General features: G+C 44.8%; 6 protein-coding genes across 7 annotated transcripts; 3 read left to right on the top strand and 3 right to left on the bottom strand.

The window, feature by feature from the left end:
• Window positions 1–16996: 16996 nt before the first annotated feature.
• LOC123397339 (phosphatidylglycerophosphate phosphatase PTPMT2-like) lies at window positions 16997–17878 on the top strand. The gene has a single exon (XM_045091925.1). It carries the CDS (start codon window positions 16997–16999, stop codon window positions 17876–17878), a length of 882 nt encoding a protein of 293 aa, XP_044947860.1.
• A 2007-nt stretch (window positions 17879–19885) lies between these two features.
• On the bottom strand, window positions 19886–24488 carry LOC123453124 (trafficking protein particle complex subunit 4). 2 transcript variants are annotated; one of them, XM_045129891.1, is made up of 4 exons: window positions 24179–24488; window positions 23099–23204; window positions 22853–23021; window positions 19886–20332 (listed from the first exon to the last, which is right to left on the bottom strand). In XM_045129891.1, the coding sequence occupies exons 2-4, from the start codon at window positions 23162–23164 to the stop codon at window positions 20136–20138; spliced, it is 432 nt and encodes a 143-aa protein (XP_044985826.1). In that variant the 5' UTR covers window positions 23165–23204; window positions 24179–24488; the 3' UTR covers window positions 19886–20135. The 2 variants fall into 2 exon arrangements, with proteins under 2 accessions (XP_044985826.1, XP_044985824.1); XM_045129889.1 differs by having other exon boundaries at window positions 24383–24463.
• Window positions 24489–25322: 834 nt separating this feature from the next.
• On the bottom strand, window positions 25323–29430 carry LOC123397338. The gene is made up of 3 exons (XM_045091924.1): window positions 29062–29430; window positions 26491–27155; window positions 25323–25925 (listed from the first exon to the last, which is right to left on the bottom strand). Exons 1-3 carry the CDS (start codon window positions 29428–29430, stop codon window positions 25913–25915), a joined length of 1047 nt encoding a protein of 348 aa, XP_044947859.1. The 3' UTR covers window positions 25323–25912.
• A 21029-nt stretch (window positions 29431–50459) lies between these two features.
• On the top strand, window positions 50460–54188 carry LOC123397336. Its single transcript, XM_045091923.1, has 7 exons — window positions 50460–50633; window positions 51313–51382; window positions 51499–51582; window positions 51648–51731; window positions 52864–53042; window positions 53269–53663; window positions 53808–54188. The coding sequence occupies exons 1-7, from the start codon at window positions 50460–50462 to the stop codon at window positions 54163–54165; spliced, it is 1344 nt and encodes a 447-aa protein (XP_044947858.1). The 3' UTR covers window positions 54166–54188.
• A 6839-nt stretch (window positions 54189–61027) lies between these two features.
• Window positions 61028–61809, top strand: LOC123453123. The gene has a single exon (XM_045129888.1). The coding sequence runs from the start codon at window positions 61089–61091 to the stop codon at window positions 61560–61562; it is 474 nt and encodes a 157-aa protein (XP_044985823.1). The 5' UTR covers window positions 61028–61088; the 3' UTR covers window positions 61563–61809.
• Window positions 61810–61884: 75 nt separating this feature from the next.
• On the bottom strand, window positions 61885–64786 carry LOC123453122 (GDP-mannose transporter GONST1-like). Its single transcript, XM_045129887.1, has 9 exons — window positions 64445–64786; window positions 64128–64317; window positions 63904–64043; window positions 63646–63775; window positions 63442–63540; window positions 63169–63323; window positions 62594–62710; window positions 62405–62502; window positions 61885–62301 (listed from the first exon to the last, which is right to left on the bottom strand). Exons 1-9 carry the CDS (start codon window positions 64651–64653, stop codon window positions 62252–62254), a joined length of 1188 nt encoding a protein of 395 aa, XP_044985822.1. The 5' UTR covers window positions 64654–64786; the 3' UTR covers window positions 61885–62251.
• Between the last annotated feature and the right edge of the window lie 6187 nt (window positions 64787–70973).

Here is a 70973-nt window from a genome sequence, read left to right as displayed (position 1 = left end):
AGGCCTCAGGTGGGTGTACAAGTTGAAGGACGCCCATGGGGCGGTGGTCAAGCGCAAGGCTAGGCTGGTGGCAAAGGGGTACGTCCAAGTTCAGGGAGTGGACTTCGAGGACGTGTTCGCACCGGTGGCACGGATGGACTCGGTACGCGTCCCGATCACCCTCGCCGCGGACCACGCCCGGTCTGTTCGCCACATGGACGTCAAGTCCGCGTTTCTGAATGATGACCTACAGGAAGAGGTCTACATCGTCCAGCCACCGGGGTACACTGTGCCCGGCAAGGAGGAGAAAGTGTTGCGCCTCTGAAAGGCGTTGTACGGTCTTCGACAGGCACTGAGGGCGTGGAACGCAAAGCTTGACGAAAGCCTGCGTTCTCTGGGCTTTGAGCGCTACCCGTCCAAGCATGCTGTGTATCGGTGTGGCAAGGGGAGCAAGCTACTGCTGGTCGGCGTCTACGTCGACGACATGATCATCACCGGCTCGGAGGCGGCAAAAATCAACTCCTTCAAGCACCAGATGATGTCGCTCTTTCGTATGAGTGACCTTGGGCAGCTCAACTACTATCTCGGCATCGAGGTGCGTCACGAGCGTCATCGGGTCACGTTGTGCCAGGCTGCCTATGCCAAGAAGCTGCTGGAGCAAGTTCGGATGGACGACTGCTACCCCGGGAACGTGCCAATGGAGGCGCGACTGAAGTTGAGCCGGGACAACAAGGACAAGCCGGCGGATAGTAACCCCTGCCGGAGCATTATCGGGGGTTTGCAGTACCTTATGCATACGAGGCCCGATATCTCCTTCGCCATCGGCTACTTGAGCCGGTTCATGGAGGCACCGGCCTCTGATCACTTCGCGGTGGTGAAGTGGCTGCTGAAGTACATCGCTGGCACGCTGGACTACGGTTGCGCCTACGTCCGCGGGAAGGGCGAGCCGAAGCTCACTGGGTACAGTGACTCGGACCACGTCGGCGACGTCGACGACAGGAGGAGCACGATGGGAGTGCTCTTCTTCCTTGGGGGCAGCCCTGTCAGCTGGCAGTCCCAGAAGCAACGTGTGGTGGCTATCTCCTCATGTGAGGCTGAGTACATGGCCGCCACTACTGCTGCTTGCCACGACATTTGGCTAGCAAGGCTGATCGGAGAGATGCTCAACGAGAAGATCAAACAGCCGAAGTAACTGGTCAAAAACAAGTCGGCCATCTCCTTGTTGAAGAATCCTATCTTCCATGATCGAAGCAAGCACATCGACTTGCGGTATCACTTCATCCACGAGTGCATGGAGGAGGGGCGCATCTACATCGACTACATCAACACCTCCAACCAACTCGCTGACATTCTCAGAAGGCGCTCGGACGGATCCGGTTCCTGGAGCTGAGGGGGAAGATCGGCATGTCTGAAATAATTAGGAGGCAACAAGATTAGGGGGTGATCTGTTAGCTAATGTAGTCGTCAAGAATAAACGTTAGCTAGTTAGTTTTGTTTCAGCTTAGTTGGGTCGCAGTTTGTGCGTGCATTTGCATATACTCCCTCCTTTCCTAAATATAAGACCTTTTAGAGATTGTACTATAAACTACATACGGATGTATGTAGACATATTTTAGAGTATAGATTCACTCATTTTATTCCATATGTAGTCTTCTAATGAAATACCTAAAAGATCTTATATTTTGAAACGGAGGGAGTAGGCTCCATGGGTCTGTAGCAAGACGTGGCCACGTCACATCAGGCCATGCATTTCGCTCGGGTGGTTTGCATGACACAAGCTCGTGGGATGGCACGAGTCGCCAGGATCGTGGCGCGATGGTAGGAAACTACCAGCCACTCTGTTTTCCCTTCTGTACTGAATAAATAGAGGAAGAAAAAATGAGAAAAGTCGCTCAGTTGAACGCGACGCAAATCCTCTGTCTCTCTCTCTGTGATCGAGAAGTTGGCGTTATAATTCCCTGACACCCTAACTAGGCATAATGCATAGTTTCAAGTGTTATAATAGTCATGAGAAAAATTCATCATCCTATAATCATATTCCCTTCTCTCAGCAGTAAGTTTTCCAATAGGTAAGCAAAAGTAATTGAAGGGACTAAACTTCACAACACAAGGGTCCGTGAGATCTATCTCGGGAGGAAGAGGAGGATCCTCCTTAGGCTTTTCATAAGTAATAGTCAACTCTTCAATGCATAGGTTTCGATAAATGTACTTCCTTAATTATTTCTCAAGCACATTACCCAATCCAAGATTTGGTATAACAAATTGATCATTGTGTTTGGAAATTTTATCAACTAAGACATTAGGTTGAACCCTTTTTCTAAGATTTTCATTATAAGCAACATAATCTGTTGATCTCAATTTCCTTATTCCTTCAAAATCATAAAGATTCCCCTCTATTGGTGGGACCTCACCATTAACCCTATAGTGAGAAAATATTTCTCTAGCTTGCTGCATTATCTCATTGAACTCATGAACGAGAAATATTGTTGCTAAATGTTTAGTAGAAGCATACTGAATATTAGAGAATTCTAGAAACAACCATTGTATGCGGGGATTCATATAAACGAATTTTCTTTCCAATTCAACTATGAGCAAAGATATGGCATCCACATAACTAGAAGTTCTATCAAGAATAGATCCTCCTATCAAGGGTAATGAGCCATCACAAGTGAAGAAGTCTTGAATCACACATTTCCTAATAATATTACACTACCTATGCGGAATTTCTTCATTTGCATAATAGGTTCTCCTTTAGAAGGATCATCATCCGCAAGATTATCAACTTTTTCCTTGGCAATTTCATCAAAATTTATTTTAGCATTATCATTGAAAGGTGAAGTTGGATAATCTAAAGCTTCCCCACTAATGACGAAAGTAGCATTAATTTCAAACTCAGACATGATAGCAACTTCAAGCAAGCAAAACAAGCAAACTAGTAAAGATAAATACTTTTATATTTTTTATTTTCATAGCAAGCAAAAAATATATAAAAAAAGTAGAACAAGTGAATGATAATTTATGAGAAGGTACTTGATATGAAATTGGTGATACTCCCCGGCAACGACGCCAAAAATCCTTCGTGATACTTGTGATCTACGTTGGGTTTTTCCTCGAAGAGGAGGCGATTATGCGGCACAATATAGATAAGTATTTCCCACAGTGAGAACTAAGGTTATCGAACTAATAAGAGGACCATGCAATTTCCCATCTTCAACGCCTACACACAAAAGAGCGCACAATTGCACCCAACACGGGCAAGAGCGTTGTCAATCCCCTTGAACTTGTTACTTGCAAGTAATGAGTAGTGTAGATGATAGTTTAATAAATAGAAAATAGAAAATAAAAGAAAAGTAAATAATGGCATCAAGGTATTAAGAACGTTTCTGAATATATTTTTGAATAGACCGGGGGCACAGTTTTCGCTAGAGGCTTCTCTCGCATAGAAAGCATATGGTGGGTAAAAAAATAACTTTGGGCAATTGATAGAAAAATACATAGTTATGCAATATTTATTCATGTCAATGATCATTACATATAGGCATCACGTCCTTAAGTAAGTATACCGACTTCTGCCTGCATCTACTACTACTACTACTCCACACATCAACCGATATCCAGCATGCATCTGGAGTATTAAGTGAAACACAGTAATGCTTGGAGAACAATGACATGATGTAGACAAAGCAAATCCAATTAATATGAATCATCCCCATCGTTTTACCCTTAGTAGCATCAATACAATACGTGTCATGTCCCTTTCTGTCACTGGGATTGAGTACCGCAAGATTGAACCCACTACAACGCACCTCTCTCACTAAAGATAAATCAATCTAGTTGGCCAAACTACATCGATAGATAGGAGAGTATTACGAAGCTATCATAATCATGCATATATATAAAAAGACCAGCAAGAAACTCAATATAATCTCATGAATAATCTGAACATAAACCCACAATTCATTAGATCCCAATAAATACAACACACAAGAGTGATTATTTAAGATAGATCACCGCAGGAATCACGGTGATCTTGGCAATGAAGAACATATAGAGAGAGATAGCCATCTAGGTAATAACTATGGACCTGTAGGTCTGTGATGAACTACTCACACATCATCATGGGAGCATCAAAGTTGATATAGAGGCCCTCTGTGATCGATCCCCCCTCTGACAGGGCACCGGAACTGGGCTCCAGATGGGCAAACAGCGGAACAAAGACTTGCGGAAGCGTAAAAAGTGTTTCGGGTGGCTCTCTAGGGGTTTGGAGATTAATGAGAATTTATAGGACATAGAGGAACGCTAGAGGCCAAGGAAGGTGACCCCAAGCCATTAGGGCGCACCCTATTGGCTTGGCGCCACCCCGTGGGGTCTTCGGTCTCCTCGAAGCCTCTAGGTCCTTATTTGTCCAGAAAAATTGTCAAAAGGTTTTGGGATATTTGGACTTCATTTGGTACAGTATTCCTGAAAAGCCAAAACATGTAGAAAAGAACAACTCGCACTTGGCATTAGGTTAACATGTTAGTGCTCAAAAATAATATACAATGATGTCATTGTCTAAGGAACATAAAACACAAGTTAACACTTTGTGTTATAACAATTGATTTCAGACGACATTATCATAAAGTATAACAAAAAACTTTGGGCCGAGGACTATTGTTACACTTTACGATATCCCAAGGTTCGAAAAACATGAACATCAACAACACTTGAGCACGTATAGAGGTAGACTAGGAACCTTATTTTACCATTATCATTCCACACGTGCATATGAGTTTTTCACTGAATTGTGTATTTCAGGATCACAGTAGTTATAACATAGAATATAAACTCTTAATTATGAATATGGAAATATAATAATATAATATTATTACCTCTAGGGCATATTTCCAACACTGTAGTCAACCACTAAACATACATGACATACTTTGAGGCTGGGAACAACCATGAAGCCCTTTGTCTAATAGGCCAAATGTGAGTGACATTCAAAGAAAAGGTGTCGAATAGTCTCATCTTTGTGACGAAGGAAATATTTTGTACTACCTTGTCAGTTTCGTTTAGCCAAGTTGTCCCTTGTTAGAACAACTCCACATCATAAGTATCAAAGAAATATCTTAACTTTGAATGGCACCCTAATTGTCCACAGGCCTTTGTTGATATTGGGAACATCACAATGCCCAAGATCAAGATAATGGAACTTCATCGAGAACACCTTATCAGAAGTTAAGTTCCAACGAAAAATGTCTTGCTCATCTGTGAGAACAATATTAGCAAGTAGGGAAAGTAAATTATTCCAAGCTATTAATTTTGGCCCCACGAGGACTCTCCTCCATGGTAACATCATAGGGGAAGTTTGGATGACGTCTGCCACAACAGACTGCTGGTACCTTACAATGTATTAAAGATTTGAATATTGTTTTTGCAGTGGGATATTATCCAATCACTTGTCCTCCCACTACCTGATCTGGGTGTCGTCTTTTATCGTGAAAGTACCAAAGCGGAGAAAATCTCCCCTCACTTTCATGAGGCTGGCCCAAAAGTGTGAATATTAAGCTCTCCACTAGACTTGCGACAAAGTCTTACTACATAAATAGTGAATACCTAGACCCCGTTGCTCTTAAGGGTGGCACAAAATGCTCCATTTAACCAATCGGTACTTTTTATTTTGATCATCACTCTGCCGGTAAAATCTAGAGCAAAAATAATCAATTTTTTAGGTACACCTCTTGGTATAGAGAAAAAGGACATCTCCCAAATGTTTTCTATTGGAAATCTAAACCTTCTACTGCAAAGCAATTTACATCATTAAAATTTTATGCTAATGGACTACTTGACATTGTCAATGACAGCCAGACAAACTATAAGGCCAATTATAGAAGCAATCAAACAATTGCTTCTAAGGAGGAAGGCTTGACGGAAAGTGCTTACTTGTTTCCACCTACATATCATGTAATTCAAGTTGTTTGGGTCCAAAAGGGCAACGTTTTGCAGCAAATGGTAACTCCCTTTTTACTTGAAAACTAATATATCAATCTATGGAGATAAGTCCCATAGCCACTACAAGAAAAATAATTATGAACCTACTTGTGTCTATAATGGTTCTAATGAGGTTGTCAATCTCAAGAGCTCGTCCATCTGCTTGTATGATGTCAGCGATGCAAACGACCACAAGATCGAAGAAAGCAAGAACGGTAAAGTCAGTTTGCATCCGTAAGAGCAACTCTACCAGGCCGTGTAAGTGGTCAAACCCTTATAATTTTTACATTTTACAGTTTTGATAAAAAAAAGTGTCCAAAACAGAAATCGTAAAAATGGTCCAACCCGTAAATTTTTTAAAGGGCGCCGAAAATCTACATCTGAAACCGTTATATTTGAAGGTTGGAAGGCCGAACTGACGGGGCTTCATATGTCGGTCAAACCTCATCAAAGCAAACATGCCGCCGCGGAGTTTGCTAGAATCCGTCCTAAATTCGCTGGAATTCATCACCGCACACCGGAAAAGGCCGCTGGATGCCGGAATCGATCGCCCCCGGTTCGAATTGAACGAGTTCGACCTCGCCGTGGGCACCCATGACCTTAGCCTGGCCGCCGGAATCCTCCTGGCGCGCACGGCAAAGAGGCACGGTTCGACTGGCAACGGAGCAGGGCGCAGCCGGCGGGCGATGAGGCATGGCCCGCGGGCGATGGGGCACGGCCAGCGAGGTTGGGAGCGGCTGGTGTGGTGATGGGGTGCGACCGGCGCGGACGGGGCACCACCAACGGACGACGGGGCATGGCCTACGGGGTTGGGCGCGGCCGGCGTGACCAGTTGGAGGAAGGGGCAGCGGTCAGACTGGAGGAAGGAGCTCTTTATCCCAGTTTCATAGTTTGTTTTACGGTATCCGTTCGGCCCTAGCTAAGATGGATCTTTAAAATGTCTTTTTTTATCCTTATATTACTTCAGTTTTACATTTGCGATTTTAAGGGGTGTGTTAGAGTTTCTAAGGATGGCTAGGGCTGACTGAAGGCATGGTATTTTACATGGATTCATGCCACTGCAATTGCTCAAGCTCTTTGCAGTTTTCAATGCTAGTGTCCCTATTTTTTTAAACCAAAGTAGAACAGAATTTCAACTGCAAGACAAAATTGTTGATCCTATTTATAAAATATAAAAAATGAGTGGATGCATGACAGTAGATCACTGTGGTCTGCGACATCTCTAACGTATGAAATTGCCAAAGCTTTGTGGGGCAACACTACTCCGTCCTTTAAGCATTCAGGGAAGAAGATTCATCGATACGGTATCTAATCTAAGTGGTGTTTAAGGCCCCTGACATTCAGAGTATGAACTGAACTTCTCAGTGATTAGCGGAAGAAATATAAAAATACTATGGTTACTACCTCAACTTAAACTACTTTTGTAACTTGAGCAACAATGCTGACCCGACAAACTGTCAATAAACCAGTACCAGATGCTGCAGCTAGAGTGCGTGATTTGAAGCACAGAAGTTAAAACCGTCTTTAGTTTACCACATCAAAGTAACAAAAATATACGGTAGATTCTGAAGACACATTTTCAACCAAAACTGAGCTTTTGGTTGATAAATTATATACAGGACAGGTCAAAGGCAATAATTTGAAAAGCAATCATACAAAGAAGAAGCAATAGATGATTGAGAATAGTATGTTCTGCATAGTTCAACTAAACGGTAGCAACATAGCACATCGTTAACCATCAGAGAAACCGGTTTTACTACGTGTGACTGAACTTAACCTAAAAATCGCTGAAACATGAACAGTTAATCATCTCGGCAAAATTCTTGAAAACAACCATTCATGGGGCATTATCAGAACTGTTTCCTAATTTGATTTGTCTCTTGGAGATGGATTATACAGTACTCCATACAGAATTTCTGTTAGTTGCCACCTGGTGCTTCTGGCATGTGATTAAGGAAGTGATATGATAAGTTTGGATGATTCTGAATTATCGAGAACAGATAATCATCTGCCAATCAAGCTGATTTTCGTCGCAAATCATCAACTCGCTGCTCCGGTGTGGATGGAGCCGAAAGAACCCTCCTGGGCTCCTGGAGCACATTGGCAGCCTCCAGGTTGATGGGCAGCAGAGCGTGAATCTGCACGTTGATCGGCAGCAGAGCGGGATTATGAACGTTGCTTGGCTCGGCACCATCCTGGTTGATGGGCAACGGAGCGGGATTCTGCACGTTGTCGGGCTCGACACCATCCTGGTTGACGGGCAGCAGAGCAGGATTCTGCACGTTGCCGGGCTCGGCACCATCCTGATTGACGGAGGACAGTGGCTGATGCAGCAGTGACGGTGGTCCGCGATGAGGAGGGATAAGTGGCAGGCTGAGGTCTTCCCGGTCTTCCAGTATCGGCTTGGCCTGCGTCTGATTCCTTGTCCAGAAGAAGTGCATGAACGGCAGGACAAGAAAAATCGAGGAGCACCCCAAGCCACAAATATTTTGCACCTGCGAGTTCGTTTTCAGAGTATTCATATTTAGGCCATAATTTTAATATGGGCAGAATTAAGGGGGAATTAGTGGTCACTTACAAAGTCATACCAATCTCTTGTGGTGGCGATAACATCACGAGCGACCCACATGCAGTAGTGAAGTAGGCTCACCATCGTCGACACACGATCAGGCAAGAACTCCATCTTCTTCTCTAGCTGGAAGATTTGATAGACAAAAGTTATTCGCCGCTGGAGTATGTATGTGGCAATAACATTGTGAATTGTTTTTGTAGTGCAGTGAGGCATAGAACTCTTACCACAAACAGAGTCAGCATGAGTGATGCACACGCAGAGGCCAGTCCAGCCAGTGTGCACATCAGCTTGACGACCAAGGTCCACTCAGGCAAAACTCCCACAAGTGCTGTCACAAGCAAGTACAACACGGCCCCGGGAACCAACCACTCGATTGTGATTCGTCGATGGGCTACGTCCGTGTAGCAGACAAACATAACCAGATAAACAAAGTACATCACAGCCCCGGACCCGTTCAGCCAGACGGACTCGTTGGCCTTCCATCCATTTTCCATCAAGGAGAAAAAAAGCCAACAAGTGTAACTAAGCAAGGAAGCTACGAATGGCTCGCTTCGTGTCCCGCCTCCCACGGACTTCATCCTCCACGCTTTCATGAACGTGTTAAACCTGCCAAGAACGAGCGATCAATATAATTGGATAGTAGAAATTAAGACTTGTGTTTTGCTTCACTGCAAATTAACTGAAATCTTAGCTTTGTCATAAGTCAAATTCCATTGAGTTTGAACATGTTATATGCTAGAAAGTGTGCTTATATCTATAATACTATGAAATTATATTTCATAATAAATTTATCAAACTAACTTTGTGTTCAAGAGGTTGACGTATTTTTCTAACATCTTTATAAAATAATACATAAATAATTGGTAATGCCTATAGACACACTAAGCACACATATAACACTGTGAGGCGGTAAAAGTACAAAACAGAAGACTAAAAGTGGAACACACTAGAGATATAACTTGTGTCATGTATATTTACTCATGTCCACATTATCCTGAAAGTGCACTTCCACACAACACTAAGAGTGAATGCATAAAAGGAATGATGGTCGGATGTGATTTTCTTGTCTGGCTCACATTTGAACAAAGCTAGGGCATAAGAATTGAAGATGAAATGCGTATGGAGTCGTTTGAGGCTTACTACTTGGTTGGAAAAGCTCTGCGGAAGTGCACTTTCAGGATATCCACCCAATCTACATTGATGTTGTTGTGGATGGACCGAATAAGGAATAACTCAACATGTTGATTGACTTGTTTCATGCCACATGCCGGAACTCTTGGAAGAAACCACCTACGGGGTGTCAAATTCTTAACGTGGATGCTGGAGGATGATAAGATTGGGTGCATGTGGAGCGACTTTGTGGGTGCGGCTAGTGCACATTTGGCACGGGTGACTGATGAGGTAATGGCAGAAGCAACTGCTGTTTGTGAAGGTTTTTAGCCTTTTCATGCAGGATGAGCTATCCTCTTTGGTGATTCGATCCATGTGATGAATATGAACTCGGGTCATTCCATGGCGGCGGCTCTTCTCTTTGAACAATGTGAGGTGCTGATACCAGCAGCAAGCAGCACGTCCACGGCCACCAGCCGCACCTCTTCCGCCGCGTGTGTGTGCGTGCAGCCTCAACAACAACGACGAGCTGTCCCTGCCGCTGCTCGGTGCGCGAACTGCTTCAACGTGCTCCAAAGGTGTCGATCAGGCCCCTCTGTTCCGTCTAGTTGGGCCAGCTAGGCTTTCTGTCGAACACTTGGAGCGCGTCCCGGCCAACTCCCGCTTGCAATCTTTCCCGCCCACCACGAGCCGAGAGAAACTCATCCATCCTGATCACTGAATCACGCTAGCCTCTCCTCCGAGACTCGGGCGTCTCCGACGACGAACAGGCACATCGGAGGGCGGAGGCGCCCGCCCTTCTCCGAAATCCGTCGACCGTGTTCAGCAATCGAATCGAAGGAGGAAACCACGTGGCGAGTGGCGACCACTTTCTGCTGGGTTGTCCTCGAGGTCACCACCGGCGCCTGCTTCACGCGCGCTTGTGTCGTTGCAGACGCAGAAGATGCTCGCCGCGGCTGGCGCGGTGGGCGAGACCGCGCGCGCGTGGTGGTCGTTGGGCCACGAGGTGTAGTGCAGCGGCGGCTCGGGGGCAGGCCATTTGCGGCGGCGTGTGCTGCGCCAATCACCAGGGGTGCCCGAATTGAAGATTTAGAGAAGAGCGGGGTGCGTTTCCGAAAAAGTTAGGTTGGCCAAATGTTTTTAGGGCAATTCCAACGGGAGCATCCTGAAATGTCCGGACACTTTTAGCCATCCACAACGTTTCGTTTAATCTGCTCCGGTTGGTCCCGACATTCGAATGCCCAGCCTAATTCTGGTCTATTATTAGTTGGACCGCATCCCTCTAAAGTATACTCTTTTTTTCATAGTCCACTATCCGAATAACTCCGGTTGAATGACCTACACCTCGCCCGCTGGCGAAATGTGTCGGTGAGCATTTGAACATATCCATTTGATGACTCCCGGTAGAGCTATCACTAAGCGTCTCTGATAATGTCCAACATATGGACAGCAAAACCAATACACGAAAAGGGATGTGTCCTCCTTTCTTCACCCCTGAATTTCACCAGTGCGTTCCGTGCCCCCAAACCTTTCATTGTAGCACTAGTCGATCTTTTCCGGATTACCACATTTGAACAGATTTCGTTTGGACCTCCAAACATTCCTTCCTTTTATCATGATCGAGGTTTTCGTTCGAATGCAAAAAAAATCCATTGAACAGTCCGGTTCTTAACACTCTTACTCCGTCAGTCGAGCAAGGAAAAGAAGTGTGATTACACAGTTATAATTAATTAATGCTTACAGTTAGCCGCCTGGAGTAATAACACTTACACTGGTAGGATGTTGTAGAGGCTGAAGGTGACGCGTAGCCTGCCATCACACATTTTTTCACGTGAGTGCACTCGAACAACACAACACAAGACAAGACAACACAACACAACACAACACAAGGAAGGAGAAAAACTGGATCGGTAATTACCGGTCCAGATCAGTGCTTCGGTAGGCGTTCTTGGGAGGCGCGGATCCCAATCCCAAATCCAACCCATCTGCATGTAAAACAGCCGGCCGGTTCGAATTAACATGGTAGGAAATCCTCAACAACAACAAGAACAAAAAGAGCAGGAGGATATCGATGCTGCAGTGGCCCAACATTGTTTGAAGCAGCACGTACGCACACACATAGATCCCCAAGCAGATCCATCGTTTGTTGCAAGTAGATATTAGAGAAGAAGCCCAAGCTGAGAGAGAGAGCGGCCAGCACAAAAAAAGCCCCCCGATCGAATCGTCGCCGAGCCGTACCTGCAGACGCGCCGCCGCTGATGCGCGGCCATCCGTTGGTCCCAACTCCCAAGGCAACGGCGGCGCCGTCCCTTCCCGTCTGTGAAAAGTCTAGGCGTGGTTAGTCGGGCAGGCAGGCAAGAGTAGAGTCTAGGGAGAGAGCAGCATTTTGGATCGATCGAGCACGGCGCCGGGCGAAGTAATCGAGCGAAAGGGGGTTCGGAGGAAGCGGAGCGAAAGAGAGGCTTGCCTTGTGATCCCGCCGGCGATGCAGCCGCTGCCTGCGTACGCGTAGCGGAATGGCTGCGGGCAACGCCGACTCGGGGCGGGGGTGGAATATATGGGGGAGGGAGGCGGTCGTGGGACTGAGAGGTGCGAGCGATGCCTTGCTAGGTAGGTAGGTAGAGAGAGGGAGGGGTCAGGTGGCGTCGCGCAGAGAGAGAGAGGTGAGTGTCAGGGAGGAGAGGGAGAAAGTTGTCAGGCGGCGGTTATTTGCTGCGGGAGAGAGAGAGAGAGTTTAATTGTAGCTTACGTCATCATGCATCTTCTCAGACCAAAGCCCGGGTGCAATTGCTAATTTTCTTTCCTTTTCTTTTTTGCGGATGCAATTGCTAATCATTTGTGTGCGCGCGCGCGCGTTTTAATTTCTTCTTCTTTTTCAATTCATTTTTTTTTGAGAGAGAGAGAGAGTGATAGATAAATGTGATGATATATGTTAAAAGCATCCGGACCCCTCATATTCGTTTCAAATGACTGGGTAGGCCGTTCGACCCCTGATCCTTCATACAAATTCAACCCACCGGGTCGTCTCAAATGTCCAGACTGACCAGCATCACTCATATTCAGTTTAAATATGGGGCGGATATGGGGGCGTCCGGGTTCGCCCATCACGTCGGCTTGACGATGGGGTCCCGTGCGGACTCGCCCGAAAACCCGACGGTCCGATGGACGCGTCGACCGTCGTCGTTGTGTGAACGCCACGTGGCGCCTCTCCGGCTCGCCGTCTGAGGCTAAATCCGGATATTTAAGTCGGCAAGCGTCCCTCATCCATAACACATCCACCTACTCTCTCTCTCTCTCTCTGTGCCGCAACCAGAGCCCGTCCGCCTCCTCTTCTCCGCTCTCCCACATTGTCCGGCGTCGATATGGTCCGGCTAAGATCACCACATACGCGACACATGTCGGAGCATTGAATGCAGATCAAGGCGGAGCTTCAGGCTAGGCGCATTGCTCGCATCGTTGCGGGTATGCCTCCGTCACTGGAGGAGGAGAGCAGATGTCGAAGCTCATGGAGGTGGCGGATGCGGTCGAGGACGAGCCGGAGCAGCATGCTCTGGGGTTCAACTTGGCGGAGACGCATGCGGAGTTCGCCGTCGCACAAGCTGAGGAGATGGTTGAGCAGCAAGCCATCCTGGAGTCCATCCAGGATGAGGTCGTGAGGTGGAGGCCAACCGGGACTCATCTGACAAAGGCGGGTAGAGGTCGACGCGCTCTTCGACGAGCTCGACAAGGAGATAGCGGTGGAGGAGGCCGGGGCGGATTAGCCGAAGGGGGCGATGCTGCAGCTACCGCCAATGTATCCGTCGAAGGGCACGGAAATAGTCGACATCTCCGCCGAAGAGTAGCTATACGTGATCTACGTAGTACGTGGTTTTTTTATTTTGCATGCTTTTGTATGAATATAGGAATCTATTATGAAGTGTCCGAAATGGAGTAGTGCTAATTTGAGACGTGCATGCTCACTCCGCGTGGACAAGACTGAGCGCATTCGAGCGTTTGAGGTGTCATATTTACAACCTCCGACGGTATATACTCTTATGTTGAGATTCGTCTGAGTTGAGTATTATGTGAATTAATGGTTCAGTATATGCTATTTATGATGACACATATATGTTACATACAGTACTTGTGAAATGTCAAGTTTTTACAAAAAAGATACAGACAAAATGGAACGAAATTCAAGCTGGCTCGTCAAGCTTCACAAGCTAAACACTGATGCATACTTGTGCTCAGTTCGTTCGACTTCCAAGGGCTCCTCTCTTTTTTTTTTTTGCGCGGGACTTCCGAGACTTCCAAGGCTCCGACTCGGACAGAGCCCAACCGTCTCTCGATTTTTCTATGCACTCCTAGTATTACTCAACATGCCTCATTGTAGTAGTTAATGGCGATATCTATTCTTTTTGTTCTATTCTTTATTAAGAGTCTCACTAATGAGCTAGGTTTTACACACATAATATTAAGTACTCTCTGGTGCACCGCCGCCGCCCTCGCCTTCTACGCTCGCCCCATGACATTCCAGGAATGATGACCACAAGCAGCGCCATGGAAAGGATGTAGCAAAAAATTCGGTTGTAGCAAAAATCAAGGACGGTTGTATCAAAAAAGAATGTCATCGCCGTCACAAGTCACAACTCTGTCATGAGTAGATGTAGCAACAAAACTCATCGGTCGTAGCAAAAAGTAATGACGGTTGCAGTAAAAAAACAACGTCGCCGCCGTCGCGAGTCGTAGCCCTGCGATGAATGGATGTAGCAAAAAATTCCACCGGTCATAGCAAACAGCGATAACGGTTGCAACAAAAAATCAGCATCACTGTCACCACGAGTTGCATCACCCCGTGCACCATCGCTCAACTTATGTCATCACCGCTCTCCATCGTCAGCTTGTTCTTCCTTGGTTGAAGCTTTTCATAAGACACATTGCAGCTATCTCGTAGCCAGTTGCAGCTTTTTCACTTTGCGCGTTTGCCACCCACAACTTCTCCTTCTCTGTTTGAAGCTTTCTTAGAAGCCGATGGTAGCTTCCTTGGACAAAGGTTGTAGCATTTTGCGGTACTGTTTCAGCTCTTTCTGCGCCATTGGGAGCCTCCTCTCTATGTCTCTCTCGTTCCAGCAAAATTGGGCGGTTATAGCATATTTTTACCACTGGTTGCACTATCGTTTGTAGCTCCACCATCGTCATTTTAGTGGTTCTGTAAAAAAAAAGAAGCCGTTCATAGTGTTTGTAAGGTTGTTTGCAACTCTCATGAATGTCGGCTGCAGCTCATGTGCGGGAAGGCGAGGCTGCAGGCCTAAGAGGGGAAAAGGGGAGGGAGGAGGCGCTGCTTGTCGATGTATTCTCCACCCCGACGTGGCTCGCCTTATGAGCAAGGCCTCGTCCATGCCAGGGTGCTGCGCATGAGCACGAAGATGGAGGACCTAATTAAGCGGTTGTAACGGCGCCTAATGGGAAAATACACTTTGATTTCTGGTTGTATATGTAATAAAGAATTATTTTTAGTAATTAATTAAAAATTTAAAATAATTTCAAAGTATTTCTAGATTAAACTTGACTTTGTTTCGTAGTAGTATATAAATTATCATGAAAAAAGTCAACATTGACTTCTGGGCAAAAAAGACAATTTTTGTTTGCTATTATATGTCACTATTCACATTATTTTGACTGATTTTTTGTCTTTTTGAAAAAAAGTCAAAAGTGTAATTTTCTTTCTGTGAATTTTTTCTTATAAATATAATGAAAGCCAAGTTTATTTTTAAAATATTTTCATTTTTTTAACTTTTTATTGAATTACAATTTTATTTGCATATAAAATAGAGTGTATATACATCCAGATTTCAAAAGTTTCCATCTCGCCTAGTGTGCGTCCTGAAGTAGAAAGAAAGGAGGAGAAGGTGGAAAAGCCGATCGTACGAAAATGGGGAAAGAAGGAGGTCAGTGCTCTGCGCCGGCGCGCCGGTCGAATCGTTGGGCCGGTCACGCGCGGGCTGCCTGATCTGCCAGCTGTACGCGGATCGCACCGTTAGACCTACATGCAGTAAAAAATCTCGATGCAACAAATTTCGTTCACGATGCAACAATTTTTGTCCATAGTTGCAACAAAAATATAGTTATAGCAAAAAAATTATCAACGTGGTCGTAACAAAAAAACGAAGCTGATGATGCGTGGTAGCAAAATAAAATAAGGATTGTAGCAAAACAACCCGGTGAACTCGGATTGCAACTCTGACGAACGTGTATGCAACTTTTTTAGTGAACGGTTGCAGCAAAATATATAATGGTTGTAGCATTTTTCCATCATGGTTGCAACTCGCCATGCCAACGGTTGTAGCAAAAAAATAATACGGTTGTAACAAAAAGAATGACTGATGTAGCAAATTTGTATAATGGTTGCAACATTTTTTTCATCATGGTTACAACTCCGGCTATAACTCCGATGAAGTTTGGTTGCAACTTTCACGGACGTGGTTGTAACTTTTTTTTATCAACGGTTGTAACTTTTTTTGGATGCTTGCAGCTTTTGTGCTACGTGGTTGTAGCATTCGCGACATCATCCCTGCAGATTCTCGTGCAACAACCTCACCTGTCGGTCATGGGATCATCCGCCCACCGTCGTCATTCTGTTTGTAGCTCCTCCCGTCTGCCAATTGAAGCTCGCGTGTAGCCGGATGTAACTTTGCCGTCCTCCATGAATCTGACGGGGACGAAAAATGAATCTGACATACTCCCTCCGTTCCTAAATATAAGTCTTTTAAGCGATTTTACTAGGGGACTACATACGAAGCAAAATGAGTGAATCTACACTCTAAAGTATGTCCATATACATCCGTACGTAGTCTTTTAGTAGAATCTCTAAAAAGACTTATATTATGGAACGGAGGGAGTAGATGAGAGGAAGAAGAAGCAGATAAAAGAAACTGGGCGCGAGCGAGGGATCTGAAGGACGCAAGCGAACGAACCGTAGCTACCGACGAAAGCGTTCCGTCGGGGTGTAGACCCGGAACGTTTTCCAAAGAAGGAGGCCTGGGGACGCACGATCCGTATTGATCGCAAGACCTGTATGCGTCCCGCGCAACGTTTCGGACGGCTCATCGAGTGAAAACGTTTCCCTTACACACGTGGGATCGACCGATCGCTTCATACAACTATACAAGTCCATCACGGATACGACAGAGGAGATGACGTGCAGGAGCAGGTCTCGGAGATTGAACGGGATACAAGCTAAGCTACGTGCCGCCATATATTGTCTGACAATTAGATCCCGTCGAGCAGATTTTCCAAGTGTTCCGATCGCATCGCATCGCATCGCAGCGGATTGCATCGAGACATCATCGACTTGGACGAACGCTTCGTGACGATCAGCTAGCGATGCGATCCGACGAGCACACGGTCGACCCCGCCGAAGTGGAGCTGAAGCTCTTTAGCGGGCACGTCTTCGACGACGACGATGACGACGGCAGCGCCATGTTCACGGACGAGGAAGCCTCGGCGGCGGCCTACAAGCTGGTGGCCGGCCGGCCGGCTCGGCGTAAAGCCTCGGGGGAGTCATCGTCGGCGATGGCTCTGCACGCGGTGAAGCGGGCGGCGGTGGGAGTGGGCGCGCGAGCGCTCTTCTACCCGACGCTGGCCTGCAAGCTGGTGGCTCGTGGTAAAGCCTCGTCGTCGGCGACGACGCTGGACGCGGCGAAGCACGCGGCGGTGGGCGTGGGCGCGCGGGCGCTCTTCTACCCGACGCTCGCCTACAGCATGGCCCGGAACCAACTCTCGTCGGACTACCACTGGTGGGACGCCGTCGACGGCACCCACGTCCTGCTCGGCGCCGTGCCGTTCCCGAGCGACGTGCCGCGGCTCCACGCCCTGGGCGTCACCGCCGTCGTGACGCTCACCGAGCCCTACGAGCGGCTCGTGCCCACGTCGCTGTACAAGCAGCACGAGATGGAGAACCTGGTGCTGCCGACCACGGACTACCTCTACGCGCCGTCGCAGGACGACCTCCGCCGCGCCACGGCCTTCATCCACGGCAAGGAGGCCGGCGGCGGGCTCACCTACGTGCACTGCAAGGCCGGCCGCGCGCGCAGCGCCACGCTGGTCATGTGCTACCTGGTGCGGTACAAGGGGATGACGGCGGTGGAGGCGTACGACAAGGTGCGGTCGTGCCGGCCCAGGGTGTCGCTGGCTCCGGCGCAGTGGCAGGCGGTCCGGGACTTCGACGACTTCTACCGGCGGCCGCCGGCCGCTGGCTCGGAGTGAAGCCAGGCGAGGTTTTGTGTATATATAACATTATAACTTTGTAGCCGAGGGTATCAACGTTCGAACACTGTTCCGTTATTTCCAAGTATGAGCTACTCTGTTTTTTTTTTCTTTTGGCAAGTGTACGCTATTACTTCAGGGCCGCTTTGAATTTTTTGCATGCGGATTTTGGACGATCTAATCCTTTGGAATTTTTACTATGCTGAATTGCTGATTGTTTGATTTGTAAGATTGATTAATCCTATATAATCTATATTGTCTTCAAACAAAACAGATTATGTTGTCGATTATAAAAATAAAATAAATATATTATTAAAAACTCACAACCGACTATATCCCAGATAAAATTGGATTATGAATTGCTAATGACCCGTTATCCTTGTAAAGTTAGAAGTAATTACTAATTTCTGCCACCGCCACCTTTCTCCTTTTTTTCTTCTCAGCGCGCGCACATGACAGACAGGATTACAGTTTACATAATTTAGCCTCCAAACATGCACCTAGATTATTTTTATAAATCTGATTATATAATCTATCTTCATAATCCAGATTATCATAATCTACTGAAACAGGGCCTAATTCGTTCTTCCAAGTTGTAGCGGTCAGTTGCATTGTTTTGATCTTATTTATGCTTGGGTTTTAATTATGCTCTATGATGATATTTTTCTTCCTTGTATGTATATTGGGTTGGTTTGATCTTATTTATGCTTGGGTTTTAATTATGCTCTATGATGATATTTTTCTTCCTTGTATGTATATTGGGTTGGTTTGATCTTATTTATGCTTGGGTTTTAATTATGCTCTATGATGATATTTTTCTTCCTTGTATGTATATTGGGTTGGGTTGTTGTTGAAGACTGGGTTTTTAAGCCTGCAGTTTAGAGCAGAGTTGAGTTGTCCATGGTTGTGGTGTTCTTACACGCTTCCAGCTCTTATTCTATGGAAGTGCTGCTATAACCCACATGGGACGGCCTAACAAAATCTCACGCGCTCAGCTCAGTTTTGTGCCATTTTTCATTTGCTCGATTACTTTTTCCACGCTCTCTCAGCAATCATGTTTATCGATTTAAAAACAATATTAAATAAAAATATGCTCATCAATTATCAATTTTTTTACTGAATTAAAAACAGAAAAATCACGATTTTAAAATAATAATAATAGTATGTTTGCGGAGTTTCAAAAAAATATTTTAGAAATATAGACATAAAAACGTTCTTGAACTTTTAAAAATATTCATGAATTTGACAAAAAAAAAATTCAAAATGTCCATCGTTTTTAATGTTCATGAATTTTATAAAAATAGTCATGAGTTAAATATTAAAAAATAAAATAAAATGATAAATAAAAGACAACCACAAAAAAAAGAAGGCAATGCCTTCTAAAAAAAGGCATGGATGTATAATGTCTTAGATCAATACAACAACCCATCTCTGCAAAAAACTTTTATGATGTACCAAAACTCCTATATGGCAATGCTCTGTGTTCCCTTCCCTCCTTTGTGACATGCACATAAAAAGGTTCAAGTCCCGATGTTTGCATTTATCCAGCCCTAACTAGACAAGCAAAATAACAAGTTGAAACAAGGCAACTGAAGAAGACAAGCAAAATAACAAGTAGAAACAACGCAACCGAAGAAACACGCTAACCAGCTGGTCAATCAGGATATAATCTGAAAACAAGACTACAGTTCGTTCAAAGAATTTCATGCCCCAAACTGAAAAATTGAAAATGAACGAAACGAAGGTTATTGACAATAGATACGAAGCTGCTGATGACCTGGTGCTCATAAAATAGGAAGGATTCAGAGAGATACACACATGCGTCCATGCACAAACAATAAAGACCATAGAGTTTCACCACCAAGAATTAATTAGCCCACAGCCGGTTCCCACGGTCCAAAAACATAGCCATCATACGAGATCTGATATTCATGGTGTTACCAAGTATTCGAGGATTCATGAACCAGAATACAGGTTATTTACCCACATGGCCACCAACACATAATCTTGTTCAAATCATGGAGGCATGCAAATTCAAACTGAGCAATGTCAAAGTCTACACACATTGTCTGTCTTGGGAATGCTGTAACCCAGCGTTGTATATCAGATTTACAGATATGAAAGTCTGTACCGCATTCATGTTATGAGCCAGAATCACTTTCAAGATGAAACATGTTCTAGGTGACCAAATACAAAGATGGTAGAAAAACACACACGAGATTGCAAGAGACGGTGCTCCGTATGTTCCTTTCATGCTTCACCGGCCCAGAAGAGCGACACGGTCCTTCTGGATGACCTGGGCTAGGTTGAGGTCAAAGAGCTCACACCGGATCGGCATTTCCATCTCGTAGAATGGGTTCTTCAAAACAAACTCAGTGTACAGCTCATATATTGTTTTCAGCAGGATTTCCATATTTTGAGCGCCTGTTTCGCATACAACGAAAAATTTCGTCCCTGGAGCATGCCGAGTAACCAGCCAGGTCAGTAACTAGACAGCGCCAAAGCATAAAATGAAACGGTTAATAGTTAAGGAAACCAATCCACAATTTATGAGCATAGTTGGCGGATGCTGATTTGAAACTAGATTCATACCATTTACTAACAACACAAGCTCGCAAAGATAGTACAGAGAGAAAAACTGAAGGGCATCACACTTCCAATTTTAGAATATCTACTTTCTCATATCAAACATTTAATATACCACTTCCCAGTTTTGAAACACTGCCTAGAATTCTAACCAAAGAAAACTTACCAGATATAAGAGGATAAGTTAGCTCTGGCCTCTGGTTATAGGCCCCACATTCACTTCCGCATTCGGATAAATTGGTAACATAATCCAGCACTTTCATATGTATTTTTTGCAGTAGCCATGAACTACTCAATTATATAAAAATACTAAGCTGGTTCATTTCCTAATCCTACAGAAAGTGCCCTGTGCTGTGGTTGCTAGGATTCAAAGACCAGGAATAAGGCACTCAACCTCACCTATCTGCCAGCAAGGCCTAGTCCATATAGTGCAAGGAAATATGGCTTAAAATTATTTCTGGTTATTTTATTGCTTCATCATATGGAGTACATGCTGCCCCTTCAGCGGGGATGGTGCATAGCCCCTAAGAAAATGATTCCCGCCGAAAGGAAATTTATCTAAGGATATAGACCTAAAAAAAAGCACGGATACGGCAACATGGACATGGCTACACACACACGAGGACACGGGATACGGCATTTTCCAAAAACAGCCAATCGGGGACACGGCGACTAAATATAAAAATAAATAGATATATTCCATGTAATATATAGTTAAAGACAAAAAAAAAAGAGAAACTGAGATAGAGATTAGAATACTGCCCCATTTTCATTTGTTGTCTCCTTTTTCGAGTGCTCAACGATTGAATTAATAGATCCTCTAGACACATGTTATTGCAACTAGCAAAATACATTAGATGCAGGTCTAATTTTCACCCTCATCCACAGACGACTGGCTACAGTCAGCCAGCAGGTACCAACATGCAAGTGAGCAGCAGCTCAAGAGCAAGCAGCAACAGCATGGCCGCATGGGGAAGCAAGCAGCAACAAGTCAACAGCAAAAAATCAAGCAAAGAGATGAAGAGGTTGAGGAGAGGCTGCTGGGGTCATCTGCTCGAGCGTGGTTGCCATCGGGAGGTCGAGTGCAGGAGAGGCGGTGATCGAGTCCAGGCAAAGGCGGCGGTCGAATCCAGGCAGTGGCGGTGGCGGTCGAATACAGGCGGCGGCGGCGACGACGCGTTCTTCTGGGAGCAGCGTTCTTTTCGTGGCGAGCGTGTGTGCGACCCAGCAAAATAGGGTCTGTATCAGGCCAAGGCTTTTATTGGGCTTCCCGTGTCCCCAATGTATCCCAGCCGTGTCCTTGCTTTTTTTCTTTTCTTTTAATTCGAAAATCAGGGGATACTGGGGGGCACACGTATCCCGACGTATTCGGCGATATCACCGTGTCCTGCCAAATTAGCACGGCAATTCGGCAGTTTTGGCCGTGTCCATGCTTTGTAGATATAAACTATCCTAATCCGAGGACCTACTACGGGGTGCCTACGCCGCTGGTATACAGTCATGCCACAGAGTTCAATGGGCAAATCTACTACCGTAATTAGTATGATTGAAGTGTCAAAATAATGGTACAAGGTGGATATATTGATCTGTAGTTATGTACCAAGGAAGTTCTGTACTCATGTGTCAAATTCTTTTCATGAACTAGCAGTTAAAAGTAGCTAGCAAGTGGGAAGCACAAGGAAGCCCTACAGTAGTTCCCGTTGAAGCAATATACAACTAATTTCACATATATTGCCCCGCAAAAACAAAAATCCCATATTCCCATCAGGATCAAATCCAGAGCAGATTCAACTAGATTGTCAATTGAGTTTTGCTACTGCCTATAGTTTTGTGGGTACGGGTCTACTCTAGCATGACTTGAAAGTTGAATAGAAACAAATTTGTTATGTTAGTACATAACAGTTAATGCACATCATTCACGAAGGAATGGTTATGACCTACAAGTCCAAGGACTGATAAGTTTTGTTTCTGCTAGATGGCAAATAAAAAAGATAAAGTACATAATTCAATGACGTCACTTAAGTCAATACGCACGTATTGTGCTCAAAACATAACTTCTGCAGATAATGGAGAGGCCACATGTGTTGCCGTTAATAATTTGCATTTGCATGAAATTATATTCTGAAAATTTAGAAAAGGTCAAATTGTGTATGTTTAAGGGACCAATTGTGAACTAGTAAGTGCAAAATAAAAGAACAGCTTGTACCACTTAACTTGAAAATGTCCACTATTAAAACATCATTCACTACAACACATTCACTACAACCAAAAAAAAAAAACATCATTCACTACAACCCAAAAGGTACATAAACCCACTAGCATAAGCAAGCGTGTGGTGAGGATTTATCATTATCAAGCACGTGCGTACAACTTAGGGGAACTGAATACCTGTGAGGGATTGGAAGCAATGGAGGTCAAAATTGTGGGCTTGTAAGAGGTCAATGCCAGTACAGCCAGTGGTAGGGGACAGCTGCTGGGAGATTGCGTGCATAGAGTGCCAGAGACTCGCGAGGCGTAAACTGTCGTTGGTGTCCATTCTCCCTGCCGAGCCATAGTCCTGGGGAGATGTGCATGTTGTTCAGACTCTATCTCTGGTTCTGTACAGAATAGAAGAGGAAGAGAAGAACAAGATACCTTGTAGTATATGAGGCCACCAGACTTATTGATGATGAAAAGGCTGTAGATCGCAACTGTCCCCATGGCCACAGGAGAAGGCTGAGGAGAATTAACAGCTAAATTCCTGTATCAGATGTAGATAGAAAGATATACATCAGATAATCAACGACAAATAAAAGTTTGGTATGTCAGTACGTGTATATACAACTAACCAATGAACTGGCCACATAACTTGTTCAGAACTGAAATTGTTCAGACAGATAGCTTTAACTTGGACATCATAACGATACAAAAGATTCAAATTAAGAAATGCTAACTCCACTGCCTTGCGTACAACCTACTTATACCATTGCTGCTATCCAGGGAAATGCATAATCCGTCGTTCAAGTTGATGCCATATGTTTAATTTGGTGGTGCACAATTAAGCAGTGGAGCGTCAATCTGATCCAAACTACTACATACAGACTAACAAAGGCTGTGTTTGGTTGAGCTGTGGATTGTATACAAACTGCTGTGAGCTGTGAGCAAGTTGCCGTGAACTTCCAGCTGTGGAAAAGCTGGAAGCTATTTGATTGAGACAAGTGTGAAATTGTAGATTTGGCTGTGAATTGTCTGTAATGCCTCTGGGGCCTGAGTGAATATGTTTATATGCAAATAGTACATTGGTCAATTTTACCAGGAAAATGTTAACAAGATAACAATAACAGGAAGAAACAAATTTATCTTACAAGCCTCCTAAGATGTACGCTTCCGCATTTGTAATGGCCACATATGCTGTCACCAATGTCAATCATTTTCATACAAACACCTTCCAGGCAAACTCCATTACACAATATAATCTCACAATATGCAGGAGCACATAGGAAGTAATCATCATGTTTTCCAATACATAACATGCACCGCAAACATATTTAATCATACAAGAAGATCACTGCCTGCAGTTTTTTTAGAGGACATCCATTGCAATTCATACACTGCAAAAAACTTAAGAGGACATTCACTGCAATTAGGACAACATAGAGTCGGCGCCGCCTGCAGCGAGCCAGCAGATCCGGTCGATGAAGGAAGAGTGGGGAGAAAGGAGGGAGGAGGGAGTACCTGGGCCGGCAGGGGAGCGCTGCTCCGGGCGGCGGCGCGGGCTGGAAGTTCGCCGGAGGGCCGGCTGCAGTGTCGGTGGCGGAGAAGGAGAACCCTAGCTCCTTCGTTCGTGCGGACGAGAGAGAGAGAGAGAGAGAGAGAGAGAGAGAGAGAGAGAGAGAGAGAGAGAGGGATGGGAACAGGGGCGGCGACGAGGAGCTGTACCTTCGCAGCGGCGAGGAGGCGCGATGGCGACGGCTCGGCGAGATCCAAAGGCGTCGGAGACGAGTGAGGAGGAGAGCGGCGCCTTCAGGTTTTTTCTTTTTCTTTCTCTTTGAGCGAATAGCGGCGACTCAAGCCGGTGTACAGGCCTACAAGCGGGACAGACGCGCGAATGATTTCGTAATGGACGGCCCATTAACTCGTGTTTAATTAATTTTGTTAAACATCGAAAATCAACTCAATAACGAAAAACAAAATTGCACATAGAAAATATAAATATTCACGTACATGTATGTACGCGTTCATATATATATATATATATATATATATATATATATATATATATATATATATATATATAATATGTCCATTTCATATGCCAAAGCATCCATGCACATAAAACTTTTAAAATTTGAATTGGAAAAATATGTCCATTCTCAATTTTGAGAACAGGGTGTCACCTGTTGGCTAGGCTGGCAAGAAGCGAGCTAGTCCACCCGCGCTCAAGGCTTGAGTGGCGCATGGTGCTTAGAGACTTCTTCTATAAAAATATGCTTCTAAGGGATAGCTGTGGATGGTCGCATTTTTATTAATGTATTTGAAAAACAAATTGAGAATGGTTGTTCCCAAATGTTCATGTGATTTTGAGAAAGGTGCTCACGTATTTTCTGACCTATGAAAGGAAAGCAAAACAAGCAGAAAAAAAGAGTGAAAAAATAAAACCGAGAAAAATAAAAAAGAACAAGGAAAAAAAGTCCGTGTAGGCTGCTACTCCCATCGTTTCTAAATATAAGTCTTTCTAGAGATTTCATAATGGACTAAATACGGAGCAAAATGAATGAATCTATATTCTAAAGTGGTTGTCTTAATAAAATCTCTAAAAAGACTTATATTTAAAAGCGAAGAGAATAGTTGTCTGATTGTTTACATCACACTGGAGAAGAAATAAACACACCACAATCACTAATATCCATGCCTGCAGTACTGAACAATGCCCTATGTGAGAATCATATCATGATCCAAACTCAAGCATATATGCAACATTCCTCAAAACAATCGTAGATTCGTAACTATAAGACCAACAGAACAACCCACACCTGTAGAATTTAAGTTTCAAGTATATACCAAAAGAATTCATGCATATGTGCCCACTCTCCATATATCACTTCCCTTCTCCCTTTTGTGCCATGCACATTACAGCAACAACAAATAAAAAATGAAGCAAAATCATGAACACATGTTTACGTCAAATGTCTTGGCGGCGGCGAAACTTGCTCAGGATGCCCACCACCAGTAACTAAGGTAAGAATCTCGTACTTATACGACCGCTGGAGATCTGCGACAGCATGGGTCCGGATAACAGTCTCTGACTCCACTGCAAACTCTAATCACGTAAACCCGCTTTCTCAAGCTTCCTAATTCTTCTTCTACTGCAACAAAACTGTTAATTCTCCTCCCACTGCACCAACACTGTTAATTCTACTTCCGCTGCAACGTAACTGCTGCTCCACTCACCAAATTCCTCCGACTCTTCTACTTCTTGGACCTGTCAAAGGAGGCAATTATAAGTTCACTAAATTACCACACTAGCAAAGAGCAATGGCAAATATTCGGTATGTAAATGGGAATAGAATGGACAAGGATTATTTCTTGACTTTCAAAGTAGACTAGTGTCTGATTACTTCCATAAAAAGTTCTCCAACAACAAGGGAATGCATAAGGAATTAATGTGTACATGCTGACAGGATTGTGCAAAAACAAATTGCAGGTTATTTCTCCCTCTGTACCAAAATAAGTGTCTCAACTTACAACACTTATTTTTGGACGGGGGGAGTATTTTACAAGACAGTAAACGGAACAGTAATTTAGCACTACAGACACCCCTTTGACTTCTTGGTATTTGCTCAATTATTGTGACAAATGGTAACATCTGAGAGAGTAGTGAAAAGCATATGTTGCAGAAAGTAAAATGATTTTCATCCCAGACACCCCTTTGACTTCTTGGTATTTGCTCAAGCATTGTGCGAAATGATAACACCTGAGAGAGTAATGACAGGCATATGTAGCAGAAAGTGAAAAAGATTTTCAGAAGCATCATGTAATGTTAATACCTTGTAGAAGAGGATCCAAAGCTTTTTTTCCTCTTCTTTCGAGGACGACGTTCATTCTCCTCATCCTCTTGATCACTCTTTTCATCACTTGTATCAACAGCTTCGTCCTTTTTATGCTTTGCCCTGGTCAAGCTTGCCATTCTTCTGGGAAGAAAAACATTGTAGTAGTACTTCGCCAAATTCTTTTTTTCCTTTTGTCCGAGCTCTTTCAAGGCAATCCCCATGAATTTCTGATGTTTATTCTGAGGAATCATCTTGTCAATTTTTTCAAGTTTCCTTTTGAAAACTGCGGTCCATTGCTCTCCAACTTGATCACCCATTGCATCTAGCCCACAGTTTTTGAAAGCTTCCTCACCCAACTGATCCTTGATCCAGCTCCTTGCCTTTTTTACGTGAACTTGTACACATTCCTCAGATCCAGGACGAGAACACTTACACCTGTCTACCAAATTTTTCCTCTTCTTCTCTGACTTGTTAGTTGCTGAGATATCCATGTTTAGTGGATAGACAACCGTGCCCAGTTTTGGTAAGGTTGCAGCTTTGTAACCATCAGTATATTCCACAGATGGGCCATTTTCCCACTCAGGGACAGAAGCTTGATGCTCGACAGGGTCTGTTCTAACTTGTTTCAGCGGATAACTGGATAAGTACGAACTCCAACTTTCCTGGCAACATGGAGAAGTGAATTAGACGGACTCGAGCAACAGTGTTGCTCAGTATATGACCAGATCAAAGAAAATTGGTTTTATACCTCAAGAAACATTTAATAAATAGAAACATATTGCAAAACAAGCGATATCAGTGCCAGATATTCTTGTGTGGCGTTTGATTGTCTTTTAACCCCGCTCCAAGTAATTTCATGCGGCAAATTTTGTTGAAATTATTCCATCTTATTAAAAGTGTGGCATAGTGCCAAGTCAGCAGGATTAGGATATTTAGCACGCAAGCACACTGCACAATCAGCATGATTAAACCATAATAATCTAATCTTAGATACCCTAGGACGCCAAGTCCCATCTATTTTTCAAGCATGTTAAGTGCACAAACATAAATAAGCTCTTAGGACTAACACCTGAACGGAAGATATGAAGTGACTTATTAACCCTCAGATACAGCAACATCCATTGGCAGGGTTACAATACATGATCTTTCAACTGGATTGCTAATGTCAGAATTAATGAATGTGCATATTTCTGACCTGCCAAATCTGAACTACCATGGGCATTCAAGAACCACGATCTACTCTGACGTGATTAAACAGAACATTTGATTGAGATAGAAATCAAGTTTAGAAGGCCATGAAGTATTTTGATCGAAAGGAGTTGGTGTCATGGGTAGTACATGCACACCAAACAGACGACTGATACATGTCTGGCGGTCAAAGTTGCTTAGCGCCGTTTATCTAAAATACATCGACAGTTAATAACAGGCCACAAAAGTGAATCACTCCTATATATAGCTGGCCTCCGAGAGCAACTAGATCCAAGAATATAAACCTGCATTTCTCACATAATCAAAAGCATTTGCCCGAGTGGAATCTTTTACAGACATTGCTAAATCTTTTACACAGATGGGTTACCACTCCTGCCAGTTTTTTCGCTTAGTCACCCATATTCACGCGGCAAAAATCTACAGACAGCTGGCCCAACTCCCGCATGAAAACGCAGCATAAGAATATGATGGCGCCACCCTGTCAAAAGCACGCACCCCGACAAAAATAATCTAAAACTGAAGTACAGCATAAAAGCAGCACGCACAATTTATCCAGCGAACCAAACGCCGATCCCAGTACATATCCTACGGCAACACATAGGTTTGTAGGTACCAACTGATGCAGCATATCCACTATGATAATTTGATATACATCTGTGTATTTTGTGCATTCATCATCACAGTAACATCTGGAATTTAGACCCAGAATAAATAGCAGAGAAAATAAAGCAAATGGTGAAGTAATTTAGAAGAAAAAAATGTAGCAGAGATTAAAAGGGGTGATATCAATTCAACATTCTATCTCATCAAAGCACACTAGTTACCAGTTTAGTACGAACCCCAGTTAATAGCTAGCATTAATCTAACAGGATAAGATCCCATCGTGAAACTAGTACTGTAACTGCATGTCCTGCTTAGTCATAAAGTCACCATGAACCTCGCCCCTAAGTGGCATCAAGAGTATCAGACAGACCAAGCTCTGCGGAGACTGGGAAGAAATGAATGAAGAGACACGCCAATTCCTACCGAATTCTAACACAAGACATGAGTAACCATCGTACAGGCAAATCCTAGCAGCCGCAAATCTCGCACAGGCAAGCAAGGCAAAGCAGGTAATCCCGTGTCCCAGCAAGAGAAAACGCGTGCAATCGTTGGCGCAAGGCCCCCTCCAATCACCACGAACTGCAACAGATGTAAGATCACCTGCTTGACGCGAGCCGAGAAGCGGCATCGTCGACGGCGAGCCCCGAGCAAGCCCGCTCCAATCACACCCCAGCGCACCAAGGACACGGACGCGGCGAACCAAAAACCCCATTCCGCACGGACGAATTCGCGCCGCCGCCTGGCGAGAGGGCTCACCTTCCGGTACGGGTGGTCGTCGTCGTCGTCGGGGACGCTGGCGTAGCGCGCGCCGCGCACCGCGAGGAGCACCTCCCGCATCCGCCCCACGTCGCCGAGCCCGCGCACGCGGCCCCGCCCCGCCCACAACGCGCCCGCGGCCGCGCGCCGCGCCGTCCGCACCGCGCTGACCGCGGTCGCCCGCGCCGCGACCGCTGCCCGGGTCGCGCGGCTCGGCGGCGAGGGCGAGGCCCCGTCGTCGTCGTCGTCGCCGCCGTCGCCGCCGTCGCCGCGCCTGCGCTTCCTGGACGCCGACGGCGGGGTCCGCGGCGGGGGCGAGGCGCCGCCGACGCCGACGGAGCCGGCGGACGGGAGGTCGGATCCGGCCATCGGGGGGCGCGGCGGTCCGCCGGCGAGGTGTTTGCGGGAATGCCCCCGCGGCGTGGGCTCTGGGGTTTTGGGCGCCTGGGGTTGAGTTGGGTACTTGGGTTGGCACTGCTCTGCTCTACGGGGGTTTGTTCCCTTGGATTGCTTTTCAAGATGGGAAACTTGACACCTCACTTTGGAGCGTTTAGCTTAGATTAGAATGTATGATTGCCAGTATTTAGATCTAAAGAGTAAAGTGTCATTTGATTATTGTTTCACCACAGCTTTTTCTTTTTTAGTTTTGAGCTCCGTCTTTGTTTCTACTCCCTTCGTTCCTAAAGTATAAGTCTTTTAGGCCTCGTTTGGCACGGAGGGATTCAGGAGGTTTCGAGAGGAAAATCCCTGAGAGGGTCAGAAACCCCACAGAACCTCGGGCGCTCATTTGGTAAGAGGGGTTTGTTTAGCCGAATCCCCTCCGATCCCCTTCAATCCCTTCCTATCCATGTGTTTCAGCATCCTCCTCGAGGGACTGGTGGAAGAAAAACTCCGAGGATTTGAGAGGATTGGGTGGAAGGAAGGGATCCACCAAATCCTCTCAAATCCCCTCCTCCCCAAACCTCCACAATCCACTTCTACCAAACAAAGCCTTAAGATATTTCACTAGAAGTCTACATACGAAGCAAAATCAGTGAATCTACACTCTAAAATATGTCTATATATATCCGTATGTAGTCCACTAATGAAACCTCTTTAAAGACTTATATTTAGGAACGAAGGGAGTACAAGCTAAATGTATGTGGGTTAACACTCTGTATGAAAGGACGTGGGGTTATAACATTTTTGCAGGATTGAGCAATTAATCGTTGATTTTAAAAAACTAGAAAGTGTACTAGACTGCGATTAAATATTTAATTAAACTAAAAGAATTGCGGACATCGAAGTCAAACGGTTTAAAAAATGAGAGAGGTCGTATGTACCGAACATGTTGGATTACGATGACAATCCAGTGTGAATGTCACAAAGAAAAAAAGATATATTATGAGGTGATGTACTACTTATGTAAATGTTGAGAGTTCAATGCTCAAATCCAACATCCTTTGGCGTTCCTCCTCCTCCCCCTACCGTTCCCGCGAGCGCGCGCGCGCGCGGGGGGGGGGGGGGGGGGGGGGGGGGACCCTACCGCCCTCCTCCTTCTTCCTTCCCGCGCCTCCCTCCCCTCGCCGCCACCCCGATATGCCGGCGGGCAAAGCCCGGTCAGTTCGGACGCCGGTGGGATCTCCTCCTCTCCCCGCTCGATGCTGGATGGTGCGAGCTGCATGCGGCGGCTTGGAGTGGCTGAGGCGGTTGGGGGCGTGCCCCGATCTCGGCGGCGGCGGCTCTGGTCGCCAACACTTTTTTATCCTACAATACTCGAAGACAGAGTCGAAGTTGCCTGGTCGCCGACGCGTGTGGTGGACTGTTTGGCATTGTCCGAGCAGACCTCTGCACTCGTCTGCGGTGGAGGCTACATCAGTGGTCGTCGATGGTGAAGTTAGAGTCGCCCTCACGGAGGCGTGATGACGATGATGCCGGATTGCAACCTCAACGGAGCTCTTCCCCTTGGCGACGTGTGTGCATTCTTGTGTAGGTTGTCAGGTCACCCTATGTGCCTTGTTTTGGCGGGCGCATTGTGACGGTTTTAGCCCGGCTTTTCGTCTATTAACCGAACAACTCTCTTCGACCTTTTCTAATTGGACCGGGCTCTAAGGGACTGCGTTTCAAAAAAAAATCCAACATCCTTTGTACTTGATTTTAATTTTTTTTTATCTAGATGGTTATTCCCCACAAGGACCATAATGCTGACATATTCTAAGTTTGACCTCACATATTTGTTTGTCTCGATGTGTTGGGTGGTCTAATTTGTCTTATCTATATATAACAACACACGAGCATTGGTACTTAGCTAGCAAAATGATGGCAGTAATTTAAAGAGTCAACTAGAGTGGTTCGAAATAAAAAGGAAAGAGTGATTTGATCGAGGAAAAGCCAAATCCAAACTAGAAAATAAACGAATGTTGATGGAATTCTTGAATTAACGCCAACACATCCACGACAATATATCGAATGATAGGTCAAAGGTAGTAAGTGGGACAGAGTCAGACCAGGTCAAACTAATAATACGAAAAGTAGCATTTGCAAATTTAATTCAAAATGTTGTTGAGATTTATATTAGGGAATACTCTATTATTTTTGCAATTCTTTTGTGTAAAGTTACATTCATTTTTCCTGGAAAAGGTAAAAAAACAATAAATACAGAGTTAATACTATAGGGGACGTTATGTAGAACATAAATCTATCTTTTAGTTGTGTAAGAGCAAATATCCATGCACATCTACAACTTCTTCCTTTAGTTTTAGATTCCTAACCGCTATTGTTTTTTTGAAAGTTCTAACAGCTATTGTTGCAAGCAAAAGAACTGTCACTGCAGTGATTAAGAACTAGGACATGTTCATGTGACGGGAGTTCTTTGTCCATTTTGGGATCTCAATTCTTACCCACTATCAACCCATGGATGGACCTGAATATAAAAAGTGGTTTGTTTTGCAAAAATCTCAAATGGGTTTCCGGATCACATGATCCACTTTATTGCAATAATTTCCACCCATTCAAAAGTTCAATAAAATTATCTGAAAGATTCATCACTGTTTTCAGTTTTAAGTTCTACAACAATCACATGACCCTTTAAGAAAACTAACCCAAAAATTTAGTAGAAATGTATTATGTAAAAAGATTCATCATTGTTTCCATTTTCAAGTTCCGTGAGAACCTCGACAAATTTGTGAGCAATAGAAAAAACGTAAGTATTTATTCACAATATTAATATGTTATAATCTGATTCCCTTCTTTTTTTGTTACTGTCAGAAAAAATACAATGAAACTTTCCACAAAATCTTGTTTGTACAAAAAAGATCAGCAATTATGGACAAAAAATGATCAGCTCTTGACATACAACAAGTCGATGATAGACTAGACCAGGGGAATGCCATCACCTAAAGTCATAGGGATTTGTGCCCTGCCAGGTATTTATGTGAGTATATGTTGCTCCCTCTGATCAAACTTAGCAAACTTTGAGCAAGTTTATAGAGAAAGTTATCAATATCTAAAATATCAAACATATAAACATGAAAATATGTCTCATATTGTATCTAATGATGTTTAATTGGTATCTAAATGTGAATTTTCTCTCTACAAGTTTGGTCAAAGTTTGTATGATTGACTTTAGTAAAATCTATATGCACTACATTATGGAACGGAGGAAGTATAACCAAGACATATTTGTTATTTAGTGAGGTAGGACCCACTATTGTACCTCATTGGCCAGGATAAAGTCAAATCACATTCAAATGCATACTAGCAACATCCACCCATCTAGTTAATAAACAATTGTAGCCCTATCGAATGCAACATCGTCGCATTTGAATCTGAACCGATATACTACCAAGAAAGATTAAGAATGTTGTCTAAAGTTAACACTAAGAAAACACCATGTTCATATGAGAAAACTTACAAAAATACTAGAAGGTATTTTTTGGGTATTTTCCGAGTCAAAAACACACACAAAATTGGAACTTCCCAATTTGAAACATAATTGACCAATTTTGGATATTTGAATATTCTCCTAGACATTCACATGTTTGACAAATTTCAAGTTCGGTTTTATTTTGGGAAATTTTAATATACTTATACCGAGATAGTTTTAACACACTACTTCTGCTAAATTATGTCTCTTGTAAGTAAACCTAAGATTTTGATACTATCTATGGAGATTGTTTGAAAAAGCATTGAAGTCCACAAATTAAATCCAAAATCTAAACAGAAAACTGAGGATTCCATTATATTATTTGTAGGAAAATTCATGATACTAATTCCAAAATTATTATTTCTTCTAACAAAACTGAAATCGGGTGAGTACTAATTAATGTTGGGCCATGCATACAACTATATCTTTTTCCAAATGGAGGTAAAATATTTGTCTCATCGATTGGTAAACAGAATAGAATTTGAAACACATACAAAATACTGAAGAGAGAGGTAAATATTTGCCTCTTAATCAATTCAAGTCTCTCTTATCCTCATGCAACCAATGCTTCTCCAACTAGGTCTCTTTGGAGTGAGAGATAAATTTATACATATGCATCGACTATAACAGAGTATATATAAGGGTCTGGTTGGATGATGCCTAGTCTAGCCCCACCAAACTCTTAGCCTGCCAATATATTGCCGAGTGATTTGGCCGTGGTTGGGTTGTTGTAGACTCCTATCCAAACGTACCCTAAAGTTCAATGTATAACAGAGTATTGAAGTAGTTATTAAACAATCAAGTTTACTTTGAATTCTATGTGAAAGAAACCTCTGTAAAAGTCTTCGGTGTATATATTGGTGTGTTGCACACAACGCTTACATTTACGGTTAGTAGATTGTTTATAGTTTTGATGGAACAAAAGAAAATTTGGACCAAATCTCAGGTTGTTAGCTTGGACCACATGGGAGATATCGTCCAAGATACAAAAAAAGATTATTAGGTTGGGTAATTGGCCTATGGTCCAAGATAGGAGAAAAGGTTGGTAGGTTGGTTATTGTCATATTAGCTCAATGTGTGTATGATGGATTTAGCAAGCTCAATGTGTGTGCGATGGGTTTCGCTTAATGTGTACAACGGTGTGCTCGTTTTTTTTTTAGAAAAGGAGGCTATACCCCGGCCTCTGCATCTAGACGATGCATACAACCATTTTATTAATTATTCACAGAGACCATACAAAGTAATACATCAGTCAGCCTGAAGCCACCATCTAGACAACACATGTTGCTACTCCTATCCCTTGATGAAGGTGTGCTGAATATCCGGGCCAAATACCAAACAGATATCGCACCAAATCCTAACATCTATAGTCTGATGCTCCAGCCCAGCCACCACTGAGACTGGATCCCAAACTGGTCCGGCGCAGAGGCCGCCTCCACCATCTACCACCGTACCCTCTCCAGAGCTAGAACAAACGCATCATCCTTGCGAGGTCTGTCGTCGACGCCACCACAGTGCCAGACAGCGCCACCATCCTGCACGTGTCCGCCTACACGTGCTTGTTGACGAAGCACCGCAGCGCCATGCCGCCGGGCTACACCGTATGGCTCATGGTAGACCAAACACCGCTCCTCCTCTTGTCCCGTCCACCCAGCACGTACTGCAAAACGATGCCCTCATGAGGGAAATGACATCGAAGATGCCATCATCGTCCGACCGGTAGATCCAGATCTAAGGTTTCCCTCGGAGCATCACGAGTGTGGTGCCACAACCTGCAACAACGATGCCATGGGCTGGTAACGACGTCCTAGACGCCGCCATCGTCCGCCATGACCGAGGTTGGCGCGGTTTTCACCGGAAGTCGCGACCCCCCGATCTCGTGGCTGGATGGAACCGAGGGAGGCACGTCATGTAGACGAAGACCGCCGTCGGCATGCCGGCAGGGGCCTCTCCGCCCCACACCGATCCTCCTCGCGCCACCGGCTGAAGAAGTCCAAGCCGTGACGGATCTGGGCAGGAAATGCCAGATCCACATCCCTCGATGACCGCCCTTGCGCGCAGCCGCTGCCCTCGCCGGATGGAGCGCCTCCGCCGCCATCCAACCTGACCACGGCCGGCCATGAGGCTACGAACGCCGCCGCACATCAGGTCCGCCGCCCTAACCGCCGCCCCCATCTTCCCCGCGCGCGACGGCCCCTCCGCCTCGCTGGGGCTCCGCGGCACCACCCGCCCTGGCTCTAAGGCGCAGGGCCCGCCGCCACCGCGGCCCTTGCCGGCGGCAGCGGCGGCCGAGGAAGGAGGGAAGCGCTCTGGCGGCTAGGGCTTCGAGGTCTTCTAGCGTCGCCCGAGGGGAGGATATAGTTTTAAAACATCTACTAGAGGAGCAATAACTTAGCCACACATGTGTGGGACTGAAAGGTTGAGGGCCGCTGGAATGCTTGCTCGTACCAAAGTCGGACACTGGATGTTGTATGAGTGGCAGCTTTGATTTTTTTCGATGTGAAACACCGTGCATTTCATTAACTAGTGGGCGCGACTAAATCGCCAGCCACATCACCAATTACATCACCAGGTAAACCGGTTAGCCAAACACACTGGCTTTCGTGACTAATCTATCGCCATGCACTTTTTTTTTTTGAGAAGGAGGAAATGAGCCCCGTCCTCTACATCAATTCATGCATGAAGTAATACTCTCTCTGTTTCTAAACATAGGTCTTTTTAGAGATTGTACTAATGGACCACATACGAAGCAAAATAAATGAATCTACGTTCTAAAATATGTCTATGTACATCCGTATGTGTAGTCCTTTAATAAAATCTTTAAAACTACTTATATTTAGGAACGGAGGGAGTATTATTTAAAGTAGTTCAAAATAGTGTCTCACGTCCACAAAGCTCTGCAGCTTAACTAAATATGAAAACAAATATGATATGTAGAAAAAAAGCCACATCCAGCATACACTAGTGGGGACGGGGCCTTTAGCCCCGGCCCGTAAGGGGCTTTAGTCCCGGTTCACCAACCGGGACTAAAGGGGCGGGACTAAAGGCCTAACCTTTAGTCCCGGCCCTGTTCCAAGCCGGGACTAAAGATGCTCCACGTGGGCGCCTCGTAGCGCCCTCAGGGGCAGGCCCTTTAGTCCCGGTTCGTTACACGGACCGGGACTAAAGAGTTTCAGATTTTGTTTATTTTTGGTTTTTTTTTTGAATGAAATTATTTTTGGGTTTTTGGGTTTTAGGGTTTAGGTGTTCGGGAGATTAATGTGATGCCTCGTTTGATGTTCGGGAATTAGTTTTCATATAATTTAAATATAAATAATTATGCATATATATATATAAGATTAACTTATCTTACAAGCGAGCATGTATATACAATTATATGGAGATCTGAATTATCGGGACTAGAGCCCGTCTATTCGATTACATGGACGAACATCAGTAATGGCCCCTAGCTACACTAAATCGTCCTTTGTCATCTATAGCTTCCGTCCTCAGAAAGGTCGCAAGCTCCTCTGCAACAGCAATCGCGCGTTGCTCTGGTAGGACCTTCGTCCTCATGGCCGTGTACTATATAAGAAGAGGAGATGAATATGAATATCAATCATGATAACAAAGAATGACGGGTAAAAATAGAGGTGTGAATGTTCATTGCTTACGTCGAATCTGTGATCCTTGTGCTCAGAGGTAAACGTGCGAATGGTCTCGCAAACATAGTATCCGCATAGATGCGTTCCCCGTGGCTGCTGGTCGCACTTTACGAGAATAGAATATATATAATCAAAATAATAATCTAGCATCATAAATGTATTGAAAATAGAAGTATATCATACTACTACTTACCTGAGCCGCTCTAAAGGTCAGCTTCTCAGGCTCGATACCGGGAGTCACGCACTTGAACCGCTTCCAAACCCTGCCCGACAAGGATAATGATTTGCTAAGTTTTTCATTAATTGATATATCAGAAAATCATCGAAAGAGACTGATAGAGCGCAAGAATGATTGAAATTACCCTTGGAGCATGTCCTGCAGGCTTTGGAACTGTTCCAAGGGTCTCGATAATGGGTCGAAGGCATCAACTCTTCCCTTATCAATTTGAATGTCCAACAGAATCCAATGGAAGCTGCACATGTATATAATTATATATGTGTCAGTAACTTATCAATTACACTTATAAGTGAATGGACATAACAGAGTAAAGACCCTCACCTGAAGTTGTATGGAAACAGTATGTGGTCACAGAAATTTTGATCTGTTAGAAACCTTAGAAGGTTTTCCTCCGTCTCCTTGGGTTTATCAGTTAGCGTCGCTATATGTATTTTATCTGGGTCAATAAACCCAATATTTAGGATGTTCCTACTTTTACAATCCAGAATCTTCATTCTGCATAATAGAGTACAAGTTATATATAGATAATGAATTGAAATAACTAAACAAGTTATATGTAGACAACGAATTGAAAAACTTACATACAATAGCAACTCATAAGCGATTTGTCGAGGGCGTCGCCATTGTACATCTGGAAGAGCTCGTCAAAGTCGATATGGATTTCTTCGGGGTGGCCGTAGTACTCCCGTGGGACACTCACCACGATCATCGTTCTCCCATTCTTTGATTCACTTAAGTACCATGTATGCAAGTAACGCATATTTGTTGGGAGATCATCTTTGCTGACCAAAGGCGCTCCCATGACAAACTGTGGCTTAGGGGCTACCACAGCCTTGGGTAACCTGTCGTCTTGGGAAGCCAGAATGTCTTCAACCGGGATACCCCATTCAGCCGCCCACTTCTTTGCTAATTCCAAATCTTGCCCCTGCACCGGAGGGGGGACATTCTCGGTTAACACCCTGAGGGGTGGGATCGACTGTTTGGCATGTTGTCCAAGCTGAGGAACGTTTGATTTTTTCTTGCTTGTAGTTGAACTTGATTTGCTCCCACTTGCACTTGCACGTGATCTGCTCTTTTTCACTTCCTTCTGCAATGTGCGTGTATAGTCATCAGGCTTATGGTGTAAGTCATACTGTGATTGAAGGGTCGTGAAGTATTTTGCAAATGCTATTTGCTTCTCAGTGTATTCCGGGCGGGGCTCGGGTTCCTTCTTTTTCATCTGCGCATCATGATGTTCCTTTGCTATCCTGGCGTTTTCCTCGGGGGTACAATCATAAGGTCTGATAGGAAGATTAGCATGAGGTACCTTTGGGAGGGGCGACCGTTTGCGCTTTGGGGGCTCCGTCGCTTAGAAATCGTCGGCGGAGCGTTCTTGCTGGCACGCTTCCGCTTAGTATCCGGAGCGGGCGGCGGCGGAAACGGACGACCCAAGTCCGACGGCGGTGATCGAGATGGACTCGTGTTGTGCTGGCCGACGTCATGTGGAGGGCTTGGAGGTAATGGAGGTGTAGGTGACCTGCGACGACTCGGAGGCGGTGTTGTCCTTGGGGCCGAGCCTGGAAGCTTGATGTAGTTCTTGTCCCATAGGATGACTCCACCCAGTACTTCTCCGAGTGTCCTCTCATCTTCGGGTCCAGCTATGTCGAGCTCCATATCATGAAACCCCGCCATGATTTCATCCACCCCGACTTTAGCAAAGCCAGTTGGAATCTCACGGCCATGCCAGCGTGCATCAGGGCCAGAAGGTAAAGCTTGTCCGACGGCCACCTTCATGGATATGTTCTTGAATTTCTGATGGAGTTCACATGATGTTGACTCCTTGATTCCATCCACGGGGTAGCCGGGACCGCCCTCTATCATTCTTCGTGCATCGTCGGGCGGGGCCTCAGATTCAGCCACGCTACTTTTCCGCTTAGATGGGGCGCCGGTAATATCAAGTGCAGGATCTTCCTGGCGCGCTACTCCTCTAAGCTCATCAATCTGCTTCTGTTGCTCGTTAATCCTGGCAAGCAACTGGTTGAACTTGTCATTCTCCTCATCCTGCTGCCGCTTCTTTGCTCTCTCTCGGCTTCTGTAAGTGTCTTGGTCTCTGGCAAACCCAAGCCACCACGGGTAAGAAGGACCGAAGCCTCGCGTTCGTCCTCCATGTTCGTCATTGCCGAGGACCAGTGTGAGAAAATCTTTCTCTCTATCTGCAGTGAACTTTCTTTTTCCCTCCTTAATTTCTTTCACTATCCTTTTCCAATTCTCCCTGGGTATCCTAAGTCCGTCACTGCAGATGAGGTCCCCTGTTTCTTCGTCGTACGAACCACCATGCGCAAGGAACCAATTTCTTGCTCTCAATTCCCACTCATCACGGAGTGGTTCAGGTACGATGCCTTTAGCTAGCAGATCTTGCTCTTTCTTATCCCACTTTGGGATGGCAGTCTCATAGCCCCCTGGCCCCAGCTTGTGGTGATATTTCTTCTTGTCGGCATTTATCTTGTTCTTTTCTGATAATGCCTGGGCATCTTCTGACTCCTTGTACTCTTGAAATGCCTTCCAGTGATTCGCCTGCTTGGCTAGATACCCCTCGAATACTGGCACTTTCTTTGTCTTCAGATAGTTTTTCCATAGCTTCTTCTTCCAGCTACGGAACAGTTCGACCATCTTCTTTAGAGTCCACTGCTTGACTTTGGCCCTCAGTTTGTCTGCGGCGTCTTCATTCTCACATTCTGGCAGGTTGAAATGTGACATGAGATCATTCCAAAGATTATCTTTGTACCTTTCGGCGACATAGTCACTATCGGCTGCCCCTTTGCGCTTTTCCCACTCCCGAACGCTGATCGGGACGTGATCCCTAACGAGAACTCCGCATTGCTTCTTGGATGTGTCAGCAGCATTCTTAGGAAGCTTGGGTTCGCCCGTAGGCAATATCACCTCAAAGGTGTAATGCGTCCGTGCATCCAACTTTCTAGTCGGGCCTCGTTTCATAGCTTTGCTCGATGTGGAGGCCTAAGAGGGAGAAACATTCGTCAAATGAATGTATATGTATACAATATAGAGCTATCTCCAATATTTTTCACATATTACAAGTGATTGTCGAACTTCATATGTATACCTCGCCGGACTTTATTATTTCTTCACCGGCTTGTCCACCGGCTTCTCCATCAGTGGAGCTATCACCTTCTCCGTCATTGGACCTATCTCCTGCCCCATCGGCTTCATCTTCGTGTCGGTCGACCTCCGTTCCATATCCGGAGGGTTTTAGATATGACGACGGAGATTCAGCTGGTTCAACGTCGGGGCCATCTTGGATTATATCTTCGAGAAGTTCTTCCTCTTCGAGGTTCCTGATATGTGGATCCATAGTTCTGCAAAAAACGGACATTTGATTAACTAATAAACTAACAAACTATATAAGAGGGGTTGGAAACTTCGAAGTGTCGTTTTATATAGGAGAACCTTTAGTCCTGGGTCTTGGCTAGAACCTAAACTCTAAAATATGTCTAACAGATTCTCTTAACCTTTGTACCAAAAAAGAATTATTCTATCAGGAACTCCGTTCCAAAACAACTTTAGTCCCGGGTCGTGGCTCCACCCGGGACTCCTAGATTTCTGCATAGTATTCAAAGTAGGAGTACTTTTCCAATTTGAGCATTCAATAAGCAAAACCAAATCGTAAAATAAAGTAGTATTCAAATTAGCATGCATTCAATTATAAGCAAATACATCATCTCTTTTGTCCGTACATCGTCGAATATTATCACTAATACTCCTCGAATACTATCATACATATAGCATCACTGATACATCTAGAACCGTAGGGCCCGACGGGTATCGACACGGGCGGTGGACACCCAAAGAGAAGGAACCATCACAGGATCATAGCTCCAGTGAGATCCCCGAAGAACCTGCCACGTATGCTCGAACCTGCCCTCCAACGCAACCATGTAGCGACAGACATGCTCATCCTCCTCGCTGACACGGTGACGTACCACCTCCGCGGTGTCCGGAAGCCTCGGCACCCTCACTGGCCCACGCGACCGCCACCAAACAAGGATCGGGTCAATGACGGGCTGGCTCCTCACCAACCTACGCCCCCCGGAAGGTAGCACCTCCCAATACCAGCCGGGCGGAGCCCAGTCCCGGACAGGGCCCCTCTCATCAAGCAGGTGTCCTCCGCCGAGTCGACGACGAGGATGCGGGATAGACATCGTAAAATGAACTAAAAAAAATAAACTAGTTCTACTAATTTTCTTGCTAAAAATAAACTATTAACACTTAAGCATATACAATAGCAAAATTAAACTATTAACACTTAAGCATATACAATAGCAAAATTTGCTATTAAGCAATAATCTAAGAAACACTATTAACACTTAAGCATATACACTATACAATAGCAAAATTAAATGACAAAAAAATATTTCTTCTTCTTGTAACCCTAAACTAATTTTTCCTCTTCTTCTATTTCTCCTCTTGTTCTACTTCTTCTTCTACTTCTACTTCTCCTCTTCTTCTACTACTTCTCCTCTTCTCTTCTTCTACTTCTCCTCTCCTCCTCTTCTAATTTTTTCTCTTCTTCTACTTCTCCTCTTCTTCTATTTTTCCTCTTCTTCTCCTCTCCTCCTCTTCTTATTCTCCTTTTTCTTATTTTCTTCTCCTCCTCTTCTTATTTTCCTTTTTTCATAATTCTAAATATTACTAACCCTAATAATCTAGCACAAACCTAATAACAATAGGAATTAAATGACAAAAAAAATCCTTTTCTTCTTTTCTTCCCTTTTTCTTCTTTTCTTCTCCTTTTTCTTCCTTTCTTCTCCTTTTTCTTCCTTTCTTCTCTTTTTCTTCTTTTCTTCTCCTTTTTCTTCTTTTCTTCTCATTTTTCTTCTTTTCTTCTCCTTTTTCTTCTTTTCTTCTCCTTCCCTTTTTCTTCTTTTCTTCTCCTTTTTCTTCCTTTCTTCTCCTTTTTCTTCCTTTCTTCTCCTTTTTCTTCTTTTATTCTACTGGCCGGAGTGTTGGGGAGGAGGGGGCGGGGGGCTTACCGGCCGGAGGTGTCGACGGCGCGCGGCGAGCAGGACGGCGGCGCGCGGCGAGGAGGACGACGGCAACGGCGAGGAGGACGGCAGGCGGCGGCGAGGGGGACGGCGGGCAGCTTGACGGCGTCGTCGAGGTCGTCGGTGTGCCGCGCCGGGCAGGAGAACGAGAGGAAGAAGAAGAGAAACGAACGATTTGGGTTGGAATTTTTCTAACTCCCGCTTATATAGGTGGATCTTTAGTCCCGGTTCGTGGCTCGAACGAGGACTAAAGACCCCCTTTAGTCCCGGGTGGAGCCATGACCCGGGACTAAAGGCCTCTTTTTGGGCAGACCAGAAGGCGGGAAGCAGGGGCCTTTAGTCCCGGTGCGGAGCTCCAACCGGGACTAAAGGGGGTCTTTAGTCCCGGTTGGAGTCACGCACCGGGACTAAAGCCCCTCCTCGGCTGCACGATAAGTTTAGTCCCACCTCGCTCAGCGAGGGGGACTAACACTTGTTTATAAGCCCCGTCGCAGCTACTCCATCGAGCTCCTCTCTAAACCAGGCTTACGGGCTTAAACTAACTGTAAAAAAAATTGAAATTATATTTGAAATTGTAGAGAAAATTAAACCTGAATTCAAAGTGAGGTCACTTTGAATTTAGGTTTAATTTTCTTTACAAATTCTCATATAGTTTCAATTTTTTTCTATTTTCAATTAAAACTATGTTTTATTAAAATTCTTTTTGCATATTTGAGAATTTGACAAACTATGATAATGAAAAGTGTTTGAAATTGAATAAATAATTCAAAACTATTTTCTATTTTCAAAAGTAATTATTTTGACTATCCAAACTATTAACTATTTTGTTATTTTCAATTAAAAACTATGTTTATTAAAATTCTTTTTGCATATTTGAGAATTTGACAAAAACTATGATAATGAAAAGTGTTTGAAATAGAATAAATAATTATTTTGACTATCCAAACTATTAACTATTTTGTTATTTTCAATTAAAAACTATGTTTATTAAAATTGTTTTTGCATATTTGAGAATTTGACAAAACTATGATAATGAAAAGTGTTTGAAATTGAATAAATAATGCAAAACTATTTTCTATTTCAAAAGTAATTATTTTGACTATCCAAACTATTAACTATTTTGTTATTTTCAATTAAAAACTATGTTTATTAAAATTCTTTTTGCATATTTGAGAATTTGACAAAACTATGATAATGAAAAGTGTTTGAAATTGAATAAATAATGCAAAACTATTTTCTATTTTCAAAAGTAATTATTTTGACTATCCAAACTATTAATTTTTTTTGAGCTAGTTGACCCTGAAATTGAAAAGCACTACAAATGAACTCTGAAAATGTTGAAAGTTGGCATGCTATCATCATTTCACCCACATAGCATGTGTTAAAAAGTTGAGAGGGCTACGACAAAAACTGGATGCACTTCGTGTACAAAACGGACAATCTCTCTCAAAGTATCAGGGTTTCGAACAGAACTCATCTCTTACAAAGGGATTTCATTTTTTTGAACTTATTTGAACTCCATACTTTTTGTGTGTTCAAAATGCACCATTCAAAGGCACATCACAAATTTTCAACAATTTCTGACTTCATTTGATATTCTTCGTGCATTTACTTATTTTTTTTGAGCTAGTTGACCCTGAAATTGAAAAGCACTACAAATGAACTCTGAAAATGTTGAAAGTTGGCATGCTATCATAATTTCACCCACATAGCATGTGTTAAAAAGTTGAGAGGGCTACGACAAAAACTGGATGCACTTCGTGTACAAAACGGACAATCTCTCTCGAAGTATGAGCGTTTCGAACGAGAACTCATCTCTTACAAAGGGATTTCATTTTTTTGAACTTATTTGAACTCCATACTTTTTGTGTGTTCAAAATGCACCAAATAAAAGGCACATCACAAAATTTCAACAATTTCTGACTTCATTTTGTATTCTTCGTGCATTTACTTATTTTTTTTGAGCTAGTTGACCCTGAAATTGAAAAGCACTACAAATGAACTCTGAAAATGTTGAAAGTTGGCATGCTATCATCATTTCACCCACATAGCATGTGTTAAAAAGTTGAGAGGGTTACGACAAAAACTGGATGCACTTCGTGTACAAAACGGACAATCTCTCTCGAACTATGAGCGTTTCGAACGAGAACACATCTCTTACAAAGGGATTTCATTTTTTTGAACTTATTTGAACTCCATACTTTTTGTGTGTTAAAAATGCACCATTCAAAGGCACATCACAAAATTTCAACAATTTCTGACTTCATTTGGTATTCTTCGTGCATTTACATATTTTTTTGAGCTAGTTGACCCTGAAATTGAAAAGCACTACAAATGAACTCTGAAAATGTTGAAAGTTGGCATGCTATCATAATTTCACCCACATAGCATGTGTTAAAAAGTTGAGAGGGCTACGACAAAAACTGGATGCACTTCGTGTACAAAACGGACAATCTCTCTCGAAGTATCAGCGTTTCGAACGAGAACTCATCTCTTACAAAGGGATTTCATTTTTTTGAACTTATTTGAACTCCATACTTTTTGTGTGTTCAAAATGCACCATTCAAAGGCACATCACAAAACTTTTTGTATTACATTATTGCACCAATATTCCTATCTATTATTTCCGTTTTCTTCTGGGTCGTAGCCATGGAGAATCTTCATCATTCAGTAGGATGTTTGCGTTAGTTTTCAATTTGAAGGGCAATTTCATGAAACTTATTATAATCTTCTGACATGTCTGTCTTGTCATCTACTCCCACGATGTTTCTTTTCCCTGAAAGAACTATGTGGCGTTTTGGCTCATCGGACGATATCTTCTTTTGCTGATTTCTTTTTCTCGTTTTTGTAGACATGTCCTTCACATAGAAAACCTGAGCGACATCATTGGCTAGGACAAATGGTTCGTCCATGTACGCAAGATTGTTGAGATCCACTGTTGTCATGTCGTACTTTTGGTCTACAACTACCCCGCCTCCTGTCAGCTTCACCCATTTGCACCGAAACAAAGGGATCTTAAAAGTAGGTCCATAGTCAAGTTCCCATATCTCCTCTATGTACCCGTAATATGTTTCCAAACAGTGCCCATTCTCGTCTGTTGCATCAAAACGGACACCACTATTTTGGTTGGTGCTCTTTTTATCTTGGGCAACCGTGTAAAATGTATTCCCATTTATCTCATACCCTTGGAAAGTACATATAGTCGAAGATGGTGGCCTGGCCAAACAGTACAACTGATCTCCAACGGTGTCGTCATTCATGAGATGTGTCTGCAACCAACTGCCGAAAGTCTTCTCGTGTTCCCCTTTAATCCAAGAGTCAGCCTTCCCCGGGTTTTCGGAGCGTAGAATATTCTTGTGTCTCACGATATACGGAGCCACCATGGTGGAATTGTGTAGAACTGTGTAGTGTGCTTGAGAGAAAGAATGCCCGTCCATACATACTTTTGCTTTCCTTCCTAGTGTGCCTTTTCCTGTCAGCCTACCCTCATACCAAGATTCAGGAACACCAATCGGCTTAAGGTCAGGAAGAAAGTCCACACAAAACTCAATGACCTCCTCTGTTCCATAGCCCTTGGAGATGCTTCCTTCTGGCCTAGCACGGTTACAAACATATTTCTTTAAGACTCCCATGAACCTCTCGAAGGGGAACATATTGTGTAGAAACACAGGACCGAGAATTCTAATCTCTTCGACTAGGTGAACTAGGAGGTGTGTCATTATATTGAAGAAGGATGGTGGGAACAACAACTCAAAGCTGACCAGACATTGGACCACATCAATCTGTAACCCTGATAGACTTTCTCGATCGATTACCTTCTGAGAAATTGCATTGAGGAATGCACATACCTTCACAATTGCCAGGCGAACATTTTCCGGTAGAATTCCCCTCAATGCAACCGGAAGCAATTGCGTCATAAGCACGTGGCAGTCATGAGACTTTAGGTTTTGGAATTTTTTGTCTTTCATATTTACGATTCCCTTTATATTCGACGAGAAGCCAGTCGGGACCTTGATACTGAAAAGGACTTCAAAGAAGATTTCCTTCTCTTCCTTAGTAAGAGCGTAGCTGGCACGCCCTTGAAACTGCTCTGGATGCATGCCATCTCTTCCTTTATGACGTTCCTGGTCCTCCCGTGCTTCCGGTGTATCTTTTGACTTCCCATACAAGCCCAGGAAGCCTAGAATATTCACGCAGAGATTCTTCGTCAGGTGCATCACGTCGATTTCCGAGCGGACCTCATGGACTTCCCAGTAGGGTAGCTCCCAAAATATAGATTTCTTCTTCCACATGGGTACGCGCTTATCAGGGCCGTTAGGAACAGGTTGGCTGCCAGGACCCTTTCCAAAGATTACTTTTAAATCTTTGACCATATCAAATACTTCAGCACCAGTACGGATGACATGCTTCCCCCGGGGTTCTGCCTTGCCATTGAAATGCTTGCCTTTTTTCTTTAAGTGATGCTTGGGCGGAAGAAAACAACGATTGTATGGATACACATTCTTCCTACATTTGTCCAGATATATACTTTCTGTCTGATCCAAACAGTGCGTGCATGCATTGTATCCCTTGTTTGACTGTCCTGAAATGTTACTAAGAGAAGGCCAATCATTGATGGTTACGAAAAGCAACGCTCGAAGGTCAAATTCCTCTTGTTTGTGCTCGTCCCACACACGTACACCTGGTTCGGCTCACAGCTGTAAAAGTTCATCAACTAATGGCCTTAGGTACACATCAATATCGTTACCGGGTTTCTTTGGACCTTGGATAAGCACTGGCATCATAATGAACTTCCGCTTCATGCACAACCAAGGAGGAAGGTTGTAGATACATAGAGTAACGGGCCAGGTGCTGTGACTGCAACTCTGCTCCCCAAAAGGATTCATGCCATCTGTACTCAGACCTAACCATAAGTTCCTCGCGTCAGGTGCAAATCTCGGGAACTCTCTCTCGATTTTTCTCCACTGCCGACCATCAGCGGTGTGCCTCAACTTATCATCTTTCATACGATCTTCCATGTGCCATCGCAACAACTTCGCATGATCTTTATTTCTGAACAGACGTTTCAACCGTGGTATTATAGGAGCATACCACATCGCCTTGGCAGAAACCCTCTTCCTAGGTGGCTCGCCCTCAATATCACCAGGGTCATCTTTTCTGATCTTATACGCAATGCAGTGCATACCGGGCATTTATCCATATTCTCGTACTTCTCAACGCGGTAGATGTTGCAGTCATTAGGGCATGCATGTATCTTCTGCACGTCTAATCCTAGAGGGCAGACAAGCTTCTTTGCTTCGTACGTGCTGGCGGGCAATTCGTTCTTTCTTGGAAGCATCTTCTTCATTAGTACCAGCAACTTTTAGAATGACGAGTCAGTCACACCGGTCTCTGCCTTCCACTTCAGCAATTCCAGTGTGCTACCCAGCTTCTTCTGGCCATCTTCACAAGTTGGGTACAACAATTTTTTGTGGTCCTATAACATCTGCTCGAACTGCAACCTCTCCTTTTCTGTGTCGCAACCTCGCCGTGCATCAGAAATGACCCGGCCAAGATCATCAGCGGGCTCATCTGGTTCCCGTTATTCATCCTGATCTTCTTCTTCATTGTCTTCCATTACGGTATCAGCATACTCAGGGAACATAGATCGGTAGTTGTCATCATCGTTCTCTTCTTCTTCATCGTTGTCTTCCATTATAACCCCTCTTTCTCCGTGCTTGGTCCAAACATTATAGCCCGACATAAAACCGGACCGAAGTAGGTGGCTCTGAATGACTCTTGAGGAAGTGTAATCGTTCTCATTCCGACATTCAACACATGGACAAAACATATAGCCACCATCATGCTTGTTCGCATCGGCTGCATCTCGAAAAGAATGCACGCCTTCTCTGTAAGCGGTTGTGCGTCGATCACCGTACATCCATGGATGGCTCATCTGTGTTATACGACAGTATATCAAATACAATCACGATCCTAAAAATTAGTACCGCACGTCTAAACGAGGAAATATAGTTGCTAACCTTATAGAATAAGTAGAAATAAAGAGGAAGAGGTTTAAGCGTGGCTCGGACATCTCATATCGTAGTTGTGTTCGGTGAACTGAAGTGGCATCGCTCTAACACACATTTCAACAAACACCTCTAGTGCATCCAAAAAAAATGGAGAGCTAGCACACACCCACACTCTTCCATCCAAGAAAAATGCAAAGAAGAGGGGAGAGGGGGGCTGTGCTATATATAGGCAGAGGACTTTAGTCCCGGTTTGAGACACAAACCGGGACTAAAGGTGGCGCACATGCGGGCTGCCCACCGCGTAGCCCTTTAGTCCCGGTTTGGGACACGAACCGGGACTAAAGCCTCGAGGGAGGCATTGAGAATTGGGGCGACGTGGCCGGGACTTTAGTTCCGGCCCAGAGGCAGGCCGGGACTAAAGGGTCCCGGCCAAAGGCCCGTTTTGCACTAGTGATAGCTAAAAGTAGACTACGATGCCTATACACCTAGCCTATTAGTAGCATGCCATCCAAATCGGTTGAAGATAACCCGTGCGACCATCTTTCATCGGTTGCACCCAATATCCATAAGCTCTCTGGAGGCCGCATGACTAACGACCACGTACAGATCCAAGACGTCGCTCGGAAGATAACATGTAAAAAGTTGTTGAAGTTCTTGCCATTAAAAATCATGTCGTTCCTGGTATTCCATATAGCCCAAAATAACGCGCAAATCCCAATCCTGATAAGTTTCACTATTTCAACGTCCCCTTCATTGAGCCAAGTTGTAAATAGTGAGTTAATACATATAGGTGGGGGTAACGTTAAAAGCGGTATGAATGGTGCGTCATAGTAGTTTTGCAAGTGGGCAATCAAGAATGAGGTGTCTTATTGTTTCATTCTGCTCACAATAGCAACAATTCGACCTGCCTCTCCATCTTCATTTTATTAAGTTATCTTTGGTTAATACCACACCTTTGTGTATAAACCACATACATTTTTTAATCCCGAGCGGCACTTTGATATTTTAAATATGTAATGATCTGGATAAAGGTCCGGTGTTTATGAGTTTCGCGTACATGAACTTTACTGAGAATACCCCATTAGCAGCCAATATCCAACGAACACTATCTGTCTGGTCAGTTAACTGTACCTGCATAAGTCTTCTTACCAGATGCAACCATGCATTCCAGCGTGCTCCCACTAAAGCTCGCCTGAACTGTATGTTAAGAGGTACCGATTGTAGTAGCGAGATCACATATATAGTCCTCCTTACGTTGTGCAATATTATAGAGCATGGGGTATTGTAGTGCTAAAGGTGTGTCTCCAAGCCAAGTATCCTCCCAGAATCTTGTTGAGCCACCATCACCCACTACAAACTTCACCCGCTGGAAAAAGGTCACCTTTATCTTCATTAACCCTTTCAAGAAAGGTGAGTCATTTGGTCTAGTTGTAACCTGGGTTAAAGTTTTTGAATGTAGGTATTTATTTTTAAGAATGTAGGCATGCACATTACAATCACATGAAGATAATTAAAAGTAACTTTGTAGTCGATGAAACACATTCACAGAAGAAACTTTATCTCCCTTGTGGAGCACACTGCTTGGAATAGGGGCAGACAGCCCGTGTTGAAAATCACACGCCCCATACCGAAACTCACCGCCATGTGTATAGCTTTCATGAGAGACAATGCTTTAGCATCGATCGCTTCGCTAATACTCCCTTGTTTCTAAATATAAGACATTTTAAATTTTTTACTATAGACTACATACGAAACAAAATGAGTGAACCTATACTTTAGAATATGTCTATATACATCCATATGTGGTTTATAGTCAAATCTTTAAAATGTCTTATATTTAAAAACAGAAAGAGTACTTGACAATTTGCCGGCAGATGCAAAAGTTACCTCACCAACAGAATCCCTAGCGATACAGCCCCATGCACGCATATTAGTCTCACTGAGAAAACAAAAGCAGACTGAAAGCAAGAAACGAAGGACCCGAAGCTCTAGCTAAGAGGAGCCACTTGAGAAAGGTATCATCCTGTAGCCTTCCCATCGTCGGCTTCGCAAGGTCCAGCTAATTCCAACAGCATCTCAACCTTTGGCTGGCAAGACGAGGGATCTGAAGGATCCAACAAAATGAATTCTTCTTACCATTCTACCTCGTCGTCATCCAATGCATCCAACATTCAAATGCCAACCGACGACTTTCCCATCAATATTAGGTAAGTTCTATCAATTGTTGTTTCATACCACTTGTCCTTGTTCTCATTGATTTGTTCTATTTTGACAAGAGCTAAGGCAGTGTTGAAGGAAATGTCGGGATCCACTTCTACGGCCAATACTGATGTAGATATGGTGGCTTCAGCCACCAAGGAAACTGCGACAGAGGACCCGGCTTTGGACGACCCGGGTTTCACTAACCCAAATGTCTTAGAGCCTGCCGTTGATGAGGTTGAGGAGAGAGACCCGGCTTTGGGAAAACCGGCTTCTCCTGTGATATACCAAGCCCAAGATAATGAAGTCCAATTCCTTTCTGAATAATAGAACACACCTCCCAGTACCCCCAACGTCCTAGCCATGTTGAATGCTAAGGTGAAGCCGACTTTGCATCAAGAGCTAGCTTCTGAGCCACATATGGAACTCTTAGAGGAGATGAGCATTGCAAATCTTCAGCAAGAATATGAGGCCATGGTCGGTGAAAATAGAGAGCGTGAAGGTGGACTAGTGGCTCTTATGAGGAGAAATCATGAGGTACATTCATTTCTTTATACTCCCTTCGTTTCAAAATATAAGACCTTTTAGATATTTAATTAAAAGACTACATACGAAGCAGAATGAGTGAATCTATACTTTAAAATATGTCTATGTACATTCGTATGTAATTCATAATGTAATCTCTAAAAGGTCTTATATTTAAGAACGGAGGGAGTACCATATTACCTGTAGCCCCCAAGCTCTCTGAGTTGATCACATCGTGATGACTTGGTGCTACATATTAACTGTGAAGCCCCCAAGTGCGAGGTTGCATGCCTGCACTAGTTCGGGACTTTTTGCTTAGTCTTGTAGGTTTGTGGCTTCAAACTATGTAGCCCTCAAGTGCCAGGTTGCCTTACCCGCGGCAACCTAGGACTTACCGTTTTTACAAGCAAGCTTGAAATATCATAGCCCTCAAGTGTCAGGTTGTCTTGCTTGCAATGACCTTGGACTCATTGTTCGTATTTGAAAATGTGTTCTTCCAAATTGACATGTTGTAGCCCCCAAACGTCGGGTTGTTGTTCTCATAGCAGCTCGTAGCTTTTCCTTTGTAATTTTGATGACAGTTTTGCAAGAAAAAACTTTGAACATATGTAGGCCCCAAGCGCCGGGTTGGCTTTCCCGCGATGACCCGGGGTTCTCTATTGTGAACTAACTTTCAGATTTGTACTTGTAGAAATATGCAGCCCAGGCAGGGCAAGAGATTGCCAAGCTAAAGGAGCCGCTTGCTGCTGAAGCCGGAAAACGTTAGAAGGCTGAGCAACAGGCTCGATCGTGAGTTCCAAGAATCTGCCCGCAAGTTGCTCATGATTTTGAAAGTGCAAACTCGGAATTCTTAGAACATGGGGAAGTTTGGACTCAGCGAGCAGAGACCCGGAGAAGAAACTCAGTGCTATTGAAGGAGAGTTTCCAGATCTTAAGGGCCTTCTGAACAAGATCATGGGTGGTAAGTTGCTCCTTTGCACATGAACTCTGACGCTTGCATGCTCTGCTAAGTCTTTCTTTCCACAGGTAAACGTAATGAACTCAACCGGGAGACTCCTGTCAAGAAACTGCAAGCTTTGTATGCGCTAACACGTCAGTTGTACATTGGAGGTGCATAGGCTATCAAGACTGTTCGAGACTAGAGCCAGCCGCCACAAAGGCTGAGTGAGATGTTGAAGGAACTTTCAACTGTGCTGGAATGGATCCAGGAACTGAAGCCATCTGCTTGCCGCAAAGGAGCTATGCGTGTTATGGCTTTGGCAAAAGCTTATCATCCAGAGATGAAGTCGGGTCTGCTTGCTAGCGGGTTCCCTCAGTATAATGTTGAAAACTCTGTGTTTAAGGAAGCCGACTTTTATCAGGGTGAATAAGGAGACCCAGAGTTTCGTCACCACCATTGTAGCTTCTCTGGACTTATCCAAGTTTCAACATAGGTATGATGCTCGTAACGTGCGCGTTGAGCCGTCAAATCCTCAAACAATTAATCTTGTGACTAAGAGCATGGTTAATAGTACAGCCAGCTGCTGGCTATATGATGTCGACACGTCATCTACAGCCAAAATTATAACCCGCAAGTGCAATAGGTAGATGTAAATGAGTACTACTTTATTGATACAAGTCCTACCATCCTCTCTCACAAAGTGTCTAGAAGCACGTGTTACAGCCGGCTGTTAGTTTGTAGCTCGCATCTCTTTTCTCTCTTCTTCTCCCTCTTCCAACTCATCACAAATATATTATTTTAAGTCTTACAACCCGCCTACGTCATCCTTTTGTACTTGCTCTAAGAGCAAGTACAACAGAGCTGAATCAGCTGGCTATAAGAAATAAACTAATATATTTTTGTTTAGTTAGAGGAAAGCAAAAAGGAGAGAGAAGGTAAGCGGGCTCTTAACTGAGAACCAGCTATAACACGTGCTCCTAGGCCTTTTGTGAGTATGAAAGGTGGACCATATAATAAAAAAAGTAATACACTTTTACGATGTACATGTTGGCTATAAGATGGGCTATAGATGACGACAATGGCTTATAGCCAGCAGCTGGCTATACTATTGTGCTTGCTCTAAGTATCAAAGTGTGACTTCTCCAACCCGATCCGCACCACCGAACTCTAGTACACCATCAATCCCGGCTCCTCCTAGATCGAACATTCAAGGTGAGAATGGTGATGGGTGGCGGGTTGAGGAGTTGGCTTTAATCCTTTGACAAAATGACCAAGTGACTGAAGCTGATGCTGATGATGCAGAAATCGGTCAGAAAGATGCTGATGGAGCCGGCAAAGATGAAGCCCCCAAGACCAAGGATGATGGGCAGGAGAAGCCAGCTGAGAAGAAGGGCGACGACCCGGCTTTATCCATCGCAGAAAAGAGTAAGGACTCAGCTTCAACCAAAAGGCCAAGGAGAGATGATGCGGCGCCGCCGCCGGCCAGGAGAAGTCTTTGGGGTCCCGAACTCGCTTTTTTCCCTTTCCCTCTCTTTCTGGTTCTCGTCTCGAAACATTGTATTTTCGTTATGAAAGTAATGGAAAGGGGAGAAAGCCCGGTTCGAAAAAAAGAGAAGTCTTTGGGCCGGCCGCCTTTATAAAGCATACAGTGTGTTTTGCCCTAAAGAAAAGATGAGGCCCATATACCGTCTATAAATTGGTTTTCAGGACCCCGACGTCCCCGGTCCTAGGAGATCGATCTATCTCACAAAAAAAATGGAAAACAAGATTGACCTATCATTATCGATGGACGATGCGCCGCCGCTGGCCAGGGACTGGTCGCTGCTGCCCTTTGACGCTCTCTCTTCGATCTTCACCCGGGCCGGCGCCGTCGAAGTCCTCATGGGCGCCGGTCTCGTGTGCCGCTCGTGGCTCGAGGCCGCGAAGCTGCCGGACGTGTGGCGAGCCATCGACATGGACAAGCACGAGGTCTTGTTCCTGAAGGACGATGCTGTCCTGCGCGCGATGGCGAAGGCCGCCGTGCACCGTTCCGGCGGACAGCTCAGGGTGTTCGCCGGGAAGCACTTTGTCACCGATGAGCTCATCAAGTCTATCCTAGAAAGGTGTTGTTTTTTTCTTTCATTGTTATACTTATTAGTATTTCTTCTCGAAATTTTGTTAACTACAAATTACTACACTTCATGCTAAAACAATATTTCCACATTCAGTATATACCACTAAAACGTACATCGCCCTACTGTTTGCAGCTCGCCCTTACTTAGAACCCTTCGGCTTGTATCCTGCCACAACGTCTTCAGCAAACATATCGCCAGTGCTATGAAACAATCGCCTCTGCTGGAGCTGCGTTCCCTTGAACTTGGCAACACTGACATCACCCTCGAAGACCTGACCACCGTCCTCGAGGGCTGCCGTGTTCTGGAGGTTCTTTCAGTGTGCGATTGTTTCGAGATCGACGACGAGGAGGAGCGTGCCCTGCGGGCAAAATTCGCCAGGATCAAAACCATGACGCTCGAATGGGATGATGACGATTGCTGCAACTGTTCTTGTTATTACGGGTACTCCGACAATTCGAGCACTCCAGACTGTGAAGATGAGAGGACATAGTGTGCAATGTGATCTGTGATCATCCGAGCAAATCGTGATCTTCACGACCGGTTTTCCTTAGTCAGCGTCGTGCTCCATTGTCTGTCAGTTCTGGCTTGTACCTCTCCCCCCTTCAGGATGCAGTTTAATGTCTTTGCCTCTAGCCTTATATCGAAGGAGTGGTCACTTAATATGCTTCTTGAGAGAAAAACAGTTTGAATTGAGTTCAACGATGAAAGCAATACTTGTGTTTATTTTGGACTAGGTGAGTTTTTGTTGGTGCTTAGGGGGATTTATTTTATTCTCACTTCATCCGCGTAGAGAGTATTTAGTTACTCTTGTAAGTGAAAATAAGTGATCCATCAATAGTACTCACTCCGTAAGAAAATATAAAAGCGTTTAGATCATTAAAATAATGATCTAATTGCTCTTATATTTCTTTATGGAGGGAGTATAGTCCTATTCATCACATGAATTAGCAAGGTATTTATAATGAATTGGTAACTATAAACCACATGTTCTGGAAGCAAATTCCTTGACGCCCCGTTTGGATGTAGCTAGATACTCAAGGCTAGAATTCGTATTTGGCATTGGCAACTCCTGAATCAGCAAGGTATTTATAGTGGGTGAACTGAACATGTATGGAGGAGGCGTTTCAGAGTGCACTGTTCGTCAGCCCTTGTAAATAAAACCTGAAGATATACCTGATCGAGTGCCCCGCTATGTATGTTCAATTGTTCATACCTGGATCATTCCACGAAGAAACGTTCATGGATTGATTTTTTTGCTCGTGTGAGCCAATGAAGCACTGACCTGTACTCCTTGTGGGCTCAATGGTCACAGCAAATAACGACCGGCTGAAGGAAGCATCAACTATAACCCTCCAACAAGCATAAACATGTTATTTAGGACGTGGCTCAATGGAGTGAAAGTAAATATAGCGAAACATATTTGGGTAGGGGTATGTGGCTATGTGCAATATTTAGGGCTATATGAAACACTAGAAATTATTTGATATTTAATGGAACGAACTTCACTAATTTTTTGCAGGTTATCTACAGAGCTACAACTTGGATACATATGTGGTTGTTATTTACTCATACAGACTCCAGGGAACTTTTGGTTATTGGATGCAACCGTTGAGAGATGGTAGCATGAGCTATCTTTAGCCAATTTGGATGGCGAGCTAACAATAGGCTAGGTGTATAGACATTGTAGCCTGTTCTTTATTCCCGGATGTGACATCTTTTTTTATATACTTTACTTTTTGCGCTCAGCTTGTGAGCCGTTCGTGGACCTAAGACTTTGTTGTGCTACTTGTTAATTAATAATATGACTGCATGCATCTATATCGATGTAGAGACCGGGGGTTATCTTTTTTTTCCAAAAAATATATTAAATTAGCTGGTTGTAGGGGATGGGGTGCGTGAGCCACGCAGTGGTTGCGGCCCAACCTAGGGAGGGAGATGAGCCGGCTGCAGCAAGCAGCAGCACACCCAAGCACCAAACGGAGGCGGAGGGTCTTGGTAGATGGCAGAGGTGGACCGATGTACAATCAACGACGACCGCATTGTGGTGGAAGACGGTGACAGCGGCGGCGCCGCGATGGGCGTCCATGAAGGAAGAAGACGGCATGATCCAGACGAAGCTTCCACATGGAAGGGATCTTTTTGAGAATCTTCTATGCGGAAGGCCCAATGCGTGGATACAGGCACACCTATATCTCGTCTTCAACGAGTCCGACTTCAGACTCGTTCAAAGGATGTAGAGGGAAGCCCAGACCTCGGAGAAGGTGGGAAATGAAGACGACCCATTCCCATTTTCAAAGAGTGGAGATAGCCAAGGCCGAATGGACCTCACCAGCATCCTTTGGGGATCGACATTTAGCTGTGAACCGGAGGTACCCGTCAGCTCAAACTCGACGATGATATTGGTGATGACGTTGGAGTGCAGCCACTGCCCCCTCATGTCGGCAACCTCGGACGTCGGAGCAACATCGTTTTTCCCATTTCCAGCCATATCTTGTGGTGGAGGATGGAGGTGGGAAGAAACCGGAGCAAGAAATAGATCTCAGGGCGCTTGAGCTTACGGGAGGCTTGGGCGATGGTGCGTGTAATGAGAGTGTGGGTAAAATCGATTTGTGGTTTCCCTTATTATAGGTCAGTAAAAGGCCAGGGGTCACCACGCCCCACAAAATTAATCGTAGGATCTCGATAGGACATGCAATAGGGTAGTACTCTATGTCGGCACACCGGCCCAAATTTAGACCGGTCGCCTGCGAGGCGTTTGATTTGCATGCGTGAATGACCGAGATTGTTGTGACCATGTCATCGTCCTTCTTCCTCTTGCACACGCAAAACAGAAAAAGGGATCTCGCGCGAGTCAGCCTCCTCGTGCTCGTCCTTGGCCGCCAGCTCACCGGGGACACTTGTCGTCGCACCTCGTCGGGGACGCTCATTGTCGGAGCTCGCCGGTATGCAGCTCCGTCGGACCAATCGAGAGAAATATGTTTCAAGCTTCGTCGGGCAGGTTCCAGCATCGTCGGGAGGGTTCCAACATCATCGCAGCCCATCGCCGTAGCTTGTTGTGCCCCCGTCACGACACGGCCGTCCAGCTCCGTCTCTGCTGCTCGTCATTGTTAGCTAGTTGTTCTATGTTTGAAGCTTTTTTAGAAGCGTGTTGTAGCTTTTCTCGACGTCGGTTACAACTTTTTGCGGCTGCATGGTGGCCGACCTTCCGCTACCCCGTGTCCAGTTGAAGCTTTTCTCAAAGCTGGTTGTAGCTTTCTTAGTTGCCGGATGTAACATTTTTCAGCAATGGTTGCAGCTCTGAAAAAAATGCTTTGCATATCCGAAAAGCACATGCTCTAGCAAAAAAATCCAATGGTTCTAGCAAAAAAAGATGTTGGTTGAAGCAGAATTGCTCGCCGGTTGTATCAAAAAACGTGTTGATCCCATCAAAGAAAAAAGCCATCGCCGTCATGGACAAACACCACTGTGGGTGGATGTAGCAAAATTTATCTTCGGTTCCAACAAAATCATATCATGGTTGTAGCAAAAAATGATAAATAAACAGGCAATGTCATGGAGATGGATGTAGCACAAATCCACACAAATCCACAGAACACTGGTAGTAGCAAAAAACAAAACGATTGCAGCAAAATGGTTTGCCGGTTCCAGCAAAAAACAATTTGGTAGCAGATTTTGGGTGGGTGGGTGGTAGCAAATACATGGGCCGGTTCCAACGAAAAAACATGGTTGTAACAAATCCCGCTTCAGACGGCCATGGCGATGAGCGTTGGTTGCCGCTCGGTAGCATTTGTGGATGGGCGGTAGCTCGTCGGAGCAGCGCGGGCAAGTGCTCGCCAGAGCAGCGCAAGCAGGTGGATGGCGGCTGCTCGTTGGAGCAGCGCGGGCATGTGAATGGTGGCCGCTCGCTGGAGCAGCACGGGCAGGTGAAGGAGGGCGAGGGGATAAGAAAAAAATGATTGGCAATGTGGAAGAGATAAGGACGGAGCGCTTCGTACGGAGGGGGTAAGGAAGACACACTTAAGCAAAAGTGGGTGTGCCGAAGTAAAACCAGTGGCGGAGGTATAGGATGGCCCACCCTGAATTTACAAATCAACCAATATACCATAGCGAAATAGATGGAATAACCAAATAAAAATAAATATCTACGAATGTATGCACTGTTGGTTCACCCTGATTTAGTGGGTTGGGTCCGCCACTTTTACCCATGCAATATATGCGCCCAAAGATTGAGGAATTTGGTTAATAACACGGCTGGAAATCCGGTGCACGACCTTATTGATTGATATGCCAATGAGAACGGTCTTTGGGCCACGAAATGCCCTGCCATAACTGTTGAGAGCAAGTACAATAGAGCTGAGTCAGCTGGCTATAAGGAATAAACTAATATATTTTTGTTTAGTTAGAGGAAAGAGAAGGTAAACGGGCTCTTAGCTAAGAGCCAGCTCTAACACGTGCTCCTAGGCATTTTGTGAGTATGAAAGGTGGACCATATAATAAAGAAGTAGTATACTTTTGCCATGAACTATTGTACATGTTGGTTATAAGATGGGCTATAGATGACATGACAATGGCTTATAGCCAGCAGCTGGCTATACTATTGTACTTGCTCTGACAAAACGACTCGGCTGCCTGATGAATGATGACTATTCGGCTTCGGTCAAAAGGTTCTCAGTCCTGAACCTACCGTGGTTATGTGGTAGAGCATTTGTCGTTAAGCTAAGTGAGTCTTAGGACCTAGTAAAAACGGAGAGGGACAGATGTCCCTTACTGCATGGAGTAAATCATCATATAAACACATGACTATCAATAAAGAGAAAAGACTTTGGATCCGAGTATATACTTGGATCCGCAAGCTGGCATGGAAGATAGAACTCGTCTACAAAGCCGAATACCAAGACAATGAAGTTATTCCGAGGAAGGAGCAAAAGTCCTCGGCTTGTAGACAGTTCATGAGCTACCCAAGATGTACTGGATTAGGGGGTGCACACCACATCGGCCCGTCGTTCATGGACCGAGCTGAGGACTCACCGTCTACTGAAGAAGGAGTCACGCATGCCCTATCCCTCGACGTATTCAAGATGGAATCCAGCAAAGACTTGGCGTACACTTCAATGCGTAGTTGAATGATCAGCATGTTATCCCTTGTTATAACCGACACACTTGTAACCCTAAATACCCCTAATGCATATATAAGCCAAGAGGTTTAATGTGTAAAGGCAAGGCTTTTAGACTAAAACACATTCATATGATTTCGAGGTAGATCATCACGTACTTTATACCACATCCATAATCAATATAATAAAAAAGACATAGGGTTTTACCTCTAAAAGAGTTTTCAAACCTGGATATATAATGTACTCCCTTTACTTTTGTTACCATCATGCCAAGATCATCAACTCGGGATCCCTTATCTGAGATCCATCGGTTTTAGCACCAACAACGACGCGGCCAGAAGAAGGCCACAAAAGAGGTTGAAGTTGCTATGTCCGTTACGACCTTAGCCCTACCGAAAGGTATGATTTGTTCATCTCCTATTTACTTGTTCATGCGCTAACCCTATATGCTTATATATTTCGGTTCTATATTTTATACTCTCTCTATATTAGTTTACGGAGGAAGTACATGCTTACGTATTTAGCTATGGGTACACATCATAAATATCATGTTTATTATTTACTCGTGGATTATATTACTTCCTCCCTCACAGTTTAGTAAATTTACATGCATTTTATAATAGACAAGGTTTAAGGCGCATTATATTTACTCCTAGCAGCTAATTAGTACTCCCTCCGTTCCTTTATATAAGGTATATTTTTTTTTATAAAATTCCACAATGTAAGGTGCATTTCTTCTAATTCTTGTAATTCCATCATTAGCCCTTCAAAAAAAGGAAAGTATCTCTCCCCTGATTGCATGCATCTCTTATTATAAAGAGAAAAAGAAAAAAAATCTATCTCATGATTGTGTGTATCTCTTACTTTCCTAGCCTAAATGATTTTAGGACTTAACTAGGGAGCGGCGTCGCACATAAGTTTTCCCACGCTGCGGCTTTCTTCCATCAATTATTTGCATGCATGCAACATTACACAAGCATGACATCATTAAATATTCTTTTCTTATAATGCATTTAAAAAGATTTATCTTTCAAACCGTTATCTCAATTAATGATCTGCTTTCACCATTAACTTTTTCGCAACGAGATCTTCAAAACTAGATCCCATGTCGCTACGTTTCGATAACTTTTATTTTCATCGGTACTTGCCAGATTATTATCTCTTACTTGTCGCATTATTTGTCACATAGTTCTCACATTAAATCAACTTGATTATCAGGCTTATGAATGTCGATATACCCCACTAAAAAACTTGATTCATTGTACTTGTGCTAGTTCATGCATTTACTTGTTTATTGTTAGTGCTCTAATACCCACTTTTAGCTTCACATAACATTGCAATGCTTAACAAATATAAAATTATTGCCTTGATAATTATGTATAATTTTTGTGACAACTATACACTCGTAAGATGACAACTATGATGATGACATAAATGTGGCAACTAGGAACGACGAAAAAAAATCAATAAAACATGTCAACATGAGATCTTATTTTGAAGGTCTCGTCGAGACGAACCTAACGGTGAAGACGGATCTCCAATCAAATTATTAATCTGTGAGATAAATCATTTCTAAAATTCAAAAAGGCATTTAATGCGATGATGTAAGCATGTGATGAAAGATTTTTGCATGCGCATGGAGCCGCTGCATGAGAAAGCTATGGTGCGGCGCTTCTCTTTATAATTTCCCATGATTTTATTGTCTCTAATCAATGATTTCGCCAAGGTTAATTTTGTCTTAACATGTGTATAATTATGCGTCTTGGTCACCGTGCCGGAAATAATACACCTTACATAAAGGAATGGAGGGAGTACTCTGTTGTAGTACTTATATATGCATGCATAGTGTAAATGCTATTTTTTTTAATCCATCTCATACTCAATCAATAACCACCTAGGTTTCATAGAATTTCTAAACACGAGTGATAAAAATGTGCTAACATTCAAGCAGATCTTTTCTGACTTTTATACAGAAATTAAAGAGAAGAAGATTTTAGCCTTGTTGCAAGAGGAACGATACCAACAAGTCGGCGGCGAAAAAATCGGACGGCCGAGGCGTATTACGTTCCAAAATTAAATCAGATCTTTTTACGGTAGGAGACGAAGCAACGCTGGCCCTAGAACCGAATGGATCCCACTAGCGCTTGTGCCGAGCCCACGCCGACCTCTCGCGCGCGGGACGCACGCCCAGCGCACCCGCCGGCCGGTGGCTGGCGCGCACACGTAGGCACGCATGGTGAGGATAAGCCGCCTGTGGCCACCGTCCCCTCCCGTTCGCCTCCCTCCCGCCCACGCATATATGGCCACCCGATCGCCACCCTCACCAAGCTCAATAGTACCACCATACACACATTTCGCCGCCAAGAATCGCCAAGGGATCCAGGGGAGCTACCTAGCGTTAGCAATGGCATCGGTGGGGTTCGGCAGCAGCGTGGCGGCCGTGGCGCCGGCGTCAGCCTCGTCGGCGGGCAGGAGCAGCCTTCGCCCGCGGCGGACGCGGCTGGCGGTGCCGGCGGCGACGAGGGGCACGCCGGCTCCGGCCAAGAAGGAGAAGAGCATCCTCGACTTCATCGTCAGCGCCATCGTCAAGGACGAGCAGGAGTTCATCGAGACCAACCCGCTGCTCAACAAGGTGGACGGCCCGGCGCCCTCCGCCGGCGGCACCGCCTCCAGGAAGGCCGGCGGCACCACCTCCGCGGGAAAGAAGCCCGCCGCCGACAGCGAGGGCGGCGGCGGCTTCAACCTCGGCGGCCTCTTCGCCAAGAAAGGCTAACTGGACCAGCTAGCCGACCTATGTACGCTCGCGCTTCTCATAGCTCGATTTATTGCTGTAACTCCATGAAAAACATCGCAGAGATTTGCATATATGTACACGCGGTGTGACTACTCGAATGTTTCTTGCTGTGATAATTGCCTTATAGTTTTGTATTCTTCAAACAACATCTCTCAAAGGCTCAGTATGATGTACTCATGGTAATCTTGCTTTGCTAAGATCACAATACTGACAACCTTATCTTTGAGATTGCTGATTTTATGCATGGAGTAGATATCTAGAATTCTAGACCATAGCCAAAGATTGGTTGGCTGTGATATTCCAATTTACAATGATTAAGAACCTGAAAATATCAGAGAAACAGAGGAAGCTCTTTGGGTCACAGCAACAGCAAACCCCCCAAGGTTGGAGTTGCCAAATATTCTCCCTTTATTTCGTATGGTTGTTCTGCTCAACTTCTTGAGCAGATCAACAATTGGATAGAGTTTGTGGCAAGTCTTGCAAACTGCCTTGTGCGTGCTTGCTTGACACAGTTATGAAACAAAACTGGGAAAGAACAAACAGAATGTTTCATGAAATCCATATCGACTCGTCAAGGTCAAACGGACTCTGATCGTATATCTGTACAGTTGATAGGAGGCCTTGCCGTGCCATCTTGTCGTGCTACAATCACGCCAGGAGAGCGAACATTAGGACTTGGACATCTTTGCCTTTGCGAAGAATATCCCAGCAAAAAGACCTGCAGATGTTAAGATCAGGTAGAGGAATGCATCAGAGGTTGCACTCATAGGGTAGCAAGGTAGCATGTGCATAACCCAGCGGCGATGAAACAGAGTACTCACCGAAAACTATGCTGAACAAATTTTCGACGCTAACAGGGACGTTGAATAGCAAGACACCAGCGACCGAAATGGGTATCTTGTTTAGTGACCCAACAAGGCTGAAAAGGAAAAGAATGATTATCAACATGTGAAGAACTTTGATTTTTCTTTTTCAAGATGTGATGGGTTAGTAGTAACATAACATCTCACCTGTAAGTTGTTGGGCCAGTCTCCTGTAAAAACCACACGGATGAGAAGCTGATCGCTAGACCTAACAGTCCACTGGCCGTCGCAAAAAACCAGAACATGGGCTCTCTGATAACTTCGCTGCATATGGCATGAGAACACATGTATAAGTGCAACTGGAAAAACACGCACAACCTGAAAGAACTATTAATTGTTGGTTGATCCAAAAGCAGATCTCCTGCCATCTTTTGGAAAAATAATGAACTATTACGGGACACGATAGTGGAACACTCTTTGATTTTTCCATTTCATCTGACTTCATCTTAAAGTTGGTTACAGCGGTAGCTTCTTTTATGAGCAAACTCAAAACGTCCATGACAAGTTAAATTTCAAAGTGGAGCAGAACAAAATGAGTTTTTAATACCTACGGATACATAAGTTGCATAAATAGTGCATGATAACTACTGCTTGGCAAGTTAGTAATGTAAACTATACTCTAGAATGCCAAGTCCTGAATAAATAAGAGTTGCTGCACACCATGATAAGTTCACCTTTGCTTTTACGTATGGTTAAGATAAGGAGTAAGATTGAGTTCTTACGTTTGGTACACATATTCCCACTCATTGAAGACAATGATCAAAATGACCGCGAAAGGGATCGAGAGCGCATTGTTAAGTAACACCATTGAAACTTCATTGAGGGAACCGGATTTCGTCGATTGTTTGGCTGTGTCCATCAAGCGTCTCAGTGTAAGCTGATATGAGAAATCATATGTTAGAGATCAGTCAAAGAGGGACACTGAAACCGATATGGTTCAAGATTAAACACCAAAGGTGTGCATAACACTATATATGAAGATAAAATGAACTAACCGAATAGGCTGCCGTCAGAAAGCAATTCAAAATCTGCCACGTGTAGCCGATTAGATGGAAAGAAAGATCTGTCATGCCGCCACTTACGGCTGATATAATCTGCAAGGGGAACAACAGAGAGAAAGGACACTGAGCTCAGCAATCATGTTGGTCTCTTCTTACACTGTTAAAAGTCATTAGCTAATGGTAACAAATAGGACGTACCATCATACACAAGGCAGCCCAAACCTGTTTGTTCTGACACTTCCTGAAAACATATATCTCCCCTATAGCCGTTAAAATGTTGGTCATGTTCTTCAATATCGTCACCATGGCAACGTTTATGTACTTCAAACTGAAACGTGATAGAAACGAAAGGGGAAAGAAAGAAGGTTAGGCCATCGATGTTCCAAGAAAATGATACATACCACTTCAGAGTTCAGAGCTATGGATTGCACATTTAAAGTGTCGAGCAGGGCGTACCTGTACATTCCGGTTACTAGCATCCCAACAAAAATGAGATTAACTGGAATCCAGACTTTAATCAGCTTCCACGTCAGTTCTTCCGTTGAAATTACGGCGAAGAACTCGAGTACCACGAGAATGACCACGGATATAAGATTCTGAACCAAAAGCAGTCATGATCAGCACAATGCAAGCACCACAAGTCCACAACTCATATGCTTAGACATCAGTGAGATGATTACCTGGTATAACATGAGTGAGATGCCAGCATTAAAGTTGTAACTGGAGAGAACCACCTTGTTGAGCAATATCATGCTGCAAGAAGCTATGCAGTATGATATCCCAGAGAGCAGAGGCCCAGTCTTGTTTCCCAGCCTGCTCTGCTGCTGCTGAATCAAGGTGTCAAAAACATCTGAGGTCTTCCTCGACAGCCTGCGAAACAAAGCGCAGAACCAATCCGTCAGCTCCATCTCTTTGATCCATCTCTGAAGCTGATATCCATACGAAATTTATTTAACCGAGTGGCAGAAACTACAACTGGTGCTACTGCATTACGTACTTGTTGGAGGCCGCCTTCCGGGCGACGCTGGCGGCGACGTTGATGATGGAGTTGTTCTTCTGCTTGAGGAAGCCGTGGATGATCTTGTACACGGAGGCGTCGCCATCCTTGACGGCGACGGCGGCGACGCTCCGGTTGGGCGACATGGCCTCCTCGATGTCATCGCCGTACACAACGAGGGAGCCGGTGGGGCTGTGGTCCAATGACATGGAGACCGGGCCGGAAGCGTGTGAACCTCGGCGGCCGGGGAAGAAATGCAGGGCGGTGGAGGTGATGCTTCCAAGGAGGACGAGGAGGAGGAGGAGGAGGAGATGGTGGGCAGGAGGCGAGGGGGGCGGGGGATTCTAAAGTGGGGGATGCGGAGATTCCTTTCAACGCCATAGACGGGCTTGGAGGGGACGCAAAGTGGGGCGGCGGGAGGTGGAAGAAGGGGGCCGGCGACTTCGGTGGTGAGTGGGTACGTACGCCGCGCGCGGGTCAACGCGGGCGCGGCCTCGGGGCGCGGGGGAGGGGTGCCGGCGTGCGGCGGAAGGGACTGAGGTCGCGGGCCGGCGGGGGAGCCGAGGAGGTGGAAGGGAGACGACGACGCGTGCGGCGGTGCCCATGTTCGCCCATGGACGACGAGTGTTGGAGTCAAACTCAAGCCATCGCCGAAAAGAAAGGTTTGACATTGCTGGCGCATCATGATGGCCTTCCTACGCTATGTTGACCTTGGATTTAAAAAGCTCTCCCATTCCTTTTACATTGTGATCCAAAATTAGAATGCTTATATGGCCCTCCGAATTTTCTCTGATTTGGATTTCTAAACTTTTCATCCGCAAATGGTCCAATCCCTTGCCAGCATAACTTAGACAGTTTGAGGACCAATTCTCACGAACAATCTTGTTGGATGTGGTTTTGACCTGCGCAGAAAATCCCCCCGTCCCTTCCCGCATGGTTTAGGGGGATGGGGCCCCTGTCCGAGTGGTGCCCGTCCGGGGATGGAGATGACTTCGAGTTCGTGCTTCGGCGGATTCAATTTGGGTCCAAGGTGGGCCTAAGCTCCCGCTCAGGGTAGGCGATGGCGGCCCCGGTACGAGTGGTGCCCGCGGGCTACGAGGTCCCTCTCCTTGCGGGTGCTGTGATTGGTGGTGGTGGTCGAGACATCATGACTTTGTCTGATAGATGGGCATCGAATACCATGGACATGGCGTCGTGTGGGCGTGCTCGGCGACAAACATTGACAATCACTCGGTTGTGTCTCCCGTAGGCGTGGGCATCCGCAACAATGGAGGCATCGATCCAGACTCCATGGCTGATCTCATGCTAGGAGTGAAAGGAGAATTGTTTTACATCTCCCATTGTGGTGAGCGCCTCGTGATGTGGGCGGGTGGTGGTCTCTCGGACAAGAATGTCGGTGTGGCAGCGTCACATGGCGGTTCGCATGGTTGGCACTCCGGCGGGCACCACTCGGACCGGGCCCGTTCCTTTTGTCATGTGGGTGGCGAAAGGTGGAGCAGTGGGTGTCTTGGGCGTGCTCTTTGTCTCGGGTAGTGGCGGCGCCGCAATCTGGATCTGGACATCTGGTTTCTTCACGCTTGTTGTGGAGACCTCGAGGTACGGTTGGCGATGGATATCCATTACCATATACACGATGGGTAAAAATCATATTAGGTTAAGATATGGGACAAAAAGTTACCCATGAGTATATAAATAGAGAAATTTCAAAGCCAATGGATAGAGCGGGTACGGGTGTAGGTGTTGGGGAACGTTGCATGGGAAAATAAAAATTTCCCTACGCACAGGAAGACCTATCATGGTGATGTTCATCTACGAGAGAGAGATCAGATCCACATACCCTTGTAGATCGCTCAGCAGGAAACGTTAAGAAACGCGGTTGATGTAGTGGTACAGCTTCGTGAATCAAATCACCGTCGCCCACGATCCTTCCCGATCTAGCACCGAACGGACGGCACCTCCGCGTTCAGCACACGTACAACTCGATGACGATCTCCGCCTTCTTGATCCAGCAAGAGAGAATGGAAAGTAGATGACTTCTCCGGCAGCGTGACGACGCGCCGGTGATGGTGATGATCTATTCCTGCAGGGCTCCACCCGAGCTCCGCCGAAATTCGATCTAGAGGAAGAACTACGAGGTATAGGTTTGAGTTGCACGTGGCAAAGTTGCGTCTCAAAAACCCTAAAACCTCTAGTATATATAGGAGGAGGGGAGGGGCTAGCCTTGGGGCTCAAGGGAGCCCCTAGGGTGCTGGCCGAAGTGGAGAGGAGGACTCCAACTCCAATTCGGTTTGGGGAAGGAGGAGTCCTCTTCTCCCTTCCCACCTCCCTCTTTTTTTCTCTTTTCTTTTGGTTTTCTTCTTCTGGCGCCATGGACCACTTGGGCCGGCTTCACTAGCCCACTAAGGGCTGGTACGCCACCCAAGGATCATTGGGCTCACTCCCGGGTGGGTGGGCCCCTCCCGGTGAAAACCCGGAACCCATTCGTCACTCCTCGTACACTGCCGATAATGCTCGAAATCTTTTCGGTGACCAAATGAAACCATCCTATATATCAATCTTCGTTTCTGGACCATTCCGGAAACCCTCGTGACGTCCGTGATCTCATCCGGGACTCCGAACAACCTTCGGTCACCAACACCTATAACTCAACTATACCGAAACGTCACCGAACCTTAAGTGTGCAGACCCAGCGGGTTCGAGAACTATGCAGACATGACCCGAGACACTCCCCGACCAATATCCAATAGCGGGACCTGGATGTCCATATTGGATCCTACATATTCTACGAAGATCTTATCGGTTGAAACTCTGTGCCAAGGATTCATATAATCTCGTATAACATTGCCTTTGTCCTTCGGTATGTTACTAGCCCGAGATTTGATCGTCGGTATCTCTATACCTATTTCAATCTCGTTACCGGCAAGTCTCTTTACTCGTTCCGTAATACAAGACCCCGTGACTAACACTTGAGTCACATTGCTTTCAAGGCTTATATGTGATGTTGTATTACCGAGTGGGCCTGAGATACCTCTCCGTCACACGAGTGACAAATCCCAGTCTTGATCCATGCTAACTCAACAAACACCTTCGGAGATACCTGTAGAGCACCTTTATAGTCACCCATTAACGTTGTGACGTTTGATACACACACGACATTCCTTCGGTGTCAGTGAGTTACATGATCTCATGGTCATAGGAATGAATACTTGACACGCAGAAAACAATAGCAACAAAATGACACGATCACATGCTACGTTTGTAATTTGGGTCTTGTCCATCACATCATTCTCCTAACGATGTGATCTAGTTATCAAGTGACAACACTTTGCATATGGTCAGAAAACCTTAACCATCCTTGATCAGCTGGCTAGTCAACTAGAGGGCTTATTAGGGATATTGTTTTGTCTATATATCCACACATGTATCTATGCTTTCATTCAATACAATTATAGCATGGATAATAAACGATTATCTTGAAACAGAAAATATAATAATAACTATTTTAGCATTGCCTCTAGGGCATATTTCCAAGAGTCTCCCACTTGCACTGTTGGGGAACGTCGCATGGGAAACAAAAATTTTCCTACGCGCACGAAGACCTATCATGGTGATGTCCATCTACGAGAGGGGATGAGTGATCTACGTACCCTTGTAGACCGTACAGCAGAAGAGTTAGTGAACGCGGTTGATGTAGTGGAACGTCCTCACGTCCCTCGATCCGCCCCGCGAACAATCCCGCGATCAGTCCCACGATCTAGTACCGAACGGACGGCACCTCCGCGTTCAGCACACGTACAGCTCGACGATGATCTCGGCCTTCTTGATCCAGCAAGAGAGACGGAGAGGTAGAAGAGTTCTCCGGCAGCGTGACGGCGCTCCGGAGGTTGGTGATGATCTCGTCTCAGCAGGGCTTCGCCCGAGGTATGTGGTCGGGCTGCCGTGGTAAAGTCGACTCAAATCAGCCCTAAAACCTCTGTATATATAGGTGGGAGAGGGGGGGCCTTGCCTTGGGGCTCAAGGAGCCCCAAGGGGGTCGGCCGAGCCAAGGGGGGAAGGTCTCCCCCCCAAACCGAGTTGGACTTGGTTTGGTGGGTGGGAGTCCTTCCTTCCCTTCCCACCTCCTCCTTTTTTTTTTCTTTCTCTTTGATTTTTCTTCCAATGCACATAGGCCCCTTTTGGGCTGTCCCACCAGCCCACTAAGGGCTGGTGCGCCACCCTCAAGGCCTATGGGCTTCCCCGGGGTGGGTTGCCCCCCCGGTGAACTCCCGGAACCCATTCGTCATTCCCGGTACATTTCCGGTAACTCCGAAAACCTTCCGGTAATCAAATGAGGTCATCCTATATATCATTCTTCGTTTCCGGACCATTTCGGAAACCCTCGTGACGTCCGTGATCTCATCCGGGACTCCGAACAACTTTCGGTAACCAACCATATAACTCAAATACGCATAAAACAACGTCAAACCTTAAGTGTGCAGACCCTGCGGGTTCGAGAACTATGTAGACATGACCCGAGACACTCCTCGGTCAATATCCAATAGCGGGACCTGGATGCCCATATCGGATCCTACATATTCTACGAATATCTTATCATTTGAACCTCAGCGCCAAGGATTCATATAATCCCGTATGTCATTCCCTTTGTCCTTCGGTATGTTACTTGCCCGAGATTCGATCGTCCGTATCCCCATACCTATTTCAATCTCGTTTACCGGCAAGTCTCTTTACTCGTTCCCTAATACAAGATCCCGCAACTTACACTAAGTTACATTGCTTGCAAGGCTTGTGTGTGATGTTGTATTACCGAGTGGTCCCCGAGATACCTCTCCGTCACACGGAGTGACAAATCCCAGTCTTGATCCATACTAACTCAACGAACACCTTCGGAAATACCTGTAGAGCATCTTTATAGTCACCCAGTTACGTTGCGACGTTTGATACACACAAAGTATTCCTCTGGTGTTAGTGAGTTTATATGATCTCATGGTCATAGGAACAAATACTTGACACGCAGAAAACAGTAGCAACAAAATGACACGATCAACATGCTACGTCTATTAGTTTGGGTCTAGTCCATCACGTGATTCTCCTAATGACGCGATCCAGTTATCAAGCAACAACACCTTGTTCATAATCAGAAGACACTCACTATCTTTGATCAACTGGCTAGCCAATTAGAGGCTTGCTAGGGACAGTGTTTTGTCTATGTATCCACACATGTAAATGAGTCTTCATTCAATACAATTATAGCATGGATAATAAACGATTATGTTGATACAGGAATTATAATAATAACTATATTTATTATTGCCTCTAGGGCATAATTCCAATAGTCTCCCACTTGCACTAGAGCCAATAATCTAGCCCTCACATCATCATGCGAATTACATTGTAATAAATCTAACACCCATACAGTTCTGATGTTGATCATACTTTGGTCGTGGAAGAGGTTTAGTCAGCGGGTCTGCTACATTCAGATCCGTGTGCACTTTGCATATATTTACGTCCTCTCCTTCGACGTAGTCGCGGATGAGGTTGAAGCGTCGTTTGATGTGTCTGGACTTCTTGTGAAACCGTGGTTCCTTTGCTAAGGCAATGGCACCCGTGTTGTCACAGAACAAGGTTATTGGATTCAGTGTGCTTGGCACCACTCCAAGATCCGTCATGAACTGCTTCATCCAGACACCCTCCTTAGCTGCCTCCGAGGCAGCCATGTACTCCGCTTCATATGTAGAATCTGCTACGACGCTTTGCTTGGAACTGCACCAGCTTACCGCACCCCCATTAAGAATAAATACGTATCCGGTTTGCGACTTAGAGTCGTCCGGATCTGTGTCAAAGCTTGCATCGACGTAACCTTTTACGGCGAGCTCTTCGTCACCTCCATACACGAGAAACATCTCCTTAGTCCTTTTCAGGTACTTCAGGATATTCTTGACCGCTGTCCAGTGATCCACTCCTGGATTACTCTGGAACCTACCTGCCATACTTATGGCCAGGCTAACGTCCGGTCTAGTGCACATCATTGCATACATGATAGAACCTATGGCTGAAGCATAGGGGACGGAACGCATATGCTCTCTATCTTCATCAATTGCTGGGCACTGAGTCTTACTCAATCTCGTACCTTGTAAAACTGGCAAGAAACCCTTCTTGGAATGTTCCATTTTGAACCTCTTCAAAACTTTATCAAGGTATGTGCTTTGTGAAAGTCCTATCAGGCGTTATGATCTATCCCTATAGATCTTAATGCCTAGAATGTAAGCAGCTTCTCCTAGGTCCTTCATAGAGAAACTTTTATTCAAGTAATCCTTTATGCTCTCCAAAAACTCCACGTTGTTTCCAATCAGCAATATGTCATCCACATATAATATTAGAAACGCCACAGAGCTCCCACTCACTTTCTTGTAAATACAAGATTCTCCAACCACTTGTATAAACCCAAATGCTTTGATCACCTCATCAAAGCGTTTGTTCCAACTCCGAGATGCTTGCACCAGTCCATAAATGGATCACTGGAGCTTGCACA

The sequence above is a fragment of the Hordeum vulgare genome, chromosome 5H, assembly GCF_904849725.1.
Source record: "Hordeum vulgare subsp. vulgare chromosome 5H, MorexV3_pseudomolecules_assembly, whole genome shotgun sequence".
NCBI lineage: Eukaryota > Viridiplantae > Streptophyta > Magnoliopsida > Poales > Poaceae > Hordeum > Hordeum vulgare.
Note: the sequence above shows the minus strand (reverse complement) of the source record. Positions and strands in the feature narration are given on the sequence as shown.

Excerpts from the sequence above, each read along its gene's own strand:
- LOC123397336 (XM_045091923.1), top strand. The coding sequence starts at position 50,460 with ATGTTGAATGCTAAGGTGAAGCCGACTTTGCATCAAGAGCTAGCTTCT. Across the intron at positions 50,634-51,312 it reads TTATGAGGAGAAATCATGAG|AAATATGCAGCCCAGGCAGG; the intron begins GTACATTCATTT and ends TTGTACTTGTAG. Across the intron at positions 51,732-52,863 it reads ACGTCAGTTGTACATTGGAG|AAATCGGTCAGAAAGATGCT; the intron begins GTGCATAGGCTA and ends CTGATGATGCAG.
- LOC123453124 (XM_045129891.1), bottom strand. The coding sequence starts at position 23,164 with ATGGGGACAGTTGCGATCTACAGCCTTTTCATCATCAATAAGTCTGGT. Across the intron at positions 23,022-23,098 it reads GTGGCCTCATATACTACAAG|GACTATGGCTCGGCAGGGAG; the intron begins GTATCTTGTTCT and ends ACATCTCCCCAG. Across the intron at positions 20,333-22,852 it reads TTGCTTCCAATCCCTCACAG|GGACGAAATTTTTCGTTGTA; the intron begins GTATTCAGTTCC and ends GGCATGCTCCAG.
- LOC123397338 (XM_045091924.1), bottom strand. The coding sequence starts at position 29,430 with ATGGCCGGATCCGACCTCCCGTCCGCCGGCTCCGTCGGCGTCGGCGGC. Across the intron at positions 27,156-29,061 it reads ACGACCACCCGTACCGGAAG|GAAAGTTGGAGTTCGTACTT; the intron begins GTGAGCCCTCTC and ends CCATGTTGCCAG.
- LOC123453123 (XM_045129888.1), top strand. The coding sequence starts at position 61,089 with ATGGCCACCCGATCGCCACCCTCACCAAGCTCAATAGTACCACCATAC.
- LOC123453122 (XM_045129887.1), bottom strand. The coding sequence starts at position 64,653 with ATGTCATTGGACCACAGCCCCACCGGCTCCCTCGTTGTGTACGGCGAT. Across the intron at positions 64,044-64,127 it reads TCTCACTCATGTTATACCAG|AATCTTATATCCGTGGTCAT; the intron begins GTAATCATCTCA and ends CTTTTGGTTCAG. Across the intron at positions 62,503-62,593 it reads ACTGGCCCAACAACTTACAG|CCTTGTTGGGTCACTAAACA; the intron begins GTGAGATGTTAT and ends TTTCCTTTTCAG.
- LOC123397339 (XM_045091925.1), top strand. The coding sequence starts at position 16,997 with ATGCGATCCGACGAGCACACGGTCGACCCCGCCGAAGTGGAGCTGAAG.